Here is a 60,545-nt window from a genome sequence, read left to right as displayed (position 1 = left end):
TTCCGCTATTTCAAACCAAACCCCTATTACTTAAACCTAAGCAAAACCGACACCCTATAACGTGCCCTAAGTATTTCTAGGATTAGCAAATAAACCCTTACCTCTTTTGGATAATTACGAACAAGTCCCTGGACCCCGTTTAAGCCCTGAAACCACCTTTAGCGCGTCATTTTATGTGCGAAACGACCTCCGATTGACCCGAAACTTTACCACTCCGCTTCTAGCATAGTTTTAGACATGCCATTAAGAAACCACCCAAAAATATTACCCCTAACTCCGTAACTAAATTATTTCCGATTCGAGCTTAACGATGAAAGCTTTTAGTTCTTGCGCTTGATTGTGTGTCTGTTTGTTTGCGTCGTAGGGCACGGAGTGAACGAGGAAGATCCCGAGCGTGACCAAGCAAACGAGGACCAGTACTGCGACCCCGAACCCGAGGGACAGTGCTTCGACCAGGACTTCCCGCAAGGATTTGACGATGGCAAGTTCAATTCCGCCCTTTGATGCATGTTTCTGTCCTAGTTTTTATAAACACAACCCAGTGGCCTGTTTTATAAAATTGCATGGTTTTGCGTGCTGAAAACATGGTAGGATAGCCACCCTTGTTTGAGATAACCCTACCTTGACCACCTGATTTTATAAAGAAAATGTGTGTGTGTGTGGGAAGGGATACAATGTGGTTTTGAAAGACGAGTTAGACGGGATGGATGGCATTTCTGTGTGAATTGCCGTTGGTGTGCTCGTACCTGTGTGGTTGAGCGAGGAAGGGAGATATCCATCCTGTCACCCCTAAGGACCGAGTTGATGTGACATCTCACCTAGCTTCTTGTCGTGCGAACCACTTGACCGTTGTATGGGCAACGGCTTAGCATAAATCCCACTAGTTAGTCTGATTGCCATCAGGAGAGCTGAGAGCAACGGGTGATCAAGGAAAAGGGATAAGATCTGTGTGACTTATGCCCTGGTTAAACCTCAGAGATAGGTTGAGTGACCCCTTGATGGATCCCGTGATGGCTAGTCAGGTCTAGCTAAGGTGGGTAATGGCTTTGTTGGGATCTGCACCGGCACTAAGGTGTTCGTGCTGTGGTACCCCACCTGTGGGTAAAGTTGCACACCTCTGCAGAGTTAAAATCTATTCGAATAGCCGTGCCCACGGTATTGGGCAAGTTACGGTGTGGTCACATAACTAGTGTTTATCTCTGGGAATGGATGGGCTGGTGTGAGTTGTTTGGAAAGTGTCCGGCAGTTGTGCCGTGTGCTACGGCGGACGGGGAGTCCGGTAGCAGTTTGAAACTTGGATCCTGTGTGGATCAACATCGTGTGCTCCTTGGTATTGGAAAACTTGTTTTGAAAATGTTTTCAAAATAAACCCTTGCATACAATTGAGTTTTCCGCAAATGAACTATAACCTTATCCTTGGCTTACCCTGTGCATTTGATTACTGTTATACCCCCTCCGTGGGTGTGATTGGACTTGCTGAGTACGTTTGTACTCACCCCATTCTTACTTTTACAGTGGAAGACCCCGACTACGTCCCCGAAGATAACGAGTAGGGTTCCGTCCTGCACCCAGTCTTGCCTGTGGGCGAGGCCACCGCTAGAGATCCGCATGGCGCAAGACTCTGATGATCCTCTTTTCGCAGTTAGTGTAGTAGTGTGGGTCTTTGTTGTAATCCTTGCGATAGTGGCGCTTCACTGCCCATTACCGCGTAGAGTTGTACGGTGATGTACCATCTGATGTAATAAAAGTGTTATCAGCCTCCTGGGACTGATAAATCAACACTTTTAAGTCTTCCCTGATGGGGGGGGACGCTTCAGGTGGTATCAGAGCCGTAGGCTGGCCGTAGGACGTGACCCTTGGAGCGAGACCCCTTTTTAAGCCCTAGAGCTTGTCCGGATTTAGAAAACTTTCTGCACAAACACTCACCACTGGTCTTTGCCTTGTTCCAGATGGCTGGCAATGGATGGGTTAGCGGAATCTGCCACGCAGAGCCCGGCCTCCCCAAGTTACTATTGCTCAGCCTGGAACGCGTCGGGGTCATGGAACCACCGGAGTATGCCTACCGTGAGTACATCGCCGGAGGCACCCTTCGGTGCGACGTAATGGTTTTTGTGGAGAAAAGCACCCGCTACCCTGATGTGGACCCTTGGTTCATCTCCACCACTGGTTTCCGTTTCCCCGACACCTATCGAAAGGCCGCCCGTAAAGCCCTGCGATGGCTGCGTGTGCTCTACAGGCACCACCTTCAGCGGACTCCTATGGGATTTTTCCCACCCGCTGAGGGAAGAGGGCGCACTTGGATTGCCCGAATGAGGGGACTTGGACGAGAAGAAGAAGACCTGGAAGACACGATCTCCCACCTGTCCATCTACCTCACTGGCTTGGATGCACTCTACCGCGAACAGGCGGCACAACTGGAGAAGCTAATCCAGGGGATTGAAAAGTTAACCCAGGAGCTGGAGGAACAACGAACTAGAGCCGCAAGCGCCGAGTATTCCTTAGCCGCCCTCCAAGCCCAGATGCAAGAGTACGAGAGCCGCAACGGAATAGGTGGATGGATAGAAGAAGAAGAAGAAGAAGAAGAAGAGCCCATGGAGACCCATTGGGATAGGGGTACTCAGACCGAAAATGAGATGGATCGGTTCCTCCCAATAAAGAAACGCCAGATCAGGACCGAGGAGGAATCCCCATGATAGGATTAGCACCCCGGACTAGAACCCTACCCTAATGACCACGAAAACTGTATCATCCCTGTTGTGATAATAAATATCATCTACTCCCTTTTGCACTTGTACCAGATTGTTTACCCTGTTATTGTTTCAGATGGCTGAGGAAGGATGGACCCAGGGCGATTGCCAAGCTGCACCTGGATTCCCCAGCCTTTTGATCAACACCCTGGAAGGCCTTGGAGTTACGGAGCGCCCAAGGTACTACAGCCGAGAGTACGAGCACCATGGTACCCTCCGCTGCAGGGTGATCCTGGTCATCGCCAGGAGCAACCGCTACCCCGACATCCAGCCCTGGCGAGTGACTGCCACAGGGTTTAGACACCAAGACACCTACCCCTTGGCCATCAGGAAAACACTCCGTTATTTGTGCCGGATTTTTGAAGAACACCTCGCCCCCACACCAGCAAAGTTCTTTCCGCCGGCCATCAGGACCCCAGTTTGGGAAGCACGCATGAGGAACCTGGAACGACGTCGCCACGAAGAAGGTCCCCTGTATCAAGTGGCTACTTACCTAGCCGCCCTGGACCAACTCTTTGATGAGCAAGCCAACCTTTTGAGGGAGCAGACCCATCGAGCCGAGCAAGCGGAGCTCGCAGTGAGACTGCAGCAAATCCGAGCCGCCCACGCCGAGGCAAGAGCCGCAGCCGCGGTCAGTAGCGAAGCAGTCGCCCAAGAGAGCCTCAGGCAAGCCCGAGACCGGCGTATGCAAGACTGGACCCGAAGCGGAACCCCAGTCCCGGCAATTGGAGAAGACCATGTGTTACTCGGGACACCTGTCATAGGATGGGGAACACTCTTCGGAAACACTCAAGCCCCACCTGGGAACCCTGAAAGTTCTGCTGCCGCCACCGAAGAAGATGCTGCAGCGCAACCCTCGACCAATGGAAATCCAGAGGACGGCGAGCAAGGATCACTTACGCTCTCCGCCCCAGAAGAAGGCCTACCCCGCGAGTAGAATGATCGACGCCACCGTAGTGATGTGTCCCCAGCCGCTTTTGTTTAATCGTGCCTGATCCCGGACGAGTAGTACGAGACCTAGCCCTCCCCCAAGCTGTACCCCCTTGCAGTAATAAAGTTGTTTGTGCTCTTGCTTGTGATGATGTGTGTGGTTTTGTTGTGTGCTGCTTGTTTATATAACTACTGGCAGGAAGTAGATTCCGCCGTATATACGAATTAAACAACTTAAACATCACATATTAGTAACTCCACTCTACCCAATTAACAGATGGTTCCACGAAGCGTCACGAGGGCCTCCCGTAGCCGGAACCCCGCAGCTACTAGTGCCAGAGCCCAGCCTGCCGGACAGAATCCTCCTCAGGCAGAACAAGAAGTAAGCCAGAACCGAGGAGAAAGTCAAGGAGAAGAGCAACTACCGCCACCCCCACCCCTCGGAGACCTGGCACAGATAATCCATAACCAGACCCTCATACTGGAAACACTGGCCAATGCCATTGTTAATCGGCAACCACGCGCGCAGAACATGAATGACAAGCTGACAGCTTTCCTGAGGACTAAGCCGCCCACCTTTGCCGGATCCTGCAACCCTTTGGATGCAGACGACTGGCTACGAGTGATTCAGAGGAAGCTCGAGCCGTTCGAATGCCAGGACAGAGACAAGGTTCTTCTGGCAGCCCACCAACTCACCGGAATAGCATTATCCTGGTGGGAAAATTATTGTGCTGCGGCCGAAGATGCCTCTACTATCACTTGGGAGGAATTCGTGAGGGAGTTCCGCCGCTATCACATTCCTTCGGCCACCATGAAGCGCAAGGCGGATGAATTCCGCGCACTGCAGCAAGGAAGCATGACGGTGGAAGAGTACACCCACCGGTTCATCGAGTTGGCCCGTTATGCACCGGAGGAAGTGAATGACGACGACAAGAAACAGGATATGTTCAAGAAGGGGCTAAGCCCAGAACTCCGGACCCTACTCACCCCTCAGATTTACCCTGACTTCAACACCTTGATGAACAAGGCTATCCTTACGGAAAGGGCCAAAGCCGAAGAGCGGAAGGAGAACAAACGCAAATTCCTGGAGAGTAAGGCCCGCCAACAAGACCGCAACCAAAAGCCGAGGAACTCCAGCTACACTGCACCAAGATCACAGGCCCCGATGCAATATAGGACTCAGTCGCAAGTGACAGGACCACAGGCCCCGCCCAGGAGTCAGAATACCACGAGGGCCCCGCAGAGCAATACAAGCCAGGTCACCCCCGACAACAACAATGTTAGGGCCTGCTTCAACTGCCGCGAAGTAGGGCATTATATTGCCAATTGCCCTTATGCCAAGAACAAGCCGGCCACATCAGCCTTCTCCAACTCGGTGAATGGACCCAGACCAGCCCTGACCGGTGCCAACCGGGTGCCCGTCCGCAACAGTGACAACAGTCAGCAGACGAAGCAGCCCCAGCAATCGTTTGGACGAGCCCGCGTCAACCACATCGATGCGCAGGAGGCTCAGGAAGCTCAGGGCGTAGTGCTCGGTGAGTACCTGGTCAACTCAGCCCTGGCAACGGTACTATTTGATTCTGGAGCATCACACTCGTTTATATCCTCGAGCTTTGTGGAAAAACACAAAATACCTACAGTACTACTAAAAACACCCCTACTAACCCGGACGCCTGGGGGCGACATCAATTGTCAATTAGGTTGTCCACGGGTAAGAATCAATTTAAGTGGGGTAGAATTTCTAGCAGACTTGGTAGTACTTAAGCCTGGGGGAATAGACGTGATCCTTGGAATGGATTGGTTAAGCCGGCACCATGGACTCATAGGCTGTACCGACAAAGTGGTACACCTAACAAACCCCGAAGGAACACAAGTGATCTGTCATACCCGGGATAGTAAGTTTGACCCAATGGTGTTTAGCATGGAAGCCAAGACCTTTGAGGGAGTCCCGGTAGTAAACGAGTACCCAGACGTCTTCCCCGAAGAACTCCCCGGTATGCCACCGGATAGGGATATAGAGTTCGTCATAGACCTTATCCCTGGAACCTCCCCTATAGCCAAAAGACCCTATAGGATGGCGGCATCCGAGTTGACAGAATTAAAGAAACAACTGGAAGAGCTGCAAAGGATTGGTTTCATCAGACCAAGCTCGTCGCCTTGGGGAGCCCCGGTTCTGTTTGTCAGAAAGAAAGATGGGTCTATGAGGTTGTGTGTAGATTACCGGGCACTGAATGAGGTTACCATTAAGAATAAGTACCCCCTCCCCAGGATTGATGACCTTTTCGACCAGCTAAAAGGAGCCAAGTACTTTTCCAAGATCGATCTAAGGTCAGGATATTTTCAGCTCAAGATTAGGGAAAGTGACATCCCTAAGACAGCTTTTGTCACCCGCTATGGGCAGTATGAGTTCACCGTAATGTCCTTCGGGCTAACCAATGCCCCTGCCTATTTTATGAACCTCATGAACAAAGTATTTATGGACGAGCTGGATAAGTTTGTCGTAGTCTTTATCGACGACATACTTATCTACTCCAAGAGTATTCAGGAACATGAGCAACATCTGCGGGTAGTATTGGAAAAGCTGAGGGCACATAGGCTATATGCCAAGTTTAGCAAGTGTGAATTCTGGCTGGAAAGAGTAGCTTTCCTTGGTCATATCCTAACCGCGGAAGGCGTAGCAGTGGACCCAGAGAAGGTCGAAGCCGTTTTCAATTGGCAGCGGCCAACTAATGTTAGTGAAATCAGGAGCTTCCTTGGATTGGCCGGATACTATCGGAGATTTATTGAGGGATTCTCTAAGATAGCCCGACCCATGACGGAACTTCTTAAGAAAGAGAAGAAGTTCGCCTGGACGGAATCTTGTGAAAGAAGTTTCCAAGAATTGAAACAAAGGCTGACAACCGCCCCAGTGCTGACCCTACCGGACATTCATCGGGATTTTGTCATTTACTGTGACGCATCCCGACAAGGATTAGGGTGTGTGCTGATGCAAGACGGGAAAGTCGTTGCATATGCCTCCCGCCAACTCAGGATTCACGAGCAGAATTATCCGACCCATGACTTGGAATTAGCAGCCGTAGTGCATGCCCTCAAGATTTGGAGGCATTACCTGATTGGGAATAAGTGCGAGATTTACACTGACCATAAGAGTCTGAAGTATATCTTCACCCAGCCAGATTTGAACTTAAGACAAAGGAGATGGTTAGAGTTAGTCAAGGACTATAATTTGGAAATCCATTATCACCCCGGGAAAGCCAATGTGGTAGCCGACGCCTTAAGCCGGAAGTCCTATGGACCCAAGGATGACAATCTGCGCGAGGAAATGGCACGGTTAAATGTGCACATTGTTCCTCGGGGTTCCAACCATGTACTAAACGTCCAATCAACCCTAGAGGATAGAATTAGAGAGGCTCAAAGCTCGGATCAGGAGTTAGTAAAGATTTGCAAGCAAACTGGAGAAAACAAAGCGCCAGGTTTTAGGGTGGACGATAAGGGAACATTATGGTACGAGGATAGGATTTGTGTGCCCCAGAATGGAGACTTCCGGCAGAAAATTATGGACGAAGCCCATAACTCGGCCTACTCTATCCACCCAGGATCCACCAAAATGTATATGGACATAAGGCAAAAGTATTGGTGGAATGGAATGAAGGCGGATATTGCACGATTTGTGGCCCATTGTGATACCTGCCAGAGGATCAAGGCCGAACATCAAAAGCCGGCAGGATTATTACAACCCTTGCCTATCCCGGTCTGGAAATGGGATGAAATAGGAATGGACTTTGTAGTAGGCCTACCCCGAACGCAGAAAGGACACGATTCCATATGGGTAATAGTAGACCGACTCACTAAATCGGCTCATTTTATACCCGTACGAACCACTTATGGTGGAGAAAAGCTGGCAAAGCTGTATGTGGAGAATATAGTAAAGTTACATGGAGTGCCTAGCAGAATTGTCTCAGATAGAGGAACTCAATTCACCTCTAGGTTTTGGAAAAGCCTGCATAAAGCCATGGGCACTAAGTTGGATTTCAGCTCCGCATACCACCCACAGACGGATGGTCAGACCGAAAGGGTAAATCAGGTCTTGGAGGACATGCTGAGGGCATGCGTCCTAACCTATGGAAATGATTGGGAGCAGAGTCTGCCATATGCAGAATTTTCATACAATAATAGTTATCAAGCCAGCTTAGGCATGTCCCCGTTCGAAGCCCTCTATGGTAGAAAGTGCAAAACTCCCCTAATGTGGTCGGAAGTAGGAGAACGGGCCCTAGTAGGACCCGCACTTATAAAAGAAGCAGAGGAAAAAGTAGCGGAAATCCGCGAGAAATTGAAAACGGCTCAGTCCCGACAAAAGAGCTATGCAGATAAGAAGAGGCGGGAAATAAGTTTCAATCCAGGAGAATTTGTCTATCTCAAAGTCTCACCCATTCGAGGGACACGAAGATTTCAAGTACAGGGAAAATTGGCCCCTCGGTACATTGGACCGTATCGAGTTCTGAAGAGAGTCGGAGCCGTAGCATACCAACTGGAGTTACCAGGAGAAATGTCAGATATACACCCAGTATTCCATGTTTCGCAATTACGAAGGTGTTTGAGAGTACCCGAGGGAGAACACGTGCCGGTGGAAACAATAGACCTGCAGCCGGATTTGCGATACCAGGAAGTGCCGGTTAAGATCCTAGACACTGTTACTAGGAGGACCAGAAATTCCGAAGTACGGATATGCCGAGTTCAATGGAGCAGACATGGAGTAGAGGAAGCAACCTGGGAACGCGAGGAGGCTCTAAAGAAGGAATTTCCTCATCTGTTTAAAAGCCAGCCGAATCTCGAGGACGAGATTCATTTAAGTGGGGTAGGTTTGTAACGCCCTGAAAATCCACCAAAATTAAAACATGCGCTAGGGTGCTTCGTTCAGAAATCACTCGCCGTCAAAACCCTAACCAGACCGCAGTCTCATCCCGCACCGCTCACGCGCGACTGTTTTTCCGCAACCGGCGCCGGCGCGATGCTATTCTCCTCGCGCAGCGCGCAGACGACGTACGCGCGTGGCCGACCGTCTGTAGCCGCCACCGCGATTAGCGCCGACGCGGCTCCCCTTTTTCTCCTCGCGCGATTAACGCGCGCGTGGCCGACCGGCCGCGGTCGCCGCCGCGACCGGCGCCGACACGCGCTCTCTCTCTCCCTCTCTCTCTCTCTCTCTCTCTCTCTTTCTCTCTTTTCCATTTCTTTTCTTCCTTTCTTTTCCTTTCTTCCCTTCTGCTTCCTTCTTTCTTTTCCCTCCTTCTTCCTTTCTTCTTTTCCCGGCTTTCCCCTGCTCCCGAGCGCCGCCCCTCCTGCTTGGCACTGGGCCTCGGCCCCTCCTCCCTCGCGCACGCACGCGCGCGTGCCCGTGCGCGCCGCGCGCAAGCCCCTGCCGGCCGTGTCACGACGCGCGCGCACGCGCGGCGCGTGGCCGTACGTCGCGCCGCGCCGCCCGTCGCCACGCCCTCGCCCCTGGCCCGCTCCTCGCCGCGCCGCCCGCGCACGCGAGCGCCCGGCCCCGCGCGTGCCGCGCGCCGCGCCGCGACAGCCGCCGCTCGCACCTCCGCTCCGGTTCGCGTTTCGCCGCGCCGTGCGCGCACGCCCGCGCCCGGCCCCGCGCGTGCCGCGCCGCCCGTCGCTGGCACTCTACTCCGCCGCGAGCGCCGTCACGTCCCCGCCCCTGTGCCGGCACAGTCCCCACGTACGACTCCTCGACGCCCTCGCCGCTTCGCCGCGCCACGACGGCCGCGAACGGCCAAAAAGCCATTAATGGCCGCTCGCGACCACCGCCGGCCGAACCCCCCGCCCGCCCGCTCAGTCGCCTATAAATAGGCCCCCCTGACACCCCCGGCACCCCACGACCACCGCCCCACGACCAGCCCCTCGTCTCCACCGCCCTAACGTCGCCCCCGCCGTGCTCCCGAGCCGCCGCCGCCCTCTCCCGTCGACCGGCCTCCACGCGCCGCCCCGGCCCGAGGTGAGGCCGGGAATCAATCCCCCTCCTTCCCCTCTCCCTCTCCCCCAAACCCTACCCGCGATTGGGCCCTGGGCCGGCCGTATTGGCCGCCGCCGCCGGCACCCTGCCCCTCCTCTGTTTCCCGTGGGGGGGAGGAAGAAGAAAGGGCTTTTTGCCCAAAAGCCCCCCACTTGTCTCTATTTTCCATAAATACCTCCCTATTCACTTCTTTTGCAAAATGAGCCTCATTCTTTCCGCTATTTCAAACCAAACCCCTATTACTTAAACCTAAGCAAAACCGACACCCTATAACGTGCCCTAAGTATTTCTAGGATTAGCAAATAAACCCTTACCTCTTTTGGATAATTACGAACAAGTCCCTGGACCCCGTTTAAGCCCTGAAACCACCTTTAGCGCGTCATTTTATGTGCGAAACGACCTCCGATTGACCCGAAACTTTACCACTCCGCTTCTAGCATAGTTTTAGACATGCCATTAAGAAACCACCCAAAAATATTACCCCTAACTCCGTAACTAAATTATTTCCGATTCGAGCTTAACGATGAAAGCTTTTAGTTCTTGCGCTTGATTGTGTGTCTGTTTGTTTGCGTCGTAGGGCACGGAGTGAACGAGGAAGATCCCGAGCGTGACCAAGCAAACGAGGACCAGTACTGCGACCCCGAACCCGAGGGACAGTGCTTCGACCAGGACTTCCCGCAAGGATTTGACGATGGCAAGTTCAATTCCGCCCTTTGATGCATGTTTCTGTCCTAGTTTTTATAAACACAACCCAGTGGCCTGTTTTATAAAATTGCATGGTTTTGCGTGCTGAAAACATGGTAGGATAGCCACCCTTGTTTGAGATAACCCTACCTTGACCACCTGATTTTATAAAGAAAATGTGTGTGTGTGTGGGAAGGGATACAATGTGGTTTTGAAAGACGAGTTAGACGGGATGGATGGCATTTCTGTGTGAATTGCCGTTGGTGTGCTCGTACCTGTGTGGTTGAGCGAGGAAGGGAGATATCCATCCTGTCACCCCTAAGGACCGAGTTGATGTGACATCTCACCTAGCTTCTTGTCGTGCGAACCACTTGACCGTTGTATGGGCAACGGCTTAGCATAAATCCCACTAGTTAGTCTGATTGCCATCAGGAGAGCTGAGAGCAACGGGTGATCAAGGAAAAGGGATAAGATCTGTGTGACTTATGCCCTGGTTAAACCTCAGAGATAGGTTGAGTGACCCCTTGATGGATCCCGTGATGGCTAGTCAGGTCTAGCTAAGGTGGGTAATGGCTTTGTTGGGATCTGCACCGGCACTAAGGTGTTCGTGCTGTGGTACCCCACCTGTGGGTAAAGTTGCACACCTCTGCAGAGTTAAAATCTATTCGAATAGCCGTGCCCACGGTATTGGGCAAGTTACGGTGTGGTCACATAACTAGTGTTTATCTCTGGGAATGGATGGGCTGGTGTGAGTTGTTTGGAAAGTGTCCGGCAGTTGTGCCGTGTGCTACGGCGGACGGGGAGTCCGGTAGCAGTTTGAAACTTGGATCCTGTGTGGATCAACATCGTGTGCTCCTTGGTATTGGAAAACTTGTTTTGAAAATGTTTTCAAAATAAACCCTTGCATACAATTGAGTTTTCCGCAAATGAACTATAACCTTATCCTTGGCTTACCCTGTGCATTTGATTACTGTTATACCCCCTCCGTGGGTGTGATTGGACTTGCTGAGTACGTTTGTACTCACCCCATTCTTACTTTTACAGTGGAAGACCCCGACTACGTCCCCGAAGATAACGAGTAGGGTTCCGTCCTGCACCCAGTCTTGCCTGTGGGCGAGGCCACCGCTAGAGATCCGCATGGCGCAAGACTCTGATGATCCTCTTTTCGCAGTTAGTGTAGTAGTGTGGGTCTTTGTTGTAATCCTTGCGATAGTGGCGCTTCACTGCCCATTACCGCGTAGAGTTGTACGGTGATGTACCATCTGATGTAATAAAAGTGTTATCAGCCTCCTGGGACTGATAAATCAACACTTTTAAGTCTTCCCTGATGGGGGGGGGACGCTTCAGTGAGGTATTGATTGTCCGGGTTCGGATTGTGATCCTGATTGATTCGTTCAGATTCCAATTAAGATTTCAAATTATTTGTCCGGGTTCCAAATAGGATTTCGATTGATGGACCAAGAAATCATTGCTTGTTTTAAAAATAATATATAGATATTAGAGTGCACCAATATAATATTCTGAAGTACTATTTCTATCATTATTAATATATTATTTATGTTATTGTTTATATAAAAATACCACCCGTGATATTTGTTACCATGTATTCATGCATGATAGAATGTATAAGAATACCAATTGATGAATAAATAGTTCCATTAAATATATATCAAACACACAGGGAGGTGCGATGCAAAATAAAATCTATTGAACCAGATAATAATAACAATGAGTATATATTTTTAGTATGGATTAGAATATTTAATAGATGAAAGAGTACGTGAGATAGATAATTATAATTATAATTATTAACTATAAATTTTATTTTTACATTAATTCTAATTAGCCGGTGCTGCTTCAACCTTCAAGGCAGGAGGCCAGCTGACTTGACTCTTGCTGCTTCTCTCTCCCAGTCCAGATTTGCAGGAGGACCGGAGCTCGACAGGGTGCTCCTCCAAATTTCATCTCTTTTCTTGCACACCCACAAATTTCATCTCTCTTTTCTCACTATGACCATGGTCCATGGGCATGGCTTCACAATCCTATCTAGCATATCCGACATTAAAAAAATCGAATATTGGGAAGTAAAATGAAAAACACACTAAGTAACTCTTTATCAGATGTTTGTGAATGGAGCTCTTCTCCTGAGTCTGCCAAAAGCAGCACATGGTAACTTCCGACACAACTATCAAACCAAACCGCTGCGTTGTGGCAATTCTTCCCAAATGGGTTTGGCAAGTCCAACACCACGCCCGACTATCATTATCACGCCCCCCCAAACCATTCACAGCTTTTTCTGCAAGTCCAAAGCCTGACCTGAGCTGAGCAACAAAGGGTTGGAGAAATCAGTGTCTTTCCCATGCTGCTGACCTCGTGCCAGCTGCAGTACCTCCTACTACACACGAGAGCAAGAGACAACAGGGCACGGCTTCTGCTTCTGCTGCGGAGTGAGAAAAGGACTGGTCATTCGGAAGAAGAGATGGTGGCCCCACCTCCCCCCCCCAGGAAAAGATAGGGACGGCACAGCACAAAAGCTTTGTAGGACTAGGAGAGAGGACCCGAGCCATCCCCCCAGTCATGGCAGCTATTTCATTTCTCTCTCTACTCTTCTAGGAATGTTTACTTGCCTCCCTCATTCCTCAACCTCTCTCAGGTCCACTCCATAATGAGCAAGCAGCATGTTGTTATCCGACGCCAATCCTGCAAATGGCATGACTGCCCCACTGTGGCTGCAAAGTGCTTTGATGAAGCCTAGAGTGTCATGTTTTCCTACAAGATTGGCTCGTAACCCATTTTGGAAATGTGACTAGGAAGCAAGCTAAGCCAGATCGTAGTACTAACAACAATTCCTTCTTGCACCTCCATTGATCTCAACATCATCTGTAAACTAAACAGAACAATGCACAGAAAGGCAGTTCTCAGTGAGCTAAGCCAAGAAGAGAAAAAAAAAATTAACTAGTACAGTAGTACTAGCAAACAACTAGTGAAGTGGGATGCGATGGGGATGGTGAACTAACAAAATACGCCATATTCTCACTTGTGGAATGTCACTGGGGAAAAAATAATAAGGATGCAAGCTCATCATGCCAAGGCTAATTGGTTAAGATGTTCAGGAAGCAAGAATTGACAACCTGATGACCTCATGGAGGAAAAGGTGAAAACGATGTTAAAAGTAAACAATGCATATCCACACAAAAAAGGGGCGGAGTCCACTAAAGATAACTATGCCTTATGCAAGACACACATGAACAGTATTAATAACACACAAATGAGTAGTAACAACAAGGTGAGAATAAGCAGGAACAATTTGCACACTGCACTAGTTTTAAACATTGATTTAGGATGCCATTTATCTAGCCACAAATTTTAGGTTAAAAATCCTTAACGGTTACTTCCCCCAAAAGAAGAAAAATAATAAATCAGTGGCTTTGGTATTGAACTGATGATGGATCCCCCAGCTCCTCCTAATTTCTGGAGAAAAATAATAATAAGACTTTCCTAAAAGCTCATCCACCTTCTCAGCAAGAACTTAAACGAACTGACAAAGAGAGCACCCTATAATGTAATTTGTGATCAATAGCTCCACATATAATGAATCAACAGGGATTAATTAGCAAACGAAGATGAAAACTAGGGCTAATTGGCAAGATTGGTGAAGATAACCGATCGACAGGTGAACAAAATCTACCACGAAACTAAGCTTGCATCAGTAACTATCACTGTGACGAGATCTAGCAATTAGTGATCAGAAATGTTTTCATTTTCCTAATCTCGGAACTGATTAAATTGAGCAGCTAGCTAAACAGGCAAAAGATCTCGGCAAGAACCCCAAGTAAGATCTAGTAGTAACAGTAATGCTTTAGCTCTGTAAATTTGCTCTCAAATTTAACGGCATGGGGTCTGAATTGGGCGCCAAGCAGATGCAGTGAGCAGGCAAAGATCCTTCCACCCGAGCTTCAGAGCACCATTCTCTTCGACGAGCGTGTACCCGTCGGAGGGGAACATGCCAAGCAGCAGCGACGCCTGCGCCGCCGCGCTGCCGGCGAGCGATGCCGAGCGGAACCCCGACTGCGCGAGCTTCTCGCGCCAGCTCCCGAACTTGACGTCGCCGGTGCGCGCCGGCCCGCCCACGGCGAGCACGTTGCGGATCTCCCTCGATAGGAGCTGCTGCTCCACGACGTGCCGCTCCGGGCTGTCCTCGCCGTAGCTCGCGTCCAGCGAGTCGAACAGCGCCGAGTAGTAGTGGATGGCCTCCACGAAGCGCGCCAGGAAGGAGCCTGAGTGGCTGAGGTCCTGCTCCACCATTGTCACCACCTTGGGGGCCAGCCTGCAATCCGTGGTCCACGGAGACAGCATCAGTACGTGCATTTCGTGGCCATTAGATTCTGCTGGCAGGACAAGATTCAACCAGCAACACTAAGCATTTTAATGATGCATCAAATCAAGGACATTGCAGTTTATCTCATGGTTTCCCAGAAGTACATTGGACAGATATGCTGCAGTCAATCGACTAAAGCTAACGCCTTTGATAAGCTTTTGAGTTTAGCTTCCTGCTCTATTAAGAAATGATGGTTAGTAGAAGATGACAATTATTCCATTTCAGTAATCATGACTCTGGCACTAGGAACTAGAAACCTTTACGGCACAGAAAGTTGGCCATGATGATAAGAACCTTCAGCTCGCTCCTAGTGATCCACTAACCAAATTCAAGCGGGATCTTTTGTGGTTCTGGGATCACCAAAGACCATGGAAGAGATCGTCTCAAAAGCATTGTAAAGATGCAACCTTTTTAGCCTAGAAAGTTGGTCATGATTACTAGGAAACTTTTGGAGCTCCAAAACGCAATTTTTTACTGTAAACCAACGGAGTATGCTTGTACCGGATGTACTACGATTGATGCTTGACGTGCATATCACAATAATGTGACATTGGTTAACTAAAGTGGTTGCTGGAAAGTAGTCATGATGGTAGAACCAACAAGGAGGATTTGACATGGAAGCTAGCAATGGAGGAGGAGCACCTTTGGATGAGCCAGAGCGTGTTGGAGTCGGAGCCGGTGACGTCGTAGAGCGAGTGGTGTAGCCAGTGGACGGCGACGGCCTCGCGCCGCGTGACGCCCAGCTTCTCCGGGTCAACATTGCCGGCCTTCTCCGCCACGGCGTAGAACTCGAATGGCAGGCCCAGCGTGTCGGCGAAGTCGGAGAGGCGCTTCCCCGTGGCCTCGAGCGCCTCCATGGACGCGCCGAGCCCGGTGAGCCTGACCCTGGGCGGGCCGCCGGGGCGGGAGGCGAGGATGTGGAAGAGGCCCGGCCACTGGAGCCCCTGCATGATGTCGAGGTCGATGATGTGGACGCGCTCCTCCCGCTCGAACGCCTCCTGGATGGCCTGGTTCGCCGTGAAGTGCGAGAACTTGACGAAAGGGCTGATGCCGTTGAACACCTGGAACGCGGCGGCGACGCGGCCGTGCAGGCGCGCTGCGGCGGGGGACGCCGGCGGCAGCGGTGCGTACAGGCCGAGGCAGGAGCTGACGAGGCGCGCGGACATGGCCTCCGCGAAGTAGGCGGCGACGCGCTGCGTGGAGGTGCCGAAGGGCGTGGCGAGCTCGGCGATCTCCAGCAGCGTCTGGTGCGCGTCGTCGAGGTTGTCCGCGTTCACCGACTCGGCGCACTGCAGCAGCAGCGTCAGCAGGTGGAGGCCCTCCTCGTCGCGCTGCTTCCGCCGCTGCTCTTCCTTCCGCTCCTTCGCGGCTGCAGCAGCCGCGGCGGCGGCGGCGGCGGCGGCGGCGGTCTCCTCCGCCGTCGGGGGCTTGGGCGACTGCGGGGACGGATTCGGCTCCTCCTGCTGGCACGGCTGCGGCTCGTGGCGGCGCTTGTCTGGAAGCGGGGGAGGAGGGAGAGCGGGCACTGTTGGGGCGGCGGCGGGCGGGGTGTTGTGCAGGAGAGCAGCAGGATGCGGGAGCGGCGGCAGGGCGGGGTCGGCGTTGAGGAGGGAGCGGAGGCGGAGCTCGAGGAGCGAGGCTAGGCCGGGGTTGCAGGGGTGGATGATCTCGCGGACGTTGTGGATGAGCTGCGTGATGGAGACCCCGGCGCCGCCGCTGCTGCCGATGATGTCGCGGATGATGCCGTCCACCCACGCCGTGGTGGACGCCGCCACCTCGGCCGCCGCAGGCGGGGGCGCGTGGGGGACGTCCACCTCCGCGTGCCCGTGGTGCTGCTGCTGCTGGAACGCGGGGAGCTGGAGCTGGGTGGGCAGCGCGGGCAGCTGCGCGCTAGCGGCCGACTGATGCGGCTGCCCACCGCCAGCGGCGGCGGTGACGTCGGAGAGGTCACCCGTGACGTGGCGGCGCGGCGGCGGGAGGTCCATGTCGGGCGCCGGGCGCTTGCGGACCATGGCGGCGGATTCTTGGTGCTGGTCTAGGTGGTGGAGGTACTGGAGGAGGAGGTGGTCTTGGGAGGAGGGGAGCGGCGGCAATAAGGAGTGGGAGGAGGTGGCATGAGAATAAGCAGGGTGAGGGGAGGCCGTGGGTGGCGCGGCGGAGGAGGACGAGGGGAAGAGGAGGAGGGAGGAGGAGCCCATCTACAAACGCCAAGGGGAAGCCGCCGCGCGCATGGCGATCGGGCAGCTCAGCGTGGGATTTTTGTGTGTTTTGGCGCCGCGCGGAACGCCGCTGCTGATGCGGTGGAAGCGCTGAGCGGCTGAGGTGAGAGTGGAGGTCGAGTAGATGGCCGAGGAAGGAGAGGAGGGTGGTGGACGGAGTAAAGAGGAAGACGCCGCCGGGAGACGAACAAGCACAAGGGGTTTGGGTTGGGTTAGGAGTGGCTAATTTATCGGGGGAGAGCCGAACCACCAGCAGTAGTAGTAGGAGTGGTAGGGATTTGCTTCCTTGGGCTCCGTGCTTACCCGCCTCATGTTCTTCTTTGTCAGAAAAAAAGAGCTCGGTTTCTTTGTCACCACCTAATGGACAAAGCAGCAAATTTATCACTAATTTTTGTATTTGAATTTACTTGTAATCCAATAAATAATTATCGTAGTACCCCACAACTATGCAAGGTTCAAAAAGAAAATATGATTTTTCACATTTCACTACTACTAGGTGGGGACGATGGAAAAGATGCTAGTGAGACTACGACTCTGGAAGATCAGGGGGATGTAGAAGGTTCAAGGGCCCATAGAGATAGATAAGCCTTTTGAACTTGTCTTGTGGTGTTATCGATGTTCTTTAACCTGTTCATCTTTCCTAATTAGCATAAACCTACCTATGTGGCACGTAGAGATAGATGAATATCATTGTATTTGCAAAATTTAAGGCTCAAATGTGCAAGCTAGTTGGACAATTGCCACTGACCATAAAAAAAATCCAACAAGGAAAAACAGTAAGGAATTGATAAATCTCTTATTACGAGTCTACTCAAATACAAGTCTATTAGAAGATTGAATGTGGTTTTCGGTATATATGGCATTATTCTAATAGTATATTTTTATGATAACTATGTTTCATTATTTCGAACCAATTAACATCAGCATTATGTTATCAATCTATACGCCACACATGAGCTCATACTCCTGGGTAAAATATCTTTCATCAACTAACTCTTGTTACCGGTAGGTCATTGCATCACTACTCGATTGAACTTGCTGACCAGTTCTCGTTTACAGAAAGCAGGTTGGTGATCTCAGCCTTGGGAGGAAATAATCCTAGCTAGCTACTCCAGATTTGCACGCAGTGACAGCCGACACGAGTGTACCCAGGAGGTCGAAACGTTGTTGTCTACGAGTCTTTTAGCAAGCCTCGTGTTGAACTTTGTCCATGCATTCTTCTTTTGACCGTCGCAATGGCATTGGCATGGCTGCTGAATCATCAGCTCTGCTCGCCTCTGAACCCGATAGGAACCGCATGACGAAGAAGTAGATGTGTGAATCCGGAAGTGAGATTCTCTGGTGGCGTCTCCATCGCTGTCCGGCTTTGTAGTCACCCTGTCACTATCAGCATCATCGTCATCGTCGGCATGGGAATTCGGGGGGTCACCGGCTTGCATGCCGTTGCCCGCTGCCGCCGGCAAGCTCCGCGCGCCCATCGTTTCTTCTTTTGCCGTTTTATTTGCTGCATGTAGTCTTGCATGCATGCTTCTAATAGATCTCCAAAACTTTTGGCTCTTGGCGCACAGGATGTTTGTACCTCGTGCGATTCCAATTTGTTGTTTCTCGCCCATTTTTGTTTCACCATCATAAAAAAAACATTGGGATCGAGGTTGTTGTCAAATAACCATGCATCATTTACCTTGAAAGATAGAGATGATGGGTGGAATCTTTAGGAAATAAAATTGGCCATAATTTGTTAAAAAAACGTTTCTTTTGAAAGAATGTGTGTTCATAGCGCAAACAAAAAAGAAATCCATGCCTGGCTCGCAAAAGTGAACAGCACACTATGAATTAGCATTGGCAATGCTGAGGCTGCGTGGGGACTTGAACATGTACTCCAGTCTCCAGTATAGAGCGTGGTGATGGTTACAGTTTGTTGGGCAGTCGCACGCCCGGCCGGGTGGTGTGCTGGACCCTGCACTGCATGCACGTTGATCGATCTGGACATGCATGCCAGGCCTGTACCTGGACCATGTCCATGTGGCCCTCATCCTAGCTACTCGACCATGGTCTCATAGCACATGTACTTAATTTTTGCATTAGTGTAGTTTAACAAGTCGCGTTTTGAGGTTTGACTCTAGATAGAGATAGAGATCGATGCTTACTTTTATCGCTGCTATAAATTTGCAAAAGGCTGGTGCATCGTGGATTGGACCCCGGCTTTCCGGTGGTGTCTTCACGTGCATGTGTGGCCTCGTTTCAGGCTCCCGAATGGAAAAGGGTCTCGCTTTTCTTGCGCCCTTTTCGTCTCGTTGTTCTCACTGCATCGTCCTGTTCCTTCGCATGCTTCCATTTCCACGCACGGCCGGCCATGGAGCCGAGACCCGAGAGCATCGAAGGCAGCAGACAGACTCCGTTGCCGTTGCTCGGGCGCTCCGTCCCCAGTTCCCATTCAACGATGCCCGCTGCACGTAGGTTGCCGTTCCAACAGCTACCAGTTCTCTTCTTGTTGTTCTAGGGTGTAGTAGGGTCTTTGATCCTTTCCGAGTTTCCTTTATCGATAGATGGAGTCAAAAATGTTACTGTTCTTCCTATCCTATCTTTTATAGGACTCCAGCTTGTTGGCAGTATGGCACTATGATCTCCTTTAGGTTAGAGTCAGCTGCTAGCTTATGCATCTAAGACTTAGATAGCTTATGCATCTAAGAGATATCGTAAGGCTAATCACAATGGAGGGTTTCATATTCCTATTTCCAAAAATACCATATTAGCTTGGGGGTGAATGAAACACTATGCCTCAATGGAGAGTTTCATTTCACTGTTTTTAAAACTAACCAGTGTAATTAAATGCTAGTCGATCTAGTGGTGCATGGGATCCCCATGAAACAACGGCGGTCACAATGGTCTTTCACGCCATTTTCAACATTCTGGAAACGAATTAGCAGAGTATCGTGGGGATAAAATTGGTTCCTTCTCTTCCCTCATTAAATCAGTGCCACATTATAAAAATGCTGATGTGTCATGATAATTAATGCCATGAAACTCGCCATGAAACCCATTGTAATTAGTCTAAGAGACATATCTTTAGAGTCACACACTAGATCTTACATCTAGAAAGATCCATATATCAATCTCATTGATTTAGAGATGTACCCACTGCACAATATGAGTGAAGCCTAAAACTATTCACTAGTGCCACATCGGAAAGAAGCTATAATTACTTTTACGATTACAGCGTTCAAGCATTATTTATAGATCCCACAAACTAAAATAAAGAATTTGCATATAGGCCCATTCATCCACCTGCTCACTACCTTGCCTGAAGAGCATAGAGAATCAAGTGCAAAGATTTTACTTTGACCTTTTTAATTAGGAGGACATCGATGCACGTACAAGCATCGCTGCTAGAATTTTTGGCACAGTGTAGAGAGTGACGCCTCAATTTTCTCTTTCCTATTTGAGCATCACTCTTGGAGCATATTATGTCCTTTGAGGAAGAGATAGCTCTCCTTTCTCTCTTCCATATGGATAAAAAATGGAAGATAAAAAATGGATGTGTCTAGCTCACTCATCCTATTTGGGCCTTGTTTAGATCCTCTCCAAATTCCAACTTTTTACGCTCTCTCTCCATTACATCAATTTTGGGACACATGCATGGAGCAGTAAATGTATATAAAAAAATAACTAATTGCACAGTTTAATTGTACATCACGAGACGAATCTTTTTAGCCTAGTTAGTCCATAATTAGATAAAATTTGTCAAATACAAACGAAATCGTTACAGTATCTCCGGTTGCAAAAATTTGCAATCTAAACGGGCCCTTGGAGGAGGCCTATGCAGTATATCGTTGCAACAATTCCTATGAATGACCGTGGTCGAGTGCCTAATTTGAGGGAAAGAAATGTACTATACATGCATGTGGAAGCTAGTGAAATGCATGGAGCACGGAGCACAGTATGGTTCAAATATTTTAACAGGCTATCAACAAATGGACAAGAAGTCAAGAACCAAGACAACCGTGCAAGAGGCTCGTGGGCATATCCAATGGTGGTAGCCCTGCAACTGCTTTGCTGGATTGGCGTGCTAGTCCTTGCACCATTGCCTGAGCAAGCTGCTCCCCTCTGGCCCCTGCCGCCATTACTTGGCTGCAGCCTGCGCTGCCCTGAGACTCTGCTGGAGCATGGAGAGACGAGCTCAGACCATGCAAGCCGCTGCCGCTGCCACTGCCGCAACCTGCCTGCAATCTCACTCACTGTTCACTCTGATTTCATCGGCACATGCACAGGCGGCGGGCAGGCACTCTCTCCCTCCACTGATCTCGTGCACCTCTGCCATGGTCTCCTTCCCCTACAGGGAGGGAGGGGCTACAGGCACTCCGGCCTGTCTTGCTAGATCAGCTCAATTCCTTTGTAATCTTGTCCATAATTTCCCATTTGGATTCTGGTTCGATCTGGGACCCAAATGAAACGGACCAGCAGCTGTACGTCCGTCCAACCAATTGCGCATGCAGTACCAAATAGTATGGTCGTGGCTGCGTGTGATTGAAAATCACTAAAAAATCACCTTTTTCCCTATCACAGCAATGCCGTGCTATATATCAAGATTTTCTGTGTTGCTCGCTGCCTCGCGTACGGCATGGATCTCTCTCTGAGGGAGGGCCTGTTCTTGCACAATTTTTGAATTTTATCAGGACTGTGAATTAATGCTAACACATGGTGCATGTGTCTTCGTCTACTGTACCACACTGTAATCTGAAGGCTATCTGCTCTGCTGCGTCCTCTTCGTTTTTCAGACTGCGGCCGGCTCACTCAACGCTCATGTCTCTGGTCTTCAACCATGTACCGTACTCTGGACAAGTTTTAACTCTTCGGTCTGTGTTCTGCACGAATGTAGCTAGCATCGAACACATCACCTAACGTTAGTTACGGACATGACTACACGCCTCAGCCTCTGCTGCTACTAGGTAGGAGCACTACAGAATCATCTTTCTACTACTAATTGTAATTGGAGGCTGCTTTTGGACGTGATGCCACCTAAAAATTCTCATAGAAATTAGAAACATGGGGCCATCAATCTAACAACTCTAATTATAATAGCTATTGGATCATTTATTTTTTTAATAAATTATTCACCTATGCTATTATGAAAATAGGCTAAATTAACCCCTAAATATGTACCTAAATCACCCACTTATGCTATTATAAAAAATAATCTAAAGTAACCCCCTAATTTTCATGCAAATTACCCACATGCCATTATAAAAATAATATCAAATAACCCCTAAATTTATATATAAATTATCTAATTATATCATTATTAAAAGTTAAAATAACTCTTAAATCTCAATCTAGGTTATAATTATATAATTATAGCGAAATCTTAAAGTGCACCAATATAAAATTCTAAATTACTATATCGATCATTATTGATATATTATTTATGTTATTGCTTATATAAAAATACTACCCATGGTGCGTATCATGTAGGGGGAAGATATAAGAATACCAATTTTTATGTTGTTTAAATAGCTTAAACAAATGGAGGTGTGATATAAAGTGAAAAATATTGTTACTAACTAAATATATTACAACTACATAATGATGAGTATGCATTTTTAGAGTATTGTATGTTAGAATATTTAATAGATGAAAGAGAGCATGGGATGGATAATTATAATTATTAGCTATAAATCTTATTTTTATATTAATTCTAATTAACCCGTGCGGAAGCACGAGTTGATATGCTAGTTTAGCTAACTGTTGACTATATGTTATTATCATGTCATCTTAAGCCAATCTAATAGCCTGTCTCAGATGAACTTCACCATTAATACTTGCTTCATCTTCCTGACTTTCTTTTCTTATTCTATCGGTTCCAAAAATGGCCGGCAGCTGAACCTACTCAAAGTGCATATCGCGTGTCGTAATCAGATGTGGCCTACCATGCAATGACTTAAGATTTATACTGGTTCAGGCAATCATGCCCTACGTCCAGTCGGGGGTTGGTTGGATGTATTGCTTGAGCCCGGGTGCTCGTGAGAGTTGGGGAGTTACAAGCTCTCGAGCGGAAAACGGTAAGGTTTGCAAGTCTATGGTCCAGATGTGGTGCGTTATTTTTCTATGCAGATGACCCTCCCTTTTATCGTCCAGAGGGGCATCGTTACAGGGGAACTAAGGGCGTAGAGATAGAAAGAGAGAAAATTGGGGTCGTCAGCGTGTTAGTTAGGTCCGCCTAACCCGTCAGTTGGAGTTTTTCAGCGACCACCATCCAAGTCCTTCATCGTGGGGCGGTCCACTTGTCTTGTCCATGTGCGTCATGCTCCGTCGGTCTGAGGTGGTGAGGGCGTTGATAAGTGCGGTACGGCTATCACTCCCCGTCCCTGGTGCTACACCCAGTCACTTCATCGTGATGGGGGCGTGCCGGACGTGTCATGATGACGTTTCGCTCCGTCCTTTCGTGAGGACGGGCAGGTAGAATAGTGTCACCCTGCAGCCACGTAGAGGGGACTATAACCGCCGTGGAGGGAATGGTTGGTTGTGTACGACAAGATTATCCTGGGGCTCATCCTTATCTTCCACACCTACTCCTAGGGCTCGCTGGTGAGCTGGGCCTGGCTTCCCGACCAGGCCGTCGGTCGGGGAGGCAGGCACGTGTCAGGCAAAACCTAGTCGGAGTGCCCGGTCGGAGCCTTAGTATGCACCCGGCCTCTGACCGTTCCCCTAGAAGGGGATATAAGCCTTAGTCATCCCGATCAAGATGTCAGTCGGGGTTGTGGGCCAAGACGGCCTAGATAAAGTTGCCGCCTCGTGCAGACAGACGTTCGTCCCAGGGTGGCCTTGGACTAGTCATCAAGAAGTGTGCCCACTGGGGATCCTCGGATCCCTGTACCCGTTACATTCTCTCACCAAGTTTACTGGAGTTCATGTTGCAGCAGAATGAGAGCAGGCTGTAAATTTGCAACCCGCTTCTCTTCTCTCCCCCTTTCTTTCCCCTTCAACTCAGTATAAATATGATGTGGCACTTCATTTAGTCTGCCTATGTCATCTTATAATATTTGCTATTTTTAGTAATAACATAGTACAACTAGGATTTTAGATGAGGCGTGTTACTTTTTAAGGTATTTTCTTATAATTACGTACATGAGTAATTTATAAATAGTTTACATCGCCGTTAATGGTGATTCGGTCTAAAAATGCTTTTCTTGTTCGCCGGAGTTTCTATAATTTCTCTTAATTATTCTGTAACACCTGCAAAAGAAAATTCTGTAACACGTTTTGATAACATGAAGGTTCTGAAAGCGTCAAAATAAACATAAACTTCAAAGCTTTGCTGCTAGCCTTAGGTTCTATACTGTCAACCTGAACGAACATAAGGCTATATATATATATATATATATATGTCTTGTTCACATTGTGATTTCTGAACTAGCTAGGGTTGGTGTTAAGACAACCCCTCTCGATGAAGACAGGTCATAAACACTCTCGGCCCCATTGGCCCTGCAGACTAATTCGATCGACCATGATGCGCATGTGATACGGTAGCTGGAAAGGAACCAACGAACGTTTAGGTCAACACAGTACACAAATTAACACGACAATATAATGCATCTGCAACTAGCTAATAGCCTTTTTGGTGAGCATTTGACTTCTTGCATGAGAGTGAGGCACGTTGCTCGAGGCCCAAGAATCCATCCATGTCTACGCGACGAACGTGCCATGAAAAAGCGACTCGGATTTCCAGGAACACTTGCACTTTTCCAGAGACATCAGTAGTCTGCTGAGGAACTGAGCCGAAAGAAAAAACGTGCCATGAAATCCAGCAGATGCGGGTTCGAGTGCGACATTGACACTTTTTATACTCAACTGTTAGTAATAGAATTTTAAAAAGTCAAACTCTATAAATACTGACTAATAATTAGTGGGGTTAGTGAAATCACAGCCATGCTTACTGTATAAAAGCTGAGTAAATAAATTCATATTTCGTATATATTTTAGTACAGTATTGATTTTGTACAACTCAAGAAACCTTCTCAAGTCCTAATACAACTACTCGAAACGAGTGGAGGTAGCACTAAAGCTATATATAGCTATATAAATATAATAGCAAAAGTATATAAAAAATATTTTTCAAATATTAAGTGTTCCTATAAGAAATCTGTTTAAAAATATGTTTTATGACGAAGTAATCAACCCATTGGAGTTTGATATTTGATGGGCAAAGGTAAAAAAAAATTAGAACAAAATTAAATGGATTTATATTTTGGGAGCAATGTAGTACAAATTTTAATCGGATAAACTTTAGCTCTGAATTTAACAATATTTCTAAAAAAAGGTGCGTGTTGGGCCATGCAATCAGACAAGGAGGGTGACCACAGAGCAGTAGGATGCATGCCTGATGTGGCGGTGGATAAGGAATGAACAGTTGTGGACAGAATACAAAAGAAGCAAAGTAAAAAAAAAGGCAAATGCGATGCAACAATCAGTATGATCAGCTGCAGCAAGAGCTTGTTGGCGCTATAAGCTAGCTAGGAAACAAGCCAGCTTCCTGCAGTGAGGACCCGATCGACCGATCACGGGTATTTGTCGGTCGTTGGCATGTCCGACGACGACATACAGCACTGTAGGGGAATCACAAGTGAAAATTCTGAATGCTAACACATATACTGCCGGAATGATAGCAGGCCGGCCGGCCCCGATCGTTTTGGCATTCTGCGCAGTACACTAGCTAGTATCTCGTTCTTGTGCATTCTTGCTGCATTTGCGCAGGCTTAATTTGCAAGCTTGCGTTCAGTGGAGCTCTCATCAGCTCGAGCTAGTTGGTTCAGGCAGCTCTGTAGCAGCCTGCATGCATTGGGCATGACAATGGCAGCGACTGATGAGTGCAGCAGACATGCTCGGCTGCTGGGTCTGCATGACTGCTGCATCTGCTCGCGTTGCGACGGGCGAACGAATATTAGGTGTCGTCTAGTGTATCCATTCACGTGACACCTCGCTACAAAGATGAGTGCTCCGGTGGTCCGCGCATAGCATGGGCTTCATGGCCCATGCATTATTCTCCTTACTACAGAAATTTTTTATACACTGTTCTTCGCCTGTTCTAATTTTCTCTCTCTCTCTCTCTCTCTCTCTACACACACACACACACTGAATGGATTATTCAGACAAGTAGAATGGGGTAGTAGTCAAATTAAGTCAGGTTCAGAGCAAAAAAAAACTAGTAAACCACCTGATACTGGCAAGACACATCATCGGCATGGACCAACCTATATGCAATACGTTGAGCAGTCCAGACGGGGATGAGAAGAATGTGACGACACAAATGTCACTCTCGATTCCGTCCACAAAAAAGAAAAAAAAGTGTCACTCTCGATTACACCCTGATCTCGGACAGAATGCCGCTTATCCCGGCGAGACAAGAAGTAAAAGCTGAAGCTTGGGGCTACATAATCATGGCTAGCAGTAGAGCCCGTACAGTACCAGGTTGCTGGTATTTCATGCCTATGCATGACCACTTGTTGTTTATCCGATCCACACACAAGCATGCATTTATTTTCTTGGAATCACCTGCATGTCTGCAGCATACCGGACGAACTGAAGAGTCCCTTTATTATTAGCTAAGAAATATAGTAAGGCCGACGAACAGAGAGAATGCAGATATGACCGAAATTCACTGTTCATGCCTTACTACATAGTACATAGATCGATCGAGAGGTGTGTAGAAGTAGTACTCTACGCACGTACTCAAATTATGCATGAGCAGTACTGGGGCTCATATCATCACTGTGCAAGCCGTGACATGCATGTAGACACAAGCATATCAATCTTTCACTCTGAGCCTGAGCGTAGCGTCACTTCAGGCCAGCCTTGCAACTTGTGAATTGTGATCGATCTATCCCTACACTAGATCTGCAAAAGTGCCGGGCAGTGGATGATTGCAAACATCATGCCCATATTATTGACCTCCCTTTTTCCTGCCTCAAGCCCAGAAATGTATGCATGCAATGCAACTCGATCGATTGACCAGACTTGCACGCTTCTCTGTTGAGAGCCCTTTTACATGCTTGGCTTGCTAGGCCTCTTAATCAAAATACTAATCTGTATATATACTAATGCAAAAAAATTATACTGCAAGCAAAAAAACACGCATATTTTGGTCGCCAACACATAAACAGTCAAGAAACGACGACGACTTTCGAGGCATGCATGCCCGTTATCATCTATATATCACGGGTTGTTTTAACTGTTCGATGTGTATGCATCGATCAATGTTGCATCCATCGTGTTCCCCTTGTCCGATCCATCCGTTGCTCCAAATAAATAATTCCCCACACTACCCGCGATGCTGGGCAGCAGGGACCTTTCTTGCTTTGCTTGATATGAGCTGAGCTCTCTCCATCCTCTGCAACTTTCCCCTTGTATACTTCCTCCCGGCCTGCTCAACAGTATGTCGATCACTATCCTGCTGCGTACCTGCCCCATGTGACACTGCGTGCACCGTGTCTCCCGTCCCAACCAACCTGCTGGCTGCTGCTATATATTTGTACACATATGTAGTAGTAGTAGCATGTTTGTCTCCTCTTGTTTAGACCTACATGCCATGCCTTTCTTGGTTTAGATACATTGGACAGTCTGAAATATATACCTCTCTGACTAGCTTTTCTGTATTGTCGTTGGTTAGCCAACGACTAGGTTTCTACTTGTTGTAGGTTTTATTTCCTACATTATCCTTCGAATATATAATCAATGTACTCAATGTCCTTATTATAGTCTTATTGGTAATGCATGTTCAGTAGGAATATTACATGCAGATCAAAGTGACAATGTTATAGATCGTCAGCTACTGAGCTCTTAATCGCTGCTGCCTATTCTAATATGCCAGTAGATTAGTTGTTGATGATATAAATAAAAAAGGTAAAATAGCCGATTTCGTCTCTAACTATGGTGCCCGGCTCAATTTCGTCCATGAACTATGAAAACATCCAAATCGGTCCTCGAGCTATCCAAACCGGCTTAATTTCCTCCATTCACTTGCCTCGTCACCTGCTTAGTCAACTAGAACTTCGCTTCAATTCAATTAAATAGACTATTTTGCCCTCGTTTTCTTTTCACATTTAGAGTAGCACCGTCTCTTTTCTCCTTCTTCTCGCCGTAGCGGCTGCATACGAGCAATACCTTAGCGCCGGGCCTGGTTGGGGCGCCGAGCTATTTCAAGTCATCAGATGTCTGACCAATGTTCATCAGAAGCCTGGTCGGTCAGCTTTTGCTGGTACGATACCATGCATACCCATGCATTTCCGGGGCCAATCATAATGTGACCACGCTCGTCATTCATGTGAAGCAGTGCTAGATGGAGGTTAATAATAATGTTTGTCCTCTCCTTGTAAGAAAAATGTCACGTCGTCGGTCGAGGACATATACATGCTGATCGAAATCCTGTCCTAGCTACATTTATCGGACTTCCAAGGGATTGCTACACATTTCTTTTCAATAAGAAAAACTTCATTACTTTCCAAGGTTTTACATCAAGATCGATGATGCACGACCTTGGAAGAAATTCCCAGCCTCGCTCTGTCAAACTAAAACTTCTTCTCAAAATGAATCAACATCCACTTGGCTCTCTGCAGAACGGCCAGCTCCTTGATGCCATGGCAGGAACCTGGTGCGCGTGTTCTGCCTGCGACGGCCGGAACGCGCGTCGGATCTCCGGCGAGGCAAGCAAGCGACGAACGAAACAGAGAGGGAGGTGTTCTCGGCCTCCTCGCCGGCCGCCGCCTTGTCTGGCGCGAGCTGGATCGATCGTCATCGTCGTCCGATCTGTCACCGTGCGTGTCATGCGCGCGTCGTTCGCTGCGGACGCCGTGTGGACATGTTTAAGATGGACGCAGCAGGCTAGCTAGCATGAAGATGACTTCCAGGCTAATAAGGAACTCATAGCACTGGCAAAACCACTGCACGATGTGGAGAAGAAGCAATAACAGTAGAAAAGATAATCACCAACATGATCGTTATGCATGAAAAACCAAGCGCCGGCCATCTGACTTGTCTTCTCAGTGACGCATTAGCAAAAAATAGAGAACTGCAGGAGGCCCTTGAATGCCAGCGGTGCAGCGACACACTGCGTGGTGCTCTTCACGGGCAAAGCGTCGAGCACCTGGAGCGCAACCAGCTGCCGGCACCACAAACAAACTGGATGTGCGAAAGAGACGATGGCATTCCAGTTGCAGGTGGAATGAGCGCGTGTAGACGCGTGGATTCGACGGAGGGCGAGCTCGGGATGCACGGCGGCGAGGCTACCGGACGTCGCCCGTGGAAGCAAGAGCTCACCACGGTTGCCATGTCGCGGCCGGGAAATATTTACAAATTGCCCCATATATTTACATATACACCCCTATATTGGATCGCGATTAATAATCGCGATCCGAATATTTTCATATCAACCCCTATGATTTACAGTTGGCCCCCTAATCGCGATCCGAATTATTTTCAAAAACACCCCTATTTTAAGCCGGACCCTCCTCCCTCGGTTCCGTCAGCCCGCCGACGGCCGCCCATCCAGAAAGAATTACGCGGCGGCCAAAGCCTGCAATGGCGTTTCCAACTCCCAATCCTCTAGCTCCAGTTCCCCATCCCAATGCTATTCCTACGGATATGATCTGGTCGTGGTGGCCTTCCCGCCGCGGGCACGCCGTCGCCGCCATAGCTCAGCTCCCCTGAAATCGCCCCGGCAGACGGCCTCGAGTACGACAGCACCACCAGCACTGACGCCATCGTCTGGAAGTCCCTCGACGCCAGCAGGTCCCCGATCGGCCCCAGCTCCGGGCACTCGCTCCACTCCGCCATCCCCGCCGACAGCGCCAGGAGCCCCGGCACCTTCCCCACCACGAACAGGTCCTTCCCCAACGCCTCCACCTCTTGTATCTGCGCCACCATCTCGCTCGCGTTGAACACGCCCCGCTCCCGGTACTCCACGCCCGCGCCGCCGCCGCCGCCGACGCTCATGGTGTTCGCCCGGTCCAGGAACTCCCGCAAGCAGGCGTCGTCGGCCTTGCGCTCCTTGAGCGCGTCGAACTCGGTGCCCATGAAGCTCCCGCCCTTCTGGACGAACCGGAGCACCGTCAGGTCGATGGCCGGGTTGTACACCATGCGCGTCGCCAGGGCCACCGCCTCGCGGTCGTCGCGCCCGCCGAAGAAGAGCGCCGCCACGCGGCACCCAGCCCCGGGCATGCCGCCCAGGCCGCGGTCCACGAGGATGCCCACCGTGCACGGCGAGAAGCGCTGGATGTTCTGGTTGAGCTGCTGGATCGCCGGGTGGAACACCTCCAGGCCGCCGTCCACCGACCGGTGCTTGTGGAAGGGCAGCAGGATCAACGCCGAGTGCCGGTCCTCGGCGGCGGCGGTCACGTCGTCGTGCATGGTCACGTACGGCGACACGGCCGCCAGCGTGCGCGCCGTGACCCCCAGCACGTTCTCCTCGTAGGCCATGAAGGCGTGGGAGATGTGCTTGAACTGCAGCTCCACCTGGCTGCGCCCGTGCGTGGAGTGCTCGAAGGAGGAGGACGGCGCAGAGGCGTTGATGAGGAGCAGGGCCGACGACCGGCCGGCGAACTCGATGAGGTGCAGGGCTTGGACCGCCACCGGCGAATGGTCGGAGGGTGAGGCGACGTCGAGTAGGGTCAGGAGCGCGGGGACGTCCCGTGGCATGTGGACGCAGGCCAGGACGCGGAACTCGGAATCGGGCTGCGGCCACGCGATGGTGCGGCGCTTGTAGAACACGAGGCGCCGCGCCGGCTTGACGACCATGGCCAGGAGTGGCGTCACCAGCGCCGTGATCAGCGCCGACATGAACACCAGAACCGTGAACGACTGGTCGCTCATGATCTGCATGTGTTGCCTTGTTGAATGAATAATCATTCAAAGTGAACATGCAGTGAAATAAAATAAAAACCAGCAGAAAAAAGATTACCTTTTTTGTTCTTTCCAATGTTGAGGATGACAAGCTCGATCGATGACTCCCTTGGTGTTGAGCAGCAGCCCAATGGACACGCCATCATGCAGCGGCATGCCAAACGCACCGGCCACGGTGACCGCGGCGACAACCTTGAGGATCGCCGCGGCAAGTGCAGCCACCATCAACAACACCGCCGCGCTCATGCTGGTGATCTTGGCAGTGTCCGTGCGGAGGCCGCTCATGGCGAAGAAGAGTGGCAGCAGCGTCCCCACCACAAAGTCCTCCACCTTCTCCACGATGGCCACGCCGACCGGCCCGTTGGGCACGGCGAGGCCGAACACGAACGCGCCGAAGATGGCGTGCGTGCCCCCGGCGTCGGCCACGAGCGCCGCGACCATGACGCCGATGAGCACCGAGCACTCCTGCAGCTCGGTGACCACCTCCCCCTCGGCGACATGACCCGCCAGCCGCAGGAGCATCGGCCGGACGATGAGGTAGCTCGCGCCGACGATGAGGAAGCCCGAGACGACCGTCCACATGCACGGGACCATGCCGTAGCGCACGTGCGCGAGCGCCGTGGCGATGGTGAGGCCGCCCACGCGAAGGTGTCGTTGATGAGGGACGCGGAGATGGAGAGCTGGCCGACGTCGGTGCCGGCGAGCTTGAGCTGGGCGATGTTGCGCGCGAGCACGGAGAAGGCGGTGGCGCAGAAGGTGGCGCCGAGGAAGACGGGGAAGGAGAGGGTGTTGAGGAACTGGTCCGCGGTCCTCCTGGTTTCGTCGGTGCTGACCGCGACGTAGCCGGTGACGGCGCCGACGAGGAAGGGCTGGAGCGCGGCGGCGGCGGCGAACCAGAAGCTTCGTTGGCCGGCGCGGAGCACGGTGTGGATCTCGATCTCGACGCCGATGGTGAAGGTGTAGTAGATGAGGCCGAGGAGGGACATGGACTTGAGGATGAAGAGGCTGCGCATGTGGAAGGCGATGTCGGAGAAGTGGGGGAGGCGGCCGAGCACGGAGGGGCCGAGAAGGAAGCCTGCGAGGATCTCGGCGATGTAGCGCGGGAGGCGGAGCGGGGTGAGCAGGAGCGCGACGGCGCGGGGGGTGGTGGTGACGAGGATGATCTGGAAGAGGAGCAGCGGGAGGGAGAAGTCAAGCGGGCTGTCCCCCATCCAGATGCCGCTCATGGTGATCTTGCACAGCAGGTCCGTCCTGTCCGGCGACATGGTGTGCTTCCATAGCTCCTCCAGCGGATCCTCGTCCTCGTCGGCCGATCGTTCTCAATTCGTCGCCGGCGATGACTAGCGATTATCGCTGGAGTCTGGCGCGCGGCAAGGGAAGGAGAGAATGAAGCGCGTGTGGGGTGAGAAGTGATCACAGGGAGGAGTAGCTATTTTCGTGCAGACTGCATGGCATGCACTTGCGTTTGGGTTTGTGGTTGTGAGCTCTGCATAACCATTCAGAGCTCATCGACTGATTTGCTCTGGGTTTTATTTTGAGCTTATTTCCTGCACTGTTTGCGACTGTGACTGTTAGGAAACTTAGGCATGTGTTGAACAATATCCTAAACGTCACAATCTCTCGAATCTCCTTTCTGTCACACGACATCGTTTTGGTTTCGCATCTCCTTGGTGGTAGATAGACACGACGCATCTGTCGAGTATCAGCAGCATCCATTCAAGACTTCTGTCACAATCAATGACACGTGGGGTCATGTCTCCTTCGTCTTGCTCACCTCAACTGACACCCAGGCCCCACATGGCATAGTCCTCTTTCCCCGGAGGCACAAGAACATCCGTCCTCCGCCTCGCCTCGCCTCGCCACGCCGCCACCACCACCGCGCTCTTCACCTCACCTTCCATGGCGATAGCCCCTCCACCCGCACACCCTCGTCATCCCTAACCCTAGATCCCACCCCCTCTCTCACACCACAATCACAAACACAAACCGCACTACGCCACTCCTCCCTTGTCCCCTCCATCTCCTCCGTCCGTCTCCATGGAGGCGGCCACCGGCACCGGCTGCAGCGCCCGCACGCTGGCGGCGTGCGTCATCGGCGGTATCGTGCTGGGCGCATCCGTGCTCGCGCTCCACCTCGCGGGGCCCGTGTCCGTCCCATCCCTGCCGCCGCTCGACGCGGTCAGGCGCCGGCTCCGCCGCCGCCGCCGCCCCGTGCGCGTCTACATGGACGGCTGCTTCGACATGATGCACTACGGACACTGCAACGCGCTGCGCCAGGCGCGCGCCCTCGGGGACGAGCTCATCGTCGGCGTCATCAGCGACGAAGAGATCAAGGCCAACAAAGGGCCGCCCGTTACGCCGCTCCACGAAAGGTGCCCTCCAAACCTCTCCTCTATTTTCATCTTGATGTCATGTCACGCCTCGTGTAATTCTAGCATACGGCTGCGTGACACAGGTTTCTAAAGTAGAGTTTCTTTTTCTTTACTTGCCTGTTCACAACCTCAATTTCAGCAGTTCAGTTCTGTTTGGGAATTTCAGCAGTATAAGAGTTACTGTGCAGTCTATTCCGAAAAAAAAGAACAACTTTGCTTTAATGTAGATTCAAAAATTGTCTTGGATCGATCACCACAAAGTGGGAACAATCATGTGATCTTATGGTAGCTTTGACACTTTTCGCATATATAGATACCCATCAAATGATCATTTTTATTTTATCTCAATTTTTATACTGTGTTCTTCCTTTATTCGTGACCTGGCTGTATGGAGATTTATGCGTTTCTGGTGTTATGTTTCTGATTCTTTGGATGTGTCAGCAGGTATGAGTAGCAAGTATGTTGCTCCCTTGTTCCTATATATTTTATAAAAGTTTCTGATCTTTCTTCGAATATTTTTGGTAACATACAGAATGATAATGGTCCGTGCTGTGAAATGGGTGGATGATATCATTCCAGATGCACCTTATGCCATAACCGAAGAATTCATGAACAAGCTATTCAATGAGTACAGCATAGATTACATTATCCACGGTGATGATCCTTGTTTGCTACCAGATGGTACTGATGCATATGCCCTTGCCAAAAAGGCTGGCCGATATAAGCAGATTAAAAGAACCGAGGGAGTGTCAACAACAGACATTGTTGGTACTAATTCCGCTTTACCTTTTTCTATTTCTCTCTCTCTCTCTCGAAAGATTACCTTTTCTATTCAGTTGTTTATGTTTAAGTTTTCTTCGCTAGATGATTTTATTGAAGCCTGAAATAGAGAATATCTAGTTCTAGTTTTCTGCTGCTGGTTGTTGTTGATTGAATCTCACAACTACCCTTTGATGTTGCAATGGGTATTGAACTTATGTTTATGTGTTCAAAAAATTTCCTCAGCTGACTTGTCCTTTACAAAAGCATGTTAACCCAGTGTCGTACTAACAAATGTTTAAGCGATGAGCAGTCCACTATTGTTCTTGTTCCCATGACTCCATGTACCATAAGTCTTCTGTTATGCCCATTTCTGGTCCAGAATGGTGCGGAACTCTAATTGTTTTCTACTTTTTGGGACCAATTAATAGACCATTTATATTGAATAAACTTTTTGTGGTGATGGAAAGGTATATTCTCATGTTGATTAAGTATTGCTTCATGGATCATGATAGGACGGATGCTTCTTTGTGTTAGAGAGAGATCTTCTGATGCCCACAATCACTCTTCGCTGCAAAGGCAGTTCAGTAGTGGACATGGTCAGAAAGTTGATGATGGTGGATCTGGAAGTGGAACTAGAGTATCTCATTTCCTTCCCACATCTAGGCGAATAGTTCAGTTCTCAAATAGCAGGGTATGACTTCTGGTTTTTGAATAATCTGCTGATAAATTAATATCGCTTTTTTTTGTACTTGTTACTAACAAATTATTGTTATTACAAGAACTGATTATTAGAATTGCTTGTTGGAGACCTTATCTTGTCCATGGTGTCGGTGTATTCTGGAAGTATAACCGTGGATAAGGCCTTGAACTGTCAGAAAATTCCAGATGGTTGGGAGATCGACTGTTCATTAAATGCATTTAAAAACTGTTCACTAAATGAATGTAAAAAATTAGTTGGCCATGTATACTTCCATTTCTTGGAAGCTGGAAATGATTGATTTAGTTTACTTGGTACAACTATTGGTCCTAAATTCTAGGCATGAATTTGGAATATGGCCATTTGTTCTTTCTGCTGACTGTAGACTTTCCCGATGCAGGGTCCAGGTCCAGATTCTCGGATAGTTTACATAGATGGTGCATTTGATCTGTTCCATGCTGGACATGTTGAGGTAAACCCGAATTTCCTTCCTCACGCCCACCCACAGGAAAGGAGGAAAAGAAAGAAAGAGGCGAAAACCATAACATCAGCTAATAAGTCAGCTTATACTTTTGTTTTGCCATTTGTTTTTTCATGGGAGCAAACTGATTTAACCCTCCAAAACATATTGATTCAGACAGTCTTGTATTTATAGTTTCTTCCATGTAGATATTGCGTCTTGCTCGCGAACTTGGAGACTTTTTGCTTGTGGGCATTCATACAGATCAGACCATAAGGTAATATGATGGTTTCATCTTCATTCTCCTCTATTGATTCTTTACAAGTTACGGTGCTCAAGTCAATTCTAATTCAGGTCTGCAGTAGACTGTGTTTATTGTCGATGCATTTATTTTGATGCATGACGCCAAAACGATTCCCTTAGCATGACATTCAACCTACCTTTCTGTTACTGTTTACCATACTTTTCAGTTCAACGCGAGGACGACATCGCCCAATCATGAATCTCCATGAAAGAAGTTTGAGTGTTTTGGCTTGTCGTTATGTTGATGAGGTGATCATTGGTGCTCCATGGGATGTTTCAAAAGACATGGTGAGTTTTCAGCGATGGCATCACCTCACTTTTGCATAGAATGCATGATGCATCTGTTTGTGGTTGTTTGTACGTGGTACCCTCAAGACAACAAACAGTGCATTCACTGTAAGATCTTTAACATAGTGTATATCCCATTGGAAAGCCCACACATCCACACTGCATAGTGTTGACACAAATAAGGCTGACTTGCTCTTATGTATGGACTAGCATCATGAGCATGGCTAAATTAACGAAAAGAAAACTTGTGCATATCTTTGCATCTAAAATCTTAGCCCTATGCAAACTAGGCTTGAGCTTAGCTTAACTGGCCCAGACATATGTTAAGAGCTTGTGCACCAGAAGTCCAGAATACAAGTGATCAGTGTCCTCAGTTTGTCTAAAGTCCAAATTGCTTGCATCAAATCACCAAGTAGAACTGTAGATGGCACATACCATTTACATGATTTTGAAGGTCAACAGTTGAGCCCTCTTATGTATGATAAGAGTATTGACCAAGGCCATGTAAATGACAACCTGCTGTAATTTTTGGGTGCAGATTACCACATTCAATATTTCGTTGGTTGTTCATGGTACAATTGCTGAGAATATGGACTATGCGAAGGTAATCAAGTTGTGCTTTTATTTGAACATGCACATTTTAGCGCAAAATAATTGTCAATTGTGTATGTATCAGGAGGATTCAAATCCATATGCTGTTCCGATGGCTATGGGTATTTACCATAGGCTGGAGAGCCCTTTGGATATCACTACAAGTACTATTATAAGGAGGATTGTTGCTAACCATGAAGCTTACCAGGTAACTAACGTGATCAAATGGCTATGGGCCTTTTGTATGCAGCATGTAGACATCAGTACAGTACATATTCTCAGTTACATACATGTGATTTGATTTTATCCTGTTCATATCAATGACGTGCATATGGGAGCTATTGTTTACTGATTTTAAAAGCTGATGCGGTTTTGCTCGAGTGAAGCTTCTTGCATGAGTACATTAAATACTGACTGTTTCCCTTGGACCAATGACCACTACCCCCTTATATTACGTTTGACAATTTGTCCTTTAATTTGTGGTGGTTGTGGTTCAGTTATTCTGGTCCATGGATCTGGTGTGGTTTACATTCATTTTTTGCTTTTTGCAGAAGCGTAACGAGAAGAAGGAAGCCAGTGAGAAGAAGTACTACGAGGGTAAAAGCTTTGTCAATGGGGAGTAAGTTCCAACTAGCCGTAGGAAGGTGGATGAAGATTGTTGCCTAGATGATTTGAGATTCCAAGCCTCCTTCACGAAGGCAACAGATCCAGAGTTTTACCCAGCATGTTTGATGTTTTGCTAACGTAGCTTAGGAAGCATCATGTGCAACATTGGTGACGGATTACCAGAGGCGATTACTTGGGCTAGGCTAGAAGCATTTGCATCACTTGGCCAGTGTCTCCAGCCTATTTTTCCCCTGCATATGCGCCGTCGAGTTGACACCATTTTCGGCTGAGTGAGATCTTCAGGTTTCAGAACTGTGTGGTGCAGTATGAATGTTAGCCTGATAAACTGTGAGCTGCTGATGCTCCTGTATGCGCATCCGAATGCCCCTGTAATGCGGCCGAGTTTTGTTGTTTTGTTGAAGTGAGTGAACATGGACCGTGACTGATGAACCGAACGTGGGTTGGTGACACGTTGGGGTCTGACAAATGGTTGCTTTGCTGGGCCTGTGGGCTCCTGCCTGCTTGTTCTCTCGCGAGTAACTTGTACTGTTACTGTCCACTGATTGACTGCATGCATGGACAAAGGCCTGCAGCTGCAGCACGCGTGAGTTGCAGTGGATAGAGGAGAGGGGGGATTTCGCTGATGGATTATTTCATTTACCGTCCAGGCTGGGGTTATTCCAACCGTTGGATCTAAAGCTGACCAGGAGCGCTATCTGGGCCGAGATACGGCCCAATCGCCTCTGCCCACCACCACTTACTTTGTGGAGGCCCAGCCCGTTGTGGATTTGGCCCTCGCCGTCGTGGCGTCGTTCCGCTGCGCGCCCAACCAAGGATTCCTCCGCTATATCCGATGCGGTGAGCAGGCTGGCTGCCGTCCGCCGCCGCTGAGCAGGCTGGCTGGCTGGCTGCCACTGCCGCCTGAGCAGGCAGGCTGGCTGGCAGCCGTCCGCCGCCGCTGACTGCTGGAAAAAAAAAGTGCAGATCATTTTTATGAAGGATGCCGCCGAAAAGAATGGAACGCTGCTTTAATAAAATTCTGGACATTAAAATGAGCACAAGAAAGTAATCTGGACACGATTATAAGCATAATATTCCTGAGTTTATCTCGAAAATTCACGAATTTAGCTTAAACAAGTTCATTTAACGTACTTTTAATAATTTTGTTCTAAACGAGTTCCATCTCATATCAATTACATTTCATCACGAATAAAACCATTACAAATCATAGGCAATATTAAGCCTTCTTTTTGGAGTCATCCAATATTAAACCTTCTCTTTGGAGTTATCTTTTTTGGTGCAGCCGCAATAGGCGTCCTCTCAGGACTAGCGGCGATGGGTTGTTAAGAGTTGCTCTCTTCTAATAATTTTGCAAGTGCACTGCACAGAAATATGGCATGACAATTAAATATATACAAATACTTATTATATGATAAATGTATTATTATTTCTTACCTTCTAGTGATCCTTCTGGAACTATCACGTAGTATTTCTTCTCTAGTTGATCTTTTTGGTGTGCTAAGCTCTTTTGGTGCAGCTTTTGTAACATTCTTGCTAGGTTGCTTCCGCTTCCTACAAGTAAAATAGATTTAATTTAAAATAACGTCCGGTGGTATTCAAATTATAGATGAAAGAAATCAATACTTGTCTCTTTTTCTGTCCCGTTGAGTCAGCACTTGGAACTGGTTCTCTTTAAGCATGTGACCCTATTCATCGCACTTTAAGCAAGTCATAGGTTCTCTTTTCATTTTCTGTCCCATTGGTGGGAGCAATAGCATTGGCACCTACGTTGGCTCCTCCACCTTCGGTTGTACCGTCACCATCTTTGGCACCTTTCTTCTCGTGGCCACCCTCTATAAATCCTTTCAGCCTAATTTCCTTCGTCTCCCGACCTCTCCTTTAGCAAGAGGTGCACTAACAATAAATGTAGTTCCACATGTGGCCATTGTGTTCTGTCTGTCATTGGCTCAATCTCTCTAGCATAAGCAACCCTGAACCGAGTAGTACTCATGCACAAATTGTTCAAGGTCAAATCCCCTTTGGCTACTTACAAAGGCCAATACATGTTGACATGGCTTACCAGTGTGCTGCCATTCAAGACAATTACAGGTCCTTTGATTTAAGATCCTTTGATTTAACTTCACAATATGCCTCTCAACTTTCCTGCTATGGTCCCAGACCTCTGCACTCCAATTAGCAGATGGTACAAATCTCAATTGCCCCAAACCTCTAGTATTTGCCCTTCAGCTGAAGCATAATGACCGGAAGTATCCTGCCTTCAAGTAGCCTGTATGCAAGTTCTCTTCTCTTGTTCCATAATCGCATGATCATTTATCTAATCTTACCAGCAAGGTCGGCCACAGGTAAGTCTTTATGGTCTCTTATCCAGTTATTGAATGACTCTGCAATATTACTAGTGATGTAGTTACATTTAATGTCTGGATTGAAGCCACACCTGTACCATAGTAGCTTATGATGGGTTTGTAACCACTTCACTGCTTCTGGTGATTGAGTCATAATTATTGCCATATGGTCATAGAATATATCTTCTCTGTAAGCCCTTGCAGCAGGATATATCTGACCGAACCCTCTATACCTTGTCACAAATTTTTTCATAAGATGATAAAAGTATTCTCTTTGCTCTGCATTTGAAAAAAATATTCTTCACTGGATTCTCTAACCCTTTGCAAGCATCTGAACAAATAGCAAGGAGTGGAGGATCACCTATTACCTTCTTTAATTGTTGCATGAACCAAGTCCAGTTGTCTTGTGTTTCAGAAGATATGAAGTTATAAGCAACTGGATACATCCAATTGTGACTATCCACTCCTACAGCTGCGGCTAACTTGTCATTCCATCTTCCATTAAGTGTTGTAGCATCTATGCTCAAATGAGGCCTACAACCTTCCAAGAAACCATCAATGCATGGTTTAAGGGCGCAAAAAAAAAAACAATGGAAATACACTTCACCACCATCTTCAAGTACCTCAATCTCCACAACACTCCCAGGGCATCTCTTAAGTAACTCGGCCTTCCACCTGAACAACAACTCAAAACTCTCTTCTCATTTATCATAAACCTTGGCAAGAGCTTTCTCTTTGCCCTTGTGTTGACTCTGCACAACTTGTCCTGCAATTCCTAGGGAATTGTGACCTTTTGTTGACTCTGCAACTTGCTCTGCAATTCCTTAGCCCCAATTTTTGGATTATCTCTAAGGATATCCACAGCCTTGCTAGCTACCCACTTTTGGGATGCATGGAATTGTAATTTTGACCCTCATGGTAGAAACATATGTATGACGATCAACCAAAACTGTTACTTGCAAAGCACACAAATAATAAGAACCATATTAATTTTGCAAAAAAAGAGAATTAATCAAAAACAAATCAAATTAGTCACCTCTACAGTGCTTTGCCCTTTATTGCCCTTTATGTTTGCTGCCATTTATTTTCCAAAGGCAATCATCACTTGACTTGCAAAGACACCTATATATCTTCGTATGTGACTTCTCTGTTTCTAAATCAAACTCCTTATTGATGGCATACTGTCGCACTGCCATCTTGAACTCCTCCATTGTTGGGTAGAGTGTACCAACAACCATTGGTGGGTTGTTCTTATCATATGAAATCAGAACCTCACTTGGTACGACATCACTAGTAGGAATGGCAGCACCATCATAATCAATCACCACCTCACTCTATAGGTACATTAGTTGTCTCCTCTTCTCTCAAGCCTAAAAGTTCATACATCTAATTTTCACTTATAAGTGCAATTCGACCTTTCTCATCATGTGTCTCCACTATATGTAAGCTATTCCAATCAACTCCTGCTATATATGTGACATAAAGCAATGAACTAGCAACATATATGCAAGCAGCTGTAACATCAATCAATGGTGAGAAAAAGCAGAGAGACGTGGGTACCTCCGGACCCCTGGAGAAGGCCACCGGAGGGGATACGCTCGGCGCCCACGGCGATGCGACCAGCAGTGGACCTGTCGCATTCTAGGGCGGTCGTACTCCAGGGCGGTGGAGCTGTCCACCTCGCGAACGGTGCGGCCAGGCCGGGCGCGTCCAGGGCGCCGCCGCCCTCGGCCATGGCGGGCGCGGCCAGGCCTGCGCCGGGCGCGGCCATGGCTTGGCGCGGCGGCGGCGGCGGCGGTGGGGCGCGGGAGCCGGCGGCCGGTGATGGATCGGTGTAAAAACGAGAAGACGATGCATCTACAGGTCCATGCAACACAAAGGGGCAAGAAGGTCATTTCAGCCTGCCAAATACCTGAAAAGAAAAAAGAAAAGAGGAAAAATATACCAAATGGTAGTATAATCAAAGGGCACATATGTTTGGAGTCCCAATTCTACAATGTCAACATTACAAATAGCAAAACTGCGAAGTGGAAAAAGAAATGCTTCGAATAATTGCTATTTGACTCGAACCTGTTCTGAAAAAGTCGTATTGTTTGGAGTCCTGTAATCGCAATTTTCTTGTCTCAGCCACAGTCCGGCCGTCTGCCCTCGCTCAGTCCCTCACTCGTCGTCGCATCGTTGGCTGCTGCGAGCCCTCCCATCGCCTGCCTGTGCGATTCACTGGTCGGCGGCCGGCATATCACGCAGTTTTGCAGCACAAGCCAGCAAGCAATCCAAGCAGGCAAGCATCAATGTACAAACGCTTTGCCGGTTTGCCTACCAAGTAAAAACGCTTGTTGCCTTGTTCAATTTATCTATTTGTTTATCAATTAAGATGTATTGTCATATCATCCGATCCGTTTGCCTATGAAGTATGAAATTTCCTCTTTTAATTTCTTAAACTAAGCAACTAGGAAACAATAAATTCAGTACATATTTATATTATATTTATATCTCTTTTAATTATGTACTGACGCAGGTTAATTGATGGAACGATTTTTCAAGAGAAAAGCGCCAGAGCCGGATAGTGGCAACAATAATGCTAGGAATTCATGTTTATGTTTGGATGATATCAACTGGGAAGAGAAGATTAAATATGATCCAGGATTAAGGAAATAAATTGATGGTTACCATCCTAATCTTAAAAGGAGGGTGAGAAGAAAGTACTTGGAGAATGGGCCTTGCCAACCTTGCACATTTTGTTTTCGTGCGATAGAGATTGGAGGAGGTTTGTCCCAGAATAGTCCAATGAGTTTGGAGGCTGGTTTGAATACAGTTAGTCCAAAGACAGAGCATATTGCTTTTATTTTTTTTAGAGAAAAGAAAGATGCTGGGTATGATTCTTTTGTTAAAAATGGTTGGAATGGCTTCCATAAAAAATAAAAGCTGTGAGACCGTGTTGGCGTGATGTTGGTGGCTCGCACTACCTAGCAATGAAGAAGTGTGATGACCTTAATCAACACACTGATGTTGCTTTCCGTGGTGGAGGTATAAATCTGGAATTACAAACAACCATTACTATCAAGTAGATTATTTTAATAATATTATTGATTGGGTACTTTAAGAGCTTGATAGCTGTTTCAATGAGACAAGCTCTGAACTCCTTCTTTGCTCAGCCGGTTTTAGTTCAAGAGACTTATTTTATGATTTTGATATGGAAAAATTGGTGAGCTTAGCAAAGCTTTATCCAAATGATTTTGATTCTTGGGGTTTGAGGAACCTTAGCCATGAGCTTGGACTCTACATATCTGATGTGAGAGATGATGATAGGTTCTTCAATCTAAGCTTTCCCAAAAAATGGTGGAGACTAGAAAATATGATCGTTATCCCATGGTTTATCAACTTTTAAAGCTCGTACTAGTGTTACCTGTTGCTACTGCTACACTTGAGAGGTGTTTCTCAGCTATGAAGATTGTGAAAATATATTTGCGCAATCGCATTTGTGATAAATACATAAGCAATAGCCTTATTTGCTACGTGGAGAAAGAAGAGATGCTGAAAGTTACCAACGAGGCTGTCATTCGTTGCTTCATGAAAATGCAAGGTCGTAGATTTGATGATGAAGATTAAAGGTAATGGATTGTTTTTAATTCGTAACATTCTTGCTCCTTGAAAAAATGCTATTAAATTGATTTATGAATCATCTATTTTCTCTTTTAGACTGTTGAATCATCGATGATGTTGAACACTTGAAGTCAAATTGATGCGTTTTGCCTATATTAACATTATTTTGTTCATGCTACACCAACTTATTCAATATTATTAGTGGACTTCTTCATTTTGCCAAAAAAAATTATCTCTTCTTCATTATTGCACCCCCTCCATTTTTCTCTAGCTTTGTCACTGTTGACAGCAGTTTGCATTGTTTGAACACTGCGTGTGCACCTGATGTCAGTGCAGGAGGCAACTGGCGCGGTCACCACCGGCATGCGCCTCTGACCTTGGACGGCAACGGCAACAGGATGACGAAAAGTTCTTTGACGCGGCCGGAGGTGCGAAGGTGAACCCCATACCGCGGTGGCGTGGCGGTCGCAACCGGCGGCGAAGAACATGAAAACGGCGCGGCGCAGAGGTGCGAAGGCGCGGCTCAGAGGCATGGCTTGGCCACGAGGAAGGACGACGCTTCCTTATCCTTTGGGGAGTTGGCGGTCGCCGCCCAGGGCAATGCGGGGACGGGAGGCGCCGAGCCGCCAAGGAAGGCGTCGACGAGGCCGCCAAGGACGACCGCGGAGAGTGCGTGGCGGTCGCCGCAGCGACGAACATTAAAACGGAGGGAGGCGCATGCACGAAGGTGAGGCTCAGAGGCATGGCGAGGGCACGTTCCGTCACCGTCAGTGCTTGCAGCCAATGCGCAGGCCACGAGGAAGGACACCTCCGAAGGTCGGTGATCGCCGCGTAACACGCGATGTGGGGACGAGCGGCGCTGGGAAGGGCGGCGCTGAGGAGGCGGACGACGCCGGCGTCCAGGCCGGGTGGACGGCAAATGAAGTGCCGACCGGGGATGGACGGTATTTCATTTACCGTCCAGGCTGGGGTTATTCCAACCGTTGGATCTAAAGAGTGCGGCTACGATTGGACTTGCCCAGCCATTGTGGATTTGGCCCTGGCCGCGGCTGAAGGAGCGCTCGCTCGTCGTCGTTCCGCTGCGGCCATACGCACCAAACCAAGGATTGCTCCGACATCGCCGGCTCGCCGGCGCGGCGAGCCCCAGCGGAGCCGTGCATCCAAAATCCCAGGCCCCGGTCACCAGTTAGCGGATTCTTGGCATCACGGCGACATTAAGGACCACGAGTTTTCTCTTCCATCTCCAGATATCCTTGATGAACGATGCCCTTGCCTTGAGTCGTGCTAGCTTTGTCGTCTGAAATTCCACTCCAATGACGACGCGCTTTGCGATTGCGTAAGATGGTCTGACATTGCTGCTGTTTTGGTCTCCTGCAGCTTGGCTTCCTGCTCAGGCGATGATCTGTCTCGATGACCCGACTAGTGTCTGCCGTCCACAACGCAGGTTTCTGAATTCTGACTGTAAAGGCACTATGATAATCTGCTCCATCACATGATGATCCCGGCCGGACACTAATAATCATCTGCATCTGACAGTTTTGCTGATAAAATAACCTTCAGAATGACCATAATCGCTACCGACTCGTCCTAACGCTCAACTTTCACGGAGTGGTCTGATATGATCATGCGTAATTGGAGGCTTGGAGCTGGCTTCAAAATTCAGAGCAAAAATGCTCTGCTTCTGGGTGTCATTTTCGCTCACTATAAAGTAAGTACCATAATCACATTCTGAACTCTTGTGCGTGATGTTGTGATAGTGTGCTCTGTAGTCTGAATGTACTGAAAATTTATACCAGAGCTTGGTTAAAACGTCGTAATCGATTGGCTTGGTTAAAACGTCATAATAGATCCTTATCTTCTTTTTTTTTTGTTACTTCAGTGACTAAGAAAACCTCATCACATCACCCTGGACGCTAATAATTGCCTGCCCCTGAGTATGAGTGGCAACAGCAACAAAAAAAAATCAGCATGAGGATCCGCCTAACATCTCAATAGTGATATGCAAAATAATAGCTGGTTTGAGAACCCAGATCAAAATTGCTCAGTAAAAATATCATTTCCAGTCAGTACATACATATATGCTATCATAATCACATAATAACTCTTATTAGTGCCCTCGAGCCATGGTCACCGTCGCCATCATCACTCGCATTACATAGTGTCGCGTGTGAGGTGGAGAAGAAGGCCACATGTTAATCCTTACATTAGAAAACAAAGTGCGTGTTTGCTTTATTTCCCGGGGTTGGCAGTGAAGGGGGAGCATATCTATCATCTGATCCAAAAGTTTGTTCACGGAAAACACAAAAGCAGATGGAACCGCAGCAACCGAACAAGTGTCACCATTTGAGTCATTCATGTATCTAATCTGACTCATAGGATGGCTGGAAAATAATGTTGGTAGCTGCAACAGCTAGCTAGTCGATCAGTGCTCTACTCCGAATGGCGCTTTTAATTGGTGGGCGGTCATTTCCAAAGAAAATGGCAAGAGCTTAAGAATGGATGCATGTATGCATCTTTTCTACCGCTATGTTGCCATCTCATCTCCTATTCTGAATTCTGATCAAATACTTTTTTTTTAAAAAAAAGAAAATAACTTGTGATCAAATGGTAGGTACGGTGTGCATCCAAATGAAATGGAATGATGAAGCAATTGCAGACGTCGAAAGCTTTGGTGGTTTTGGGCGTTTGATTATCGGATAGCAGCCGGCCGGGTGCCAATGCAATTGCCATTATATTATTGCTGACACGTAGCAAGGTGAATGTTCTGGTAACATAATAAAATCTTTATGGTTTGATTGATGATGTCCATGTTTTGCCTGGTGATCGAGATGCGAGCGGCGTACAAAGATCTAAGCACAGGCCAGCTTTTTGGTCCAACATTTACCAATGAGCTTATAATAAAAAAAAACTACGAGTTGATCAGCCTTTTCTCAATTTGAGTGGATTCAAACAGAAACAGGGCAAAGTCTATGGTCCATGTATATATTGCTCTCCGTATTCTGCACGTACAAGCCCAGTCATTTTCAGTCCTTGTTTTAAGCGAGACAAGGCACTGGTGTCTTCCTCCTCATTCCATTCTCACCAAACCGAAAACCAGAGACCATGGCTCATCATCTCCGTCGTGTCATCTCCCTCACCGGCTTCACCATCCTCTCCCTCTCCCTCCTCTTCATCACCTCCCTGCAAGCTCAAGGTACGTAGTATGGTAGATCAATACAATTAGCCATCTATATGTCGCTAGCCGTCCATTGATCGATGGATTCCATGCATGTTCGCTATCATCGGATCATGCTCTTGATTCAGTTTGTGATCCATCCCCTGGTGGGCAGGAGCCAGCAACTTGGGCGAGGAGAAACGACAGTCGTCGGAGGAGTACGTCGTCCCCGTGCGGAGCGTGGTGTACCGGTCGCGGTCGGTGGCGCTGCCGGCGGCGGCGACGACGGAGGCGGTGGGGTACGAGCCGTTCGAGGTATGCGAGGGGTGCCGGTGCTGCTCGACGTCGAACGCGAGCAGCTGCGTGGACACGAGCTGCTGCTACTCCATCGACTGCAACCTCCCGGGGAAGCCCTTCGGCACCTGCGCCTTCACGGCCCAAACCTGCGGATGCGGCGGCAGCAGCAACTGCACACAGCCCTCCTGATCCATCCATCCTTAGTTGCTCTCCGTGACTTCCTCATTCACTAATCTTCTCGTCTCACAGAAGTGCACAACTGAATTGCGGATCAATTCCATCGGCATCCAAATGTAACGGTTTGGTTTGATGATGCAACTGCAAACGTAGTATGCTTTGATTACTCATTTCGTGTTCTTCTTCTTTCGGTGACTCCAATCTCAATTTGGGTCTGAGATTGAGCTCTGGGATTTCCTCAATTTTTTGTGCTCTGACTAATCTGAAAAAACAATATATAGAGAGGATTAATTCAGGGATTCTATTTGCAGAAAGATGAATATGGTATGGTTGGTGTAACTAGCTACTGCAGAAAAAGTTTCTGCATTCCTTCTTTCATCAGACATTCAGATTTCTGTAGACGGCTTTCCACTATGGATTTGGTTTGTGCGCCGTTAAGTGTCAGACTCGGCGGCTGGCTGTGTCTGACTTTGACTCTGTGCAAGACAAGTATTGTACTGTCAGAGTCGGCGGCCTAACTTGTTATTTTATTAGAAAAAGGGCTCAAATCGCCACTGCTGTCAGCAAAGCTTGGATATGTATGCTATCAAGTTTAGTCGATAGATGACGCCGGAAATCAAAAGCAATTGCACCCAGACAACAATATAGCAGCGGAAACAGTTGGTTGCGGCGCGGCAGGAGCCGAACGCCACAACCATTCATGATTCTCAACCATAACCCATTAACCAGCTAATCAAATTTGCAACTTGCAGATTATACATCACGTTCCTTCATAGGAACACCAACCAAACCCACCATTAGGCTGCTTATTACCATACTAATTAGACAATGATGGGGGTACGGTCAGACGTCACAATGCGAAAGCTCGTGTGAATTGGCATTTTTTGTCGACCGATGAGATCAACCATTCAAGTCAAGAATCTGAGAAATGTTTTTATATATATCCAAATTGTTCTATGTCAGGACATGCTTTTTTCTCAAGACCAATCAAGCAAGAGATGGACGAATCAACCGGGAGTCGAGTAGTCTTGGTTGCCTGGCTAGCTAGCCATTCACGTACACCTTGTAAGTATTTAATTCCATAAGTAATTATCTTCCCATTCTTAGGAGCTTCCTTAATAATGGGCCTAGCTAAGTCTACAACCTGTATAGTACTAGGTATGGCATGGGAATCTTGGTCCTGGCTCATGCACAAACAACACAACACAGTCATAAAGGTGAGATGCCACGCAGCTACACACTCGCTCCACACAACCTACCAAAAACAAAGTTCCAACTGCGGCGAACTGGCACGTCGCTGCTTCTTCAATGACGGCGGCCTTCCCCGACCGGTCCAGCTCCAGCATCACGACCACCCGGATCCACCCCTCCGAGTCCGAGACCACGCGGCCTCTGCACCTTCCCCACCGCAGCAGCGGCGGAGATCCATCTGGCCGCGCGGCGTCGTCGGCGGCGGCGCTGCGGTACACGGTGTGGAAGAGGTCCAGCATGGGCTTCCCGGGCACCGACGGCTTCTGCGTCTACGACACCGCCGGCGCCCTTGCCTTCCGCGTCGACAACTACTCGCGCCGCCGCAAGATCTTCGTCGGCGAGCTCCTGCTCATGGATGGCCAAGGCTCGCCTCTTCTTGCCCTCAGGCCACAGGTACGGCGGGTGATCCATCCATCATCACTTGCGAATTTCATGCATCTGGAACAATAATTCTGGTTATTCAATGAGTTTGTTGATCTCTCTAACATTTTTCGTTAAAATTAATTCCTAGAATAACTCTTGCCTAATCGGGGTACTATTTTTTTTATAGTCTGATTCTCCTAGTACCACGACTGCAAAGATCTGATAGCTCACCAGGCGATTCAGACCAAATGACGACGACAATTTTTTACAGCAAATTCAGTCAGTTCACTCCTTAAGAGAAATTAATGCACCTAGCAAAATACCAAATGTTCTCGGAGCAGACAAAATGCTAGCTCTGTACTCTTCGTTAAGTTGTGTCCTGCCAGACTCGGTTGCTTTCTTGAAAGCTCATTCACTAGTCTCCAGTCTGACTAAATACAATGTGGAAGTACATTCAAAATTAAGTGTTCGCTTTCATTTCTTTCTTTGGATGCAGTTAATTTTCTCCCAGCTACAAGTGTATAACAGATGAACTCAAATATTGCATTGGTCTCTGACTGGCCAGCAAATTCACTAGGACTAGTAGCAGAAAAAGCTAACAAAGTTTTTTTTTTTGTTTTGGCCAGATCTTCAGCACGCACGACCAATGGAATTGCTATAAAGCATCAGAAGAAAGCCAAGGCGAGAGGACAAGGTCACATCAACTCTTCTCAATGAGAAAGTGCTCGGTTTTGCAAAAGGGTCATATAGCCGAAGTGTCCATGACAGGATGTAGCACGGCATTAGACCGTACCAGTCACGGTCCCAGCTTCTGTGTCGAGGGCTGCTTCAGGAGAAGAAGCTGCAAGATCCGCAACAGTGATGGCGAGGAGGTGGCAAGGATAATGAGGAAGAAGGCTGAAGCCGCGGCGAGTTCTTTGATGCTTGGTGACGACGTGTTCAGCCTCATGATCCAGCCGAATGTGGATTGCGCGATGATCATGGCTTTCATCGTTGTTCTGGATCGGATCTGCTGGAGGCCGTTCACACCCATGATCTGTTCCTCATAGCCCTTGGTGATGAAGCCCTTTCTGACTACTATATATGCATGATCACTGAAGCAAAGAGAGCACAGTGATTTACAAAAGGACGGATAGAAAATGTAGTTCGCGAAATGCAGCTGTAAATCGGCTGCAACTGACTAAGACCTAACTTGTCAAATTTATGTAGATACAACTTTTAGGAACTCATGATTTAGTTTTCTGAGAATGTAGCATCACTATGAGCAATGCAACCAGAGAGTCAACTGCGTGAGTTGTCAGTTATAACCAATCATGGTAATATCAGAGCAGTATTATGCTAGTGGTTTTCACCAAGAAGCGGCATTTGAGATGCAAAAGAGGAAGTGACCAATGCTTGTTGCATCCTGAAAGAGAAGTTTGCTGCTTCAGCTAACCAGTGGCTTAAGCTATCTTTGGTGCTGCATAGAAAGTTGAGTGTTCACATTGAAGACGAAACACAACTAGTACTCTTATTCCATCCATGCCTATTTGTCTGTTAAGATCTTCTGTAAACCTCATAAAGAGAGAAGATTCACAAGACATTTGGCACATATTTCCGAAAGAGCATAGCATATTCAGTGCATGAGAGAACTTTCTACCAAAAACATCAGAAGAATCAAGGAGGACAAAGTTCAGGGAATATTACGACTCATCACTTGTCTTGTACTCACCAACAGTCTTTTTATATTTTTTTATTAAGATAGTTTTTCCATGTTGGCTGTATTTATAACTGCATAAATCATGCAATATGTCGGCAATGAGAAGTTGTGCCCGACAAATCTTGTTTAATGGCAATGAGAATAGCACAAAATAAGTCGGCAAAAAGAGCAAAACTTGGGTCACCTGGAAAAAGGAACAAGAACTTAATAAGATAGGATATATAAAAGACTTAAAGTCGAATAGGTTCTGCATACAGCTATGCTTCTCCGTACCGACACGGCCTCCAATATTAGCTTTACAAAGCTTGGCCCAATGAGCCAAACGAAACCATAGATGCAACGTTGCATTCGTCAGGGGTGACTGAACATGAGGAGCTGCCGGCATCGTCAAGTACGTAAGACGACTCCTGGTCAGCAAGCAAATACTCATATGACCTGCTGATGTATGCATATCTGCCTGCAATTGGCTCATCTTCTCCAAAACACACATGCATATAAATGACATATCAAAGAGCTGGTTTTTCGACACCTTTTCATCATACACTAAATTTGTTTTTTTTTTCCAAACCACTTAAAAATCTACACTTGATGGCCAAATAACACTACTCAGCTGATCCATGAACCAACAAAACATGCACATTATTGAGTGATGTAAGCAGCATGCAGCAGTAATATATAAATAGTACATCCAACTTGTTGTAAGAAATTATCATCTAAATTAAATTAAATAGCAACTTGCAAATTAACACGCGCGCTTGATGCAGGCCATCCTTGGTTGGACTCATAATAAGCAAGAAGGACACCAAACCCACCATTAACTCTTACCACCAATAGATTATTATGGACGATAATGGTGAGGAACAGAGTGTGAAAATAAAGCTAGAGTGGAAGTGGGTAATCAGACAGGAATCTCACCTAATCTTGTCATCAGTTGCTGATACACTTTTGGTGTTTGTGTTGTTTCTAGGGTGATTAATCATGCACCGATTTGCTTAAGCTGCGATTATTCATGCATGTTTATTTCTTATTGACCTGACAGAATAACACACAGCGCATTACTTGGAGAACAGCATTTTACCTCTCACGGGTCTATGTCGTCTTTTCCCTCGTGCACGTTTGCAGCCAAGCACCTGCTGCATCTCATTAGTTGGCAGCAATAATGTTTATCCATTTTCTCCTGCAGTTTTAGTTAAATTGTAACAGTTAAAGAGTAATATAGTTAAATTGTAACACTTGAAGAGTAATCTTCTCTGTATTAAGGTCATCTGTTTTAGTTGCCAAAAGAGAGGGTCCCATTGCTGACCGATAACGAATCCCTTCATGAGCAAGAAGAGCAGGCAATGGAATAGGGCAATAGGCGGGCCCGTTTGTTACGGTGTGCAATTGGTCCGTCAGGTGAGCTGGTGAGGTGCATATGCTGTTGAGTTTTTTTTTCAAAAAGGGATTAAAAAAAATTAAAATTCGAAACAGGGTGCCAGTTAGGAATATTTTGAGAAATGGGCACCTTCCGCCCGCTGACGCGTGGGGCCGGGGACCTCCCGCCCACCCAGCCGGCGGGAGGTTCCCCGAGGGCCTCTTCGCAAATATCTTATTTGCGAAGAGGTCCCTGCGAGAGCATCCCGCCCAACCAAAGGGCAGGATGTTGTGCTGAGGGGCATCCCGCCCTTTGGTCGGGCGGGAGGTCCCTATATAAGCCCCAACCTGCCCCGAAAATTCCATTTTATCCAGCAAAAATCAGAAAAAAGAGAAAGAGAGGAGAGGAAGAGAGAAGAGGAAGCGACGAAGTCCTGTTCACACGTCGATTTGGATACAGCGCTGCAGTGCATGTAATCAGATTGGACACACGTATAAACGTTGTCCAAACAATGATGCTGGCCCCAGTTCTGCTGAAACTGGCCCTACAGGTGATGCTACAGATGGAAGACCTCCGGTTGCATCAAGGAGTGGGAGACGTCGCCGATCGAGTGCTAGTACGTCATCAGGCATCATTTAGTTGCAATTTTATTCGAACGTTGTTTGCTCATGTGTAATATTTGCCGCGTTGAGATTGTATCACACCTGTATGTGTATTTGTAATATTTGCCGCATTGACTGAAGACAGAATATTTGGATTCTACGTTGCAAAACGTTATCGTTTAACTATCTTCGTACGGGTTTTAGATACCGTAATCTTCTTCGTAAAATTGAATTAAAATTTTATATGCATACATAAGAGTATGCCGAATAAATCTTGTATTTGAAAAAAGTCTGAATTTCAAATAGATTGTGAAACATAAATTCTAAGAAAATATAACAAAAATCATAACAAAAATCACAACCAGAGGACCTCCCGCCCGCTGGCCGGGCGGGAGGCCTCCTGCCCACTGGTCGGGCGGGAGGCCTCCTTCAGGGACCTCTTCGCGAATAAGAAACTTTTTTTATTCACGAAGAGGCCCCTGGAAATTTTTTTCGGACCTCCCGCCCGATGGGTGGGCGGGACGTTCCTTTCCACCCGTTCAAAGGGCGGGAGGTACCCATTTTCCTAATTTCTCCCATCCGACTCTCTTTTTCGAATTTTTTTATCCCCTTTTTTAAAAAAACTCCATGCGAGGTTGCTTCGCTCCACTGCAGGCCCAATTGTTCTCTGTCGTCAGGATGCTGTTTGTTGACTGCATCTGCACGCGTAGCTATGCCTGCGCAACAAGAAACTACTAGTGTAGTAGCTAGATGCCTAGATGCCGATCCATCGCACAGCTAGCGCACTAGTTTCACCACCCTGCAGCAGCTGGCGCTCACCAGGCCAGCCACATGAAGGAAATGGAAGCTCTTATTCAGAGCCGCACGGGCAATTATACGTCATTAATTCTCCTCTAGCTAAGCTAAGACGAGAGTGCTTCAGGGAATGAGATGCTGTCTAGTTAAACTAAACCGCCTAAGATCGATGGATGCATGCACAGCATGTTGTGTCCACATATATATGTTGTGGAGCACTGGAGTGCAGTGCAGCCTACCAACATGACTGACTGGTGTTGCTGTGCTTCAGTTTTTTTTAAGATTAAGTATAAAATCCGGCCTTCTATATCCACATTGAGGATATACGTAACCAAAGGTTATCCTCAACAATGAGGAGCTCAAAAACACAAGAAGAAAAACTATAAGATAAAGAAAAAAATTAGAAGACTAAGTTTCATTCTTCCTCTTGATCCATGCGTCAATCTTGTGTTGTCGTTTTTATGCATCTTCAGTTTATTTTATCTTTCGTCTCCTTAGAAACTTGATGTCGGACTTGGAATACTTGTCTTCTATCTCTCAAACAACAGACTGCGCTTTAGGTAATGAATGTCGAGCCAAAAGACTTCCAAGGCGACGCCTTCAAGAAGGACACGACATCGAAGACGCCGTCGTCGCCCATCCGATGACCTGGAATAAAGTTTTCACTAGAAGACCATTGACCTTGCAGAAAGCATCATAACAAATACCTCAAGGGAGGGAAACAACGTCCAATGGCGCCGTTGTTGCGGACACCAACATAAATAGCCGGGTAACACTACTACAAAAATGATTTATAAGGATGTCCCGTTTATTTCCTAGGGACGGTCCAAAAGATAACTCGTTCCTACAAACGGAGCTGGGCTACTGTAGCAATTCACCCGCCCCTGGAAATGCATTTTTAGGACGCGAGTGATCCGCCCCTGCAAATAGTCCCACAAAAAAAATCATAACTTTTTTCATATGATCTCGGATGAAGTCAAATTTTATACCAAAATTATAGAGATTGACGGGACCTACAATACAATTTTGCAGTTGATAACTTTTTCATTTAAGGTCATTTAATAGTTAAAAAATTATTATAAGTTATCTAATAGCTATGACTATATGACTATACAGTATTTCATACAACTCAAATCATACTATGAGATTTCCACAATCTTAACTTTTATATATACTAAAATATACATGGCATATTTTTTATCTATAGTTCACAATAATTATAGTGCAGAAGTTTCACTTTTTTATTTATTTTACTATGCGTAAAGATTTAAATAAATTTTTGGAATAAAATAAAAAATATTTTTAAGGGCGGATGCTGGCATCATCCGCCTCTAGAAATCCTTTCACACCCTCCTTTATAAATCAATTTCAGAGTTAACATAAAAGAATAGAAATACACCTGTAGAGTCACAACTGACTGTGTAGTATAGCGGAGAGAAAGATACGCACGAGACTTGAGATATACGGTTCAAACCCTGAGTGATGCAAATCTATGCAAGTGTGCATATTTCGTAGGGACTTGTAGCTGGTTGGCTGCAATATTTTTTTTATTTAAAATATATCTTTACCCATCTCTAAAATTATTTTTTATAGTGTAAAGATTTCGTCCATTGCTCATGCACTTCCATATCATCACCACTGCAATAAATCTGTCAACCTACCTTCTCATAGCGCGAAGGGAGTATCAGGGCATTAGCCTCTCGACCCCTCCCGCCGGCACCATGGCCGCTTGAGCACGCACGGTTGACACGCGCAGCCACCCCACCGCTGACCTCGCAGAGAGCAGGCCCCCGCCGCCATCAAGCGCGCGGGGAGGGGGAGACGGAAGGAGCCCCGCCACCGCTGTAGCAGCCGCCCGGATTGGAGCGCCTGCGCCACCAGCAGGGTCCGAATCCGGGCTGGTGGGACCTAACCACCACCGGATGCTCCATACAATGCCGGCTCCGATCCGGCAAATGAAGCCTGCCCCCGCCCACGGATCTGCTATCCCGGCTAGCAGGGTCATCGGATCCAGGTAGGATGGGAACGGATTGAAGCGCAGGTGTACCCTAATGGCACCATGGCTCAAGAGCAAGATGGGATGGCTGGAGAGGAGGGGGAGAGGAAGGAAAGAGGGAAAACTTGCCCGGCGTCGCCTTCCTCGTATCTGCACGGGCTTCGGGCGGAGCTCTCCGGCGGCAAACGCGGGGTAGGGAGCGGAGAGGGCGGGGGCTGTGGGGCGGCGGCGGCAGTTCCACCCAAGTCGCCCTTGGGGCTATGCTTCAGTTGATTACAAATAATTAAAATTGTACATTTTTCTAATTCTAATTTTCCTCGGCGTCGTACGTAGGCACGCAGAAACGGCATACAGGTGGGATTCCACTCGATCAGCTCAGCTGCACACACTCGCCACTCACAAACCGTACTGCACATTCCCAGCTGATACATGCCGATCCAAAAAGTTTGTAGTTGTACATGCAGTGCGGTACGGGATGCCGAGCCGACCAGCATCAGCATGCGGTTGGATTATTTATCGGACATTTGGACAGGTCGGCCGTCGGCCTGCACTGCCCTGAATAAGAGGAGCACGCGCAGCGATCGCCGCAGCCCTTTTCTTGTTCTTGTCCATGTCCATCTCCATCCACCTGCCTGCAGGCTGCAGCAACCCAACCAAAGCAGACGATCGACGACGCACCACCCGGTGCCTCCGCGATCCAGCCCCAGCAACATCGCCACCGGCAAGAGGGTACACCCTTCCGACGCCGACGCCATTCACCACAGCTGCCCCGACGCCGCGGATGATGATCCAAAGCCGGCGCTCTACACGGTGTGGAAGAGGTCCAGCATGGGCTTCCAGGGCACCGATGGCTTCTCCGTCTACGACGCCGCCGGCGCCCTCGCCTTCCGCCTCGACAACTACTCAAGGCGCCGCAAGCTCTTCGCCGGCGAGATCCTGCTCATGGACGGCCAAGGGGCTCCCCTTCCGGCACTCCGCCCACAGGTCATTAATCTGTTGCATAGTAATTTGCATTTATTTGCGCGTTATAAGTGATAGTTCAAATCGACATTATTGTAGATTAATACTAACTACTCCAGTTCATCTTTGCCAATTCCCATAAGCAACGCATATCCTTTCTTGTTAGGTGCAGTGGACAAAGATATCTACTGTTGTTGTTTTCTTTATATCGTGCAATGCGATCAGAAACTTCAATCTGCAGCACCCATTATAGTACTACTCAAAAAGCGATTCCCCAAATGTGAATAACAACTCATTTCCCTTGTACTCGTAAAATAAATTCAACTGCCTGCAAGATCATACACATACTGCAAGAAAGCCTGTAAACCCTGTACTGCAAAAACACAACTGCTATCGTCCAAATGCTTGCACACAAAATGCTTTGTTTTCTCTCGTATGGCTTTCGCCTTTCGCCCATAGTTTTCCTCTTCACGCTTTGTAATACATGTCACAGGCTTACAGCTGTAATTTGCAATAAAGATACGACAATAGCAGCAAGATAAAATAAACATACCGCAGCATCAGTAGTATCTCCGCTGGTTAGTTTTTCTCTGCCCGGCAGTTTTGACAAAGCAGAACAGCTTTTCAACTACCAAATATTATGACACTAACAATGCCCCCTCTTGCTGCGCCAGATTCTCAGCATGCGCGATCAGTGGAACTGTTACAGAGCATCAGAAGAAGCCGGTGACAAGAGCTCCTCCAGGCGGCAACACCTCTTCTCCATGAGGAAATGCTCACTTGTAAAAAGCAATGACGAAGCAGAGGTGCACATATCAGGATGCACCACCTTATCAGATCATGACTCCCGAGCTCCTAGCTTCAGGGTGCAGGGTAGCTTCTGGAGGAGAAGCTGCAAGATCCTTAAAGGCAACGGGGAGGAGGTGGCTGGGATAACCAGGAAGAAGGCCGGAGCTGTGTCGGAGACGGTCCCACTTGGCGAAGATGTCTTCAGCCTTACCATCATGCCAAATGTCGATCGCTCAATGATCATGGCTTTTGTTGTCATTTTGGACCGTATCTGCCAGAAGCCATACAAACTTTTAATGTGTTCTTCGTAGTTCATCCCTTCAAGCTTCCAGGTGCTGAAGCCCTATTTGAACCCATGAAACTTGAAGCTGAAAGTGATGGACACTAAAATTCAAGAAGGGCGGTCTAATGAGGTGCTGAGGCAGTGAGTTCAGATAGGTAGAGACTGAACGTGCTAATTGAAGCTGTGGACTGACTGAAGCCAACATGTAACATATCCTAACATTTTTGAAGCAAAAGACGGAAATTTAGATTTCAACTGGAGTCCTGCATTGCAACGCATGCTGGATTCCTGTGATGTAAATTCTAGAGAAAGTTCGTTAGTGTTCTTTAACACTCAGAACGAAGATGCTACCACAATTTGCAAAGAATAATAGAAAGCTAAAGGGGAAAAAAGGGAATGACAGAAACAGGCAGCTGTATCCCATGTCCTGCTTGCTACTTGCAATGTTTTTTACTCTCTCATGTGCTTCCAAGAATCAACTGGGTACCAACTCTGGTAAGAGCTGCTACTCATTGTTCCTGTAGGGGGCTACTGTCTTGAAAATTTCTAATGGTTTACACCTAGATGCATGCAACTTGTGTAATTAGTAAGGACAGTGCAAAAGACAAAGTGATGCATTGTTTGCATTGTGTTGAATCCTAAAAGAGGAATCAGAAAAAAAAAGAATAGATTTAAGATCTGATCGGCGACATCAGCTATATCTGGTAGAACAGAGCAGTTGAGTGTGTACATACTCAAATACAAATGCTCGGTCGAGTAGCCGAATGCTCATGCATGTTACATTGCATCTCTGAAGATCAGCAATCCTCCATCAAGAAAGAATTAGTAAGTAGACATCACACATGTTCTGCAAAGAGAGCATATGAATTGTGACAGTGCCATTTCCATTGATACAACAGGTAGCACAGTCCATTTGATTGTACGAGGTGGATAGTGGCAGTGCGTCGCAGAGGTCACCATGACGAAAGAGAATCTCTAGAACTTCTAAAATTTAGACCTATCACATCAAAAAGAATCTTGCTATTTAAAAATATTAAATAAAATCTGTTTATAAAATTTTTTGCACAGCTGGGTGCTAATTCGCGAGATAAATTTAATGAGCCTAATTAATCCATAATTTGCTACAGTGATGCTACAGTAAGCATCCGCTAATTATGGACTAATATACCTCATTAGATTCGTCTCGCGAATTAGCACTGGGATTCTGTAATTAGTTTTATAATTAAACTTTATTTAATACTTCTAAATGATAAGATTTTTTTTAATGTGACCCCTCTAAACTTTAGACCCCCGAAAACGAACACACCCACAGTCGCATCAGGGAGATGTCTGGAGTTCAAGGTACGGATGGATACCTGGTGGTGATTGAATGCGCGGCCGGCTGATGCGGCGCGACGACGAGTGGAGAGACCGCGAGCCGGGGGATGGACGATTAGAGGGACATGGAGGCTTGATCCGTCTCGTGGGCCCCCGGACGAGCGCGACTCTGCTTCCTCCCGGACTGCGGCAGCCGGCAGCCTGCGGCGGCGGCGGCGGGGCGCAATGGTAAAGCTAGGACCTTGGGCAGCCTGTGCGTGGCGAGCCCTGAGGGACTGATGTGCGCGTCAATTTGACGGACGAAGGGCAATAAATGAAGCTCGGCGGCGGGGATAGAGGAAGACGCCGGCAACCGCGCGACCTCGCCGGGGCCGATGTTTGCCGGGCGGAATATTTTTCAAAAGCACCCCTGGTTCGGATCGCGACTATTAATCGCGATCCGAGTATTTGCATAAGTACCCCTAACTATTTTCATATAACCCCCTATTTTGGATCGCGACTATTAATCGCGATCCGAATATTTTCAGAAAACCCCTGGTTTCGGGCCCCGGTTCGTCTTCCACTCTCCCTCGTTGGCTCCTCCGGCCCTTTGGCTTACGGCGGCAGCCGCCTCCACCTTCCCATCCGGGGGCGGAAGCGCAAGCCCCCACCCCACTAGTGGCTCCGCTCAGGATCTCCATTCCTCCGCAGATTTTCTAGGGAAAGAGGACACGCAAGTCCCGAGCATCGGCCAAGCCATGGGTAAGGCGAGGAGCTCTGTTAGCTGAGCCGCGTGCTGACTCTGGAGGCTAACGAGGAAGGGAGCTGGCGGGCTGCTTCCATGAGCCAAACTATCCCGCAGGCGCAGTCGCTGGAGAGGCCAAACAGCTTGGTGAATCGGTTCTTGGTTCGCACAGTCGCATCTTGGCGGGTTGTCTTCCATGGCCAGCACCGGCGGGTTAGCTTTCGAGGTAGCGCTTGCTGATGCAGAAATCGACTGCTCACCGGCTCATGACTGCATGCCGAAACAGGAACGGTGAGCCAAATCCACAGTCCATGCAAGCGTTGTTGGACATTCTTAGATATGGGAACTGTGATCTGAGGTATGTAATTGCGTTTGGCACTTGGCAGTATAGAACATTACAGTACTTGCACTGTAAGGGGAGGAATACAAATCATACTTGATTGCTCTCCATGTTTGTTGCACTGCATCTGTGAACATCCAAGATACTGCATCAAGAAAGCAGTAGAGGCCATATATATCAGGCATGGACTGCGAAAGAAAGAAAGAAAGAAAGATAGAGTATATCATGTTCAGGGCACTGAGGAAATGCTCACTTCAAAAAAGCACTGATGAAGCAGAAATACATGGTTTGTCAAGATTTACCACCTCTTCAGATCATGATGCCCATGTTCCTAGCTTCAGGGTACAAGGCAGCTTCTGGAGGATAAACTGCAAGATCTAGAAAGGCAATGACGAGAAGGTGACTTGGATAACCAGAAAGAAGGCTGGAGTAGCATTGGACGGTGAAGATGTCTTCAGAATTACTGTCATGCCAAAATGCCGATTGTGCAATGATCATGGCTTTCGTTGTCATTATGGACCTGCCAGAAGCCATACAACCTTAGATGTGTTCTTTTAGTTCTTGCCCTCCAGGTGCTTAAGCCCGATTTAAACCCGTAAAACTTGATGCCACAAGTGATGAACACTGAACTTAAAAAAGGGCAATGAGGTGCTGAGGCAGCGAGTTCAAACATGTAGGACTGTACTTGCTAATTCAAGCTGTCAACTGCTAAAGCCTACTTGTAATATGACTAACATTTTTAGAAGCAACATATGGGAATTTCAGAATTTAACTGGAACCTTCAATGCAGTGCAATGTAAAATTCAGAAGACAGAGACCCCACAATTTTCCCAGGAAAAACAGATAAGGAATGGCACAAATAGGAGGTTGTATCGCTTAATCAAATTGCAACCGACCTATTATCCTAGTCGCAACTTTGCTATGGTTGTTACTCTCTCATGTGCTTCCACGAATCAACTGGCTACTAGCTTTGGCATAAGCTGCTACCCATTGTTCTTGTAGGGCAGTATCAGTGTAATTTTGTAGCAGTTTACACCTAGATGCAACTTGTGGAATAAGTAGTATGTATGACAAGGAGTGAAGGACAATGAAAAAGACGACGAAAAGTGTGCTGAATCCTGAAGGAGGAACCTGAAAAATAATAGATTCAAGATCTAATCAGCGACCTCAGCTATGATTGGCACTTGGCAGTATAGAGCAGTTGGGTATTCACACCAAAGGTGAAGAAAAATGAATGCTCACTTGATTGTTCTCTCTGCTTGTTGCCCTGCATCTCTGAAGATTTGCAATTCACCATCATGGAAGGTAGGTAATATCAACATGAGAATGTAGTGCAAAAAGAGCATACCATGTTCAGCACGCTGAGAAGCATTTTTCGTCGGTACAATAAGTAACACACTCGAATTCATTCTACGAGGTGAACAATGTCAGTGCGGTGCAGAGCTCACTAAAACGCACGACACAATTGCATCAAGGAGATGTCTGAGGATCTGAGCAAAGTTGAGACTACGGATGGATACCCGAAGGTAGAATGC

General features: G+C 47.8%; 6 protein-coding genes and 1 pseudogene across 6 annotated transcripts; 4 read left to right on the top strand and 3 right to left on the bottom strand.

The window, feature by feature from the left end:
• Window positions 1-13,943: 13,943 nt before the first annotated feature.
• On the bottom strand, window positions 13,944-17,167 carry LOC112885926 (protein SCARECROW-like). The gene is made up of 2 exons (XM_025951631.1): window positions 15,401-17,167; window positions 13,944-14,707 (listed from the first exon to the last, which is right to left on the bottom strand). Exons 1-2 carry the CDS (start codon window positions 16,954-16,956, stop codon window positions 14,266-14,268), a joined length of 1,998 nt encoding a protein of 665 aa, XP_025807416.1. The 5' UTR covers window positions 16,957-17,167; the 3' UTR covers window positions 13,944-14,265.
• Window positions 17,168-29,328: 12,161 nt separating this feature from the next.
• On the bottom strand, window positions 29,329-32,765 carry LOC112884285 (annotated as a pseudogene).
• Window positions 32,673-37,375, top strand: LOC112887713 (ethanolamine-phosphate cytidylyltransferase-like). The gene is made up of 9 exons (XM_025953969.1): window positions 32,673-33,236; window positions 33,769-34,004; window positions 34,511-34,689; window positions 35,096-35,167; window positions 35,365-35,432; window positions 35,626-35,746; window positions 36,285-36,350; window positions 36,423-36,545; window positions 36,889-37,375. The coding sequence occupies exons 1-9, from the start codon at window positions 32,902-32,904 to the stop codon at window positions 36,958-36,960; spliced, it is 1,272 nt and encodes a 423-aa protein (XP_025809754.1). The 5' UTR covers window positions 32,673-32,901; the 3' UTR covers window positions 36,961-37,375.
• An 811-nt stretch (window positions 37,376-38,186) lies between these two features.
• On the bottom strand, window positions 38,187-41,149 carry LOC112887997. The gene is made up of 3 exons (XM_025954309.1): window positions 40,867-41,149; window positions 38,399-38,515; window positions 38,187-38,323 (listed from the first exon to the last, which is right to left on the bottom strand). The coding sequence occupies exons 1-3, from the start codon at window positions 41,075-41,077 to the stop codon at window positions 38,304-38,306; spliced, it is 348 nt and encodes a 115-aa protein (XP_025810094.1). The 5' UTR covers window positions 41,078-41,149; the 3' UTR covers window positions 38,187-38,303.
• A 4,679-nt stretch (window positions 41,150-45,828) lies between these two features.
• LOC112887310 lies at window positions 45,829-46,832 on the top strand. The gene is made up of 2 exons (XM_025953451.1): window positions 45,829-46,102; window positions 46,239-46,832. The coding sequence occupies exons 1-2, from the start codon at window positions 46,012-46,014 to the stop codon at window positions 46,547-46,549; spliced, it is 402 nt and encodes a 133-aa protein (XP_025809236.1). The 5' UTR covers window positions 45,829-46,011; the 3' UTR covers window positions 46,550-46,832.
• A 411-nt stretch (window positions 46,833-47,243) lies between these two features.
• On the top strand, window positions 47,244-49,509 carry LOC112887374 (protein LURP-one-related 5-like). The gene is made up of 3 exons (XM_025953521.1): window positions 47,244-47,602; window positions 47,690-48,181; window positions 48,778-49,509. Exons 2-3 carry the CDS (start codon window positions 47,846-47,848, stop codon window positions 49,198-49,200), a joined length of 759 nt encoding a protein of 252 aa, XP_025809306.1. The 5' UTR covers window positions 47,244-47,602; window positions 47,690-47,845; the 3' UTR covers window positions 49,201-49,509.
• Window positions 49,510-54,660: 5,151 nt separating this feature from the next.
• Window positions 54,661-56,928, top strand: LOC112884284 (protein LURP-one-related 8-like). The gene is made up of 3 exons (XM_025949665.1): window positions 54,661-54,842; window positions 55,236-55,581; window positions 56,232-56,928. Exons 1-3 carry the CDS (start codon window positions 54,661-54,663, stop codon window positions 56,655-56,657), a joined length of 954 nt encoding a protein of 317 aa, XP_025805450.1. The 3' UTR covers window positions 56,658-56,928.
• Window positions 56,929-60,545: the final 3,617 nt, after the last annotated feature.

The sequence above is a fragment of the Panicum hallii genome, chromosome 3, assembly GCF_002211085.1.
Source record: "Panicum hallii strain FIL2 chromosome 3, PHallii_v3.1, whole genome shotgun sequence".
NCBI lineage: Eukaryota > Viridiplantae > Streptophyta > Magnoliopsida > Poales > Poaceae > Panicum > Panicum hallii.
This window is presented reverse-complemented; position numbering and strand designations above follow the sequence as displayed.

Bases quoted from the DNA above. Each gene is read 5' to 3' on its own strand.
- LOC112885926 (XM_025951631.1), bottom strand. From the start codon at position 16,956: ATGGGCTCCTCCTCCCTCCTCCTCTTCCCCTCGTCCTCCTCCGCCGCG. The intron at 14,708-15,400 runs GTGCTCCTCCTC...CACGGATTGCAG, and splicing joins ACGCTCTGGCTCATCCAAAG to GCTGGCCCCCAAGGTGGTGA.
- LOC112887713 (XM_025953969.1), top strand. From the start codon at position 32,902: ATGGAGGCGGCCACCGGCACCGGCTGCAGCGCCCGCACGCTGGCGGCG. The intron at 34,690-35,095 runs GTATGACTTCTG...TTCCCGATGCAG, and splicing joins TTCAGTTCTCAAATAGCAGG to GGTCCAGGTCCAGATTCTCG. The intron at 35,747-36,284 runs GTGAGTTTTCAG...TTTTGGGTGCAG, and splicing joins GGGATGTTTCAAAAGACATG to ATTACCACATTCAATATTTC.
- LOC112887997 (XM_025954309.1), bottom strand. From the start codon at position 41,077: ATGGCCGCGCCCGGCGCAGGCCTGGCCGCGCCCGCCATGGCCGAGGGC. The intron at 38,516-40,866 runs GTACCCACGTCT...TTTTACTTGTAG, and splicing joins CCTTCTCCAGGGGTCCGGAG to GAAGCGGAAGCAACCTAGCA. The intron at 38,324-38,398 runs GTAAGAAATAAT...ATTTCTGTGCAG, and splicing joins TCCAGAAGGATCACTAGAAG to TGCACTTGCAAAATTATTAG.
- LOC112887310 (XM_025953451.1), top strand. From the start codon at position 46,012: ATGGCTCATCATCTCCGTCGTGTCATCTCCCTCACCGGCTTCACCATC. The intron at 46,103-46,238 runs GTACGTAGTATG...CCTGGTGGGCAG, and splicing joins CACCTCCCTGCAAGCTCAAG to GAGCCAGCAACTTGGGCGAG.
- LOC112887374 (XM_025953521.1), top strand. From the start codon at position 47,846: ATGACGGCGGCCTTCCCCGACCGGTCCAGCTCCAGCATCACGACCACC. The intron at 48,182-48,777 runs GTACGGCGGGTG...TGTTTTGGCCAG, and splicing joins TTCTTGCCCTCAGGCCACAG to ATCTTCAGCACGCACGACCA.
- LOC112884284 (XM_025949665.1), top strand. From the start codon at position 54,661: ATGGCTCAAGAGCAAGATGGGATGGCTGGAGAGGAGGGGGAGAGGAAG. The intron at 54,843-55,235 runs GTCGCCCTTGGG...ACCTGCCTGCAG, and splicing joins GCGGCGGCAGTTCCACCCAA to GCTGCAGCAACCCAACCAAA. The intron at 55,582-56,231 runs GTCATTAATCTG...TTGCTGCGCCAG, and splicing joins TTCCGGCACTCCGCCCACAG to ATTCTCAGCATGCGCGATCA.